We start from the raw sequence: 72,089 nt of genomic DNA on the forward strand, positions 1-72,089 counted from the left end.
GATGGCCACGGGAGAGTCAATTTGAGCTGGTCGCCTCACAGCACAAACGTAGATTTGCCTGGCTTTAACCCATGATCAGCAATGGAGGGCAGCTTTACCCAAGTGGATGGCTTCTGGATCAGCACATTGCACGGGGAAAGGAACCAATGGTAGACGACGCAAATCCTCATTGCCTATGACAGTGGTTCAGTAGAAGGTGGTGTCCCAGCCACTGATTCCCATTCAAAGAGGGGCGTGGGGGGTGGGCAAGGGTTGCCCAGGCAGTATTGGCCACTGAGCCCACCAAGCCTAAGGTATGACAGCACTCCTGATCCCTGACCGTAGAAACACAGTAACATGTGCTGGTAATACTTGTATGTGCTTGGATCTCTGTGAGAGTATCCACACACCGCTCACCTTTATATGGTGCCTCTTACATTGGTTGAGGTTGAGCAAAAATGAGCAGGCATTCCCTGCAGTTATCCTCTGGGTGCAGTGCCCAGAAAGACAGAGAGAAAAACACGAGAATTCTGGGTAAGGTGAAAAGTTGTATTCACTGGTTGAGAGGGGGAGGGACTAAAAAGGTTTTCTCTTGAAACACGTTCTCTCGGATATCAGTCATGAGGTACTAGGACAGGGAATAGGGACGTGGAAATAATGCTTTCCATCTCTGCTGTGACCTGCTTACTATCACCCCATTGTTTCCTGCGTTTATCTTAAAGCAGCAGTTATACAAAAGAGCAAAAGAACAGGCCAATTATATAAATCTTCGATTAATGTATCCCTATTTCTGTACAAGCATGTATCCCTGTTGTTTTTTTCATATCTGATTATAAACATCCATCTACCGTTGGAAAAAGTGCTTATATTTCCCACAATCCTTTGCAAGGGCCCCTTGCATGTCGTAGACACCACATTACACATGCGCCTTTACTGCCATGTACTCTAGCATTTGTCTAATTTTTATGTAATTTTTATTGCACAATTCAATGCCACGCCCTAGTTAGCCATCTCCCTAAATGCAACTTGATTGCTCATTGTAATGTTAATTGGGAAACAATATCCAATTCTTAAATCAATCCTTTGTTAGTTCTGGCAAGCACACATATTTTATACAACGTCTTGAAATGGCTTTCAAAATCCCAACATATTAGATGTCCATTTTTAATTTTCCCAAAATGTAGCCCCTTTCTTTTTTCGGGAACCATAGAGGCGCGTGCAGGTCACGTGCAGAAAGGGAAGGGCACCGCTCCCCTTTCACAGATATAGAAAGTTGGTCCCGAGCTGAGCATCATGCCAATCCTATTTAAAGTTACATTTCACACCCATATGGGCCACCATACTATAGTCAATTACACAAATGAAGGCGTGAAGAAACCGGCACACTGTGCAAGGAGCCCTAGAATGCTACCATGCAATGCACGCAGCCACAGACAGACAATGGGGAACACACTCCAAAGGAAATAATGGCCTTACATCACGAGCAATGACAAGCAGGTCACAGGCAGGCATCCAAAAGAAAGGCTGGAGTCACATTCGGTATGTTTGCTTAAGTATATTTTGCAAAAATGTACTCAGTATTTGTGTTAAATTCCTAAACTATACCGTACTGGTGAAATTTCTATACAGTAAAGTGGCAATTACAGCACAAAATGCACATTATTTGTTGAATCTGTAGAATGTTCTGCACTTAGCATTGCGTATGCCTCAGTGAGAGACATGGGCAATTAACATTGTGTGGCATGTATCAAGCACCAAGGCAGACACCACGCATTAGGCCTCATGATAAATAATGGCCCCCACTATATATGTGGCAAGATGAACCCGGCAGATCATATGCCAGTCTAGCACGTTACCGTGTCTGTCGCCCTCTCTCACTCCCTTGCTGTCCCTCTTGCTCCTTTTCTCTCCCACACCCCTCTCCCTGTGCTCTCTTTCCCTCTCTTTCTGTCTCTCTGTGTGTCTCTTTCTCTGTGGGTGAGAGTCACATTGTCAGGTGCAGGTCTGCTACAGCCATCCCAGCTCTTGCTGACAGCTGTGTGAACAAACACAAAAACGGATATATTGGGAGGATGGGGGAGGGGCAGTGTTTTTTGCACAACAAAAAGGAATTGTTCAATTGTACTAATATTATACACTGTCTATTTTAAAAAATGCATAATGATAACTTCCTGTTTATAATTTGGCATAATTAAAATGCTACACGTGTCATGCTAAGCAAAACACATGGTCAAAGCCTAGATTACCAGTATAGATTATTTTATAATAGACGGTTGTCATTCCAAGACGGACAGTTAAATCTCTATGAGGAAGGGGAAGGGGTCTATAAACCCAATAAGTGTTCCGAACTGCTGTACATAAAAACAAATAGCATTTTGGGGACATGAGAATTACCAGAGATCTATATATTTGACGAATATGTCTGTGTTAAAAGGGGTGTGTAATTTAAATCACTAAACACATAATGCACACTGGGCTTGGTGCTCATTTAATTTTTACAGCACTCACCCTAACATTAAAATGTTTGTAACATTGTACCATATACACAATTGTAGACTGTTTCATGATTTAGGACTCAGGATAGAAAGTCTGCAACATCAGTCACTTTATTGCCGTCCAAAAGGCAGTGGGTGATATTTTGTCTCTTTCCCAATGAGGAATTGTGGCTGGTTCTCATGGATCTGCACATGCTCAGTTCACAATGCATAGAAATAGTAAGAATAGTATACATATACACACATATATATATACATATATATGATGGGATAAAGGCTGGAGACAGTAAACACATCAATGACCTAAAACATGAATACAGGTTCCATGGTGCTGATGACTATGTGCATTCAAGGCTGTGCACAGTAATACACATGTGTAGCCAGGAAACCGTAAAGAACAGTAGTTGCTGAAAACAATAAAGAAAGATATCTGCTAAAGACAGTAATGAGTAGCAGTGGCCAGGACAGCAGGGAGCAGTATAGGCCCTGACTGAAGTGAGCAACAGTTTCCCAGGCAGTAATAGTCACAACTCCCTCAGACAGCAGTCATCTAGATTTTCCTAGACAGTTATGAGTACTATTTGACCAGTGATATTGACCCAGACATTGCTAGGCGGTACTGCCTACACAGTGGAGCATGGTATTGCATTGGATGATAGCGAGCCCTGTTGATCCTGATAGTGGTGAACAATATTGTCCAAAAGTGAAATTAACCGTTTTGGCCTAAGCAGTGGTGGACAGCATTAGGGATCAGTTTGGGCCGAAATGGTAGTGATAAGTAATGCTGCAGACTACAGAGAACAGTAATGACCTAGAAAATAGTGCAAATTGTTCGCCAAGACAGCAGTGACTAGGAGTGTTCTACTAAGTCATAAGTAGCATTGGTCCAGACAGAAGTGAGCAGTATTACTCGAAAGAATAGTGAGCATTGTTATTCCAGACAGTTGTTGACAATGTTACTCCTGACAGTATGCAGCAATATTGCCCCAAACATAATTGTGCAGTGTTGCTCCGAACATTGGAAAGTGTTATTGATCAAGAGTGGAAAATATTTCCTCAGTTAGTAGTGAATAGTATAATGCCAGAGAGCAGTGTGGAGCATTTGTCTGCAATATAGCAAGCAATATTGGCCTCGGACATTAGTAAGCAATATTGACCCCGGCAGTGTGCAACCTTTGTCTCTCCAGATGTTTTGGCCTACAACTTGTATCAGCCCTATCCAGCACAGTCGATGTTGATGTATCTTGGCATTAGTAGCCTGAACATCTGGAGAGTCACAGGTTGCAGGCTCTAGGTTTAGACTGTAGTGAGCACTGTTATCCCAGATTCCAGTGAGCAATCCTGATCCAGACTAGTGGGAATGAATTTATCCCAGACAATGGTGAGCAGGATTGTCTCAGAAAGCACTGGGATGTATTGGCTAAGACAGTGGTGAGAAGTATTGCCCCCAATAATTTATTTGTTTCATTTGTTTGCAGCGCCCAGACCCAGAGGTACATAATTGGTAGCACAGGCAGACAGAGCATAAGCAGGCATAGGTAGAAACAGAATCCTTGTCATATTTGTTAAACAGCCAGGTTCTCAGATGTTTTCTAAACATTAGCTATGACGGTTCTTCTTGGATGCATGGAGGTAGGGCATTCCACGGGGTGGGTGCAGTGTCAAGAAAGCTGGCTACCGCTACTCGCTTTCTATTGCATCTGGGTGTGAGCAAGGTCATGGAGGAAGAGGAACGCAGACACAGAGGACTCATTTTTCTGGAGATGCACTAGTTAAGGAAGGAGGGAGCAACGTTATGGATGCATTTGTGAGTAATCAATAAAATCTTCAACTGAATCAAGACTTTAACGGGTAGCCAGTGGGCAACCTGCCTCGCTTGGGAAATGTGGTCAGTATGCTTCACATCCCATGCAGCACGGAGGGCTTTGTTTTGAATCAGTTGTAGTTTGGAGATGTTTTTAGTGGAGGTGGCAGACAGGAGGGCATTACAATGGTCCAGTTTATGCTGATGATGGCCAAGGCTAAGGTAACGTAAGGCAATTGGCATGGGACAGAAATGTTCTGCTAAGGTTGATAAGTTTGGTAGAGTATGATGAAGATGAGGCAAGGGCATTGACATGTTTTTTCACAGAGAGTTCTGCATCGAGGTAAACGCCCAGGGTTTTCACGTGACTGGACACATGGGTGGGGTTACCATTGCTGGAGAAAGACAAAAAGGCAGGGCCCAGAAGTTTGAGAAGATGGGGGATCCCACAATAAGAATCTCTGTTTTGTCATCATTGAGACAAAGATGGTGCTCAGTCATGCAGGTCTGGATGATGCTGTAAATACAATTGATATTGGTGGAGTCTAGGACGTTATTCCAAGTGAGTTTCAGTAGGATTTGGGTGTCATCAGCAAAGTTGGTGTAGGGAACCTCAACATTTTTGAAGTGGTCAAATAAAGATTTAGTGTACATGTTGTACAGTGTGGGAGAGATGCAAAAGCCCCGCAGAACACCTTAAGGAATGGGGATGATTGATTGATTATTTATTATGCCCTTGTACACAAGTGTTTCAAAGAGCAACCATGCATGGGAGGGTAAGACATAAAGAAGACAAGACAAACGATCCTAATAGGCATGATACCTAAAGATCATGCAGGTGCACAGAGCAGGAAGTGTGTGGGGGGTTGGGAGGCCATAGGGACCAAGTGCGCCCAGTCCTGTTAGAACATGGGTTAAGTGCAGAAAGATATGACTCTCATGGGTCTTAACCTAAGTGTAGTAGTGCTGCGGCAAGTGCAAGGCCCGGGGTCAAGTGCAGGAGACTGACGAGGAAAGCTTGGGACCTGTGAGGCTCTGAAGGTACACCAGGCAGCCAGGCAGCGAAACTGAGCAGAAGTAGAGGAGAGACAGAGCAACAGAGCAGAAAGAGGTGGTTCGCAGGGGAGAGGGAGAGAGAAGGAGAAGGCGAACAGGAAGGTCTTGAGGAGTTTTCGGAGAGATCTGGCAGAAGACGGAGAGAGGCAGGGAGGCTGTTCCAGAGGGAAGCACCTGCAGTGGATAAAGATCTCCCCCAAGTCTCTGCTTGGAGAAGCGGCTCACCCACAGAGAGTTGGAGGAAGATTAGCAGAGAACTCAGGAAGGAGAGTATTTAGGAAGAGTGCATTGCAGATAGAGTGGGCCTAGGCCCCAGAAGTCCTTGTGGACAATGCAAAGGGTCTTGAACTTAATCCTTGCAGCCACAGGCAGCCAGTGAAGGGATTTCAGTGCCACAGAGATGCAGTCCCTCGGCTTGAGGCCAAGGATAAGTCTTGCAGTTCTGCTCTGGATAAGTTGTAGTGGATGGAGGGTAGAAGAGGGAAGGTTGAGAAAGAGGCTGTTGCAGTAGTCCAGCCTAGAGAGGACCAGGGCTCAGGAGATGTTGAACGTCTGGGGAAAGTGAGAAACTGTAGAATACCTCTGAGAAGGTGCACTTGGTAGTGGGACATTTTAGAGATGTCCATGATGTAAGACGAGAAGGAGAGAGTGGAGTCGAATATGACCCCCAGATTTTTTGCCTCGTTGGTAGGTGGAGGCACAGGGCCAAGGGAGGCTGGCCAGAGAGAAAGAGGGAAGGCGAGGCAGAGGGCCTGATGAGGGCAATCTCTGTCTTACTGGCATTGAGGCAGAGGTCGCTTGTAGCACACCACAACTAAATTGCGGACAGTCAGGTATGAGTGAGGAAGAGGAAGAGGCAGAGGGTAGCTTGAAGGAGAGCTGTGTGCCATCCACGTAACACTGATATTTGGAGGTGTAGGTGGCTATCATATGGGCCAAGGGGGCAATGTAGCCATTGAAAAACCAGGGGTTTATGTTAGAACACTGGGGGATAACGCACATAGAGAGTGTGATAGGGGAGAGAAAGGACCCCATTTCCACCTGTGATGAGTGGTGAGAGAGAAAAGAGGTTAGCCACACCAGGGCCTGATCAGTGATGCCCAGGGTATCACGGAGACATGCGATCAGGGTGTTGTGGTTCACCGTATTGAAGCAGAGGAGAGGACAAGTAGAATGAGGTCAGAGGGAGAGTTAGAATGAAGATTTGAGAGTAGATCATCACAGGAGTACAGAAGAGCAGTTTCTGTGCCTCTGGAGTCTCTCAAGCCAGAACGGTGGTCATGGAAGCAACCAACAGATTCAGTGTGGAGCATACGCTGAGAGATAGCCAACTTCTCCAGGAGTTTGCCCTGGAAAGGAGTGATAGAGATCAGGCAATAGTTTGACGGAATAGAAGGGTCAGCAGAAGGTTTTTGAGGGGAGGGTGCACACGGGAGTGCTGTAGAGCAGTGGGGAAAACTCCAGTGGTGACAGAGAGGGTGCAGAGGTTGGCCAAGGCTGGGGCGAGAGAGTCAATGTTGTCCTTGATGGGTTTGGAGGGACATGGGTCCACCTGTTTGAAGGAGGCTTTCATAGACAGGACTTGTCTAGTGACCTCCTCAGGTATGACAGGGTAGAGCGAAGAGACAAGAAGGGGCGGGGTGAGGGTGTCCATGGGCGGTACAAGAGATGTTGGTGCATGAGGTGGTAAGGAAGAGAGAGAGGATAGGATGTCCTGTGTTTTTGAGGTGAAGTGTGCAGGCAAAGGGCCTGTGTGGGTGCAATGGTGGAGGATGCTGCGATAGGATTGGCTAATTCCTTGAAGACTTTGAAGCGTTCGGCTATGTTATTGGATGTCACAGAGATGTGAGCTGTATGAAGGATGGGAGCTGCTTCTTCTGTGTCTGAATCCAGATTGACAAGAACCAAGGAGGCTGTGGTGCTCCAGGTGGGCCTGGAGTTGGGTATAAGCTGTGCGGTCAAGAATTTTAAGAAGGTATGGAACTGCAGTGATAGGGCATGCCCAATCCACCGCAAACCCAAACTAATTAATGAATTCCAATGCGTAACCTTATGTCAGGAAAAGTGACACGCAAACCCTGTGATCCAACCGGCACATGATAGCAGGCGTAATGTTCAATGTGCAATGGATCCAATGCTTATAAACACGCAATGCACACTATACGAACATTGAAAAGCTACGATGAAGGCTGCAATAGCAGGAGCCATAGTCCATGATCACAGAAGGAAGATGCCAAGGCCCTGCATTGTTGCTACACTCACCACTCTGTTTGGCATGCCTGATGACCAGGTTTATGCCAGGTACTGATTCCCACCCTATATCATCCTAGACCTTGTCAGGGACTGGGAGCAAGACATAGCAGCACCCGCCATCGTCTCCCAGGCCCTACCCCCCCCTTGAAAAGGTGCTGACTCCTTCCAGCATACTAAGGTCACAGTTAGTGGGATATCACAGGCCACACAATCCCGCTATCCCCACCAGGTCTTGGCCTGCATTACATCATGTGCATGTCTGCGTAGGCATATACATATGCAGAGAACACTGGAGAGAGTGTGCCAGGATTTCTATGCGGTTGCACACTTTCCATGTGTATTTGGAGTCATAGACTGTACACATGTTACACTACACTCCCCCCAAATGATGAAGCACATATACCGCAATCACAAGCACTAGCATTCCACCAATGTGCAGGTCGTCTGTGATGCAAATGGAGTGATCATGCAAGTCAATGCCAATTTCCCTGGCATCATGCCTGACAGTTAACATTTACCGCCAGTCAACACTCTACCATGTCCTGGCATAGGAAAAATATAGCAACACCTGAATCATTGGTGAGTATGAACTGGCAAGCACATGCATATACGTCACACACTGAACAACATACCAAGACAATAATTGTCAAAAACAACCATGTTAAGATTTTCTGCGGACAGTGCCTACACGCTATCACTGTTCATGATGACGCCATACAGGAATCCTACCACACCAGGTAAAATATAATACTGCACATGTAGCCACAAGGAGCATAGTGGAGCGCCCATTCAGGGTGCTCAAGTCACGTTTCCACTGCCTAGACCACTCTGGGGTCATTGCTATATTTCGTGCTTCATAAGCATTGCTATATGCCCCACCAGTAGGCTGCAAAATCATTGTCGCAGCATGTGTACTGCACATTGTAGCCACACGGCGTGGCATACAAGTTGATATGCAGGAGGGACCTCGTCCTCAGCCAAATGCACCACCTTGCCCTTGGTTGGCCAAAGGGCACAGGGAGAGGCTGCATGCAACCAGCTGGTGCAAACATAATTTACTTGAAAACCTGTCCCAGTGGGGTATACACAGTGAGGTCACAGCCCTGGTGCCATTCAATGATGAATTGGGGTATATCCTCTGTGCCCATAACAATGCCCTGAGAATGTTTGTCTGGGAGAGGCAAACTGTGTGTGTCCACTAGAGATAATATAATATGCACCAAACACCAACACAGTCATAGCAAATTAAAACAACAGAATCCATTTTGGTTTTGGGAAGCACAGTCAGATACCAGCCCCTCTAAATGATTCACATAGTGGAATGAACCCTACATGTGGGGAATGCACAGGGGTGTGCATAGGGCGGTGGGGGGAATCATGTGGGTAGAGGTGACTGGCACGAGACACGCATAATGTATAAGCACATACAGATTCAAGTGAAAAGAACCCCTTTCTTTGCAGAAGTGTCACGTACAATACATTGCATGCACATTGTACACAGGGCATCTGTATTTGAAAGTAGGCCCCCAATTCACGCAGGCTGTGTTTGAAACACAGAACAATCTGACTATCACACTATCACATCACAACCCCCAGGCAAGGGAGGGAATACACAGTTACACACACATACAAATATATCAAGTTACAACTTTATACAATTAGACAAGAATGCGAACAGTCAAATGGGAGTAGGGCTGTGGCCGATTGTTAATGTCATACCCATGGGAGCCAGGCTAGAGGTCCTGAGCTGCGAAAACATTAGATGGGATATGTTACAACAGCGCCCATCATGATAACAGTCATCACATTGACTCACTAGATGCCCATGTATAAATATTACAAATCCATCATGAATCAGATGGATCAGTGGGACATGCAGGAACCCTAGGCCTACCCCTTGGAAGGAGTACCTGACAAACGGGACAACAGAGTACAGCAAGGTCCCTCATTTGTACCGGGGAGAACAATGCCAATGTCAATAGGATTGTGGTGGGGAGGCCTCATGGGTGCGCCTGTGTGTCTAAGATGAGAAAACAGTCTCCTTATTTGCAGGGACCAGGCTGACCCCAGAGTAGTGTACTGAGCTCATGTTGATGGCAATGTGCACAACACCTGGTTAGAATCCAAGCTAGGGTGGAGTATGAATAATTGAAATCCTAACCAATCATTTCAGTTACACAAGCTGTCACCCATGTGTGAATAATCTGGAGGAGAAGATGAGATGGCCAATGTGAGACTGGACATTATGTGAAGGCATTTAAATAGGTGGTATACAATGAGGGTGGTGGATGAACACTGTACATGAAATGCGGTACACATGATGCACTACATGATCACAATGTCCTGCTTGCTAAGATAAATACAGAGAGCTCTGTGGCAGTGGGCCAATAATACCCTGTTGCCACTACCACATTTCGTATACAAAACAAAGCCCTTTTCCCTAGTGGGCTGTCATTTCATTGTCTGTTGTGAGGTTACCCTACTTTGTCCATCACAAAGCCCACAACACAAGCAACAAAGATCATGGCGCAGTGCTACCTTACAGAGCGGGACAGCGGGTTTGTCACAGCGACAGGAGTGTTGTTTCTGCTGTGTCATGCAGCAGTATCAAGCTTGACTTGTCGAAAGACCTTCAGTTCGCAAGGTCTGCTGCTGAGAAAAAGCATAGCTCCAGCTCGGTCAAGGAGCAACACCACACTCAGCAGCTGGTCTGTAACTGTGATTGGCTAACATCAAAAATAAAAAATAAAAAATAAAAAATAAAAAATAAAAAATAAAAAATAAAAAATAAAAAAGTGATTGATGAAAGGTTTTGCATGAATCAAACACTGGCACCTTCCACATTTTTTTTTTTTACTAGTGTGTGCCATTGCAGAAGGGGAATAGTCAAATGCAAATTAGTCTTAGTCCTGCAACCAATGGCAGCATCCCATCCCACACTTCTGGACCACATCCCATCCACACGGAAACCCAAGAAAAAGCATGTTTGGCTGGTGTGTGGTCTGGTAAGTGAGTGCAGCTTGCTTGCCTGTGGCAGAGTGAGAGAAGGTATGTCTCTCACGTACGGAGCCAAAACTAACCATGAAAATGATGGATGGGACGTTTTGAATTAATCATAACTGCTGGCATTGCAACCTTCCATACCATTGTCTAATCTGTCTTCACCATTACAGAAGGGGATCAGCCATATGTAAACCACTCTTGGTCCTGCCACCAATGTCACCAGACCAGTCTGAACAGCTATGCACAGAAGTCGCGTGACAGGCCTGCTCCTGTGCACCACACAACTTGCACTCTCTCATGTAGCAACGTGATACCATGATACTCAACACCAAGTCTGTCACTGTGCAGGCTTAAGACACATGGCCTCCTCCTCCCACCTTGTGACTGCGCAGACCCAGAAGAGTGTGTCAAAAGTTTGACCGCTTTTTTTGTGCATATAATGTTCTCATTTTTCATTTTTTACATATACAGCAAAATTATGTTTCTGGACTATATTCAACATGCGAACCGCAAAACCATACCTATGATATATGATGACATTGTGGATCTTAAATGTTGAATTATTTTTGAGAAAGGTAAAAAAAAGAAACAGATGGCCAGATCTTAAGTCTACAATAAGAATGAAAAACGAGTAGTCGTTGGGGTTGGAACTGCACTCTTGTGAACCGAGACATAACTATCCACAGAACAGGGCTAGCCGATTGACAGAAACTTTGGCTAGTGCAGTCTTTATGTCAATAAAAACACTGCAATATTTCAAACATATATTCAAATGTTGTGTATGTGTATTGGTGCAATTTCTAGCACAGATTCAAAACAACACTGTGCTAGCACAGTATTCTATAATGGTAGGCAAGGTCTGTTGATCTGGAAGTTGTTATGGAACCACTGCAGGTAGGACATGAAGACAAAGGGCCTCATCACACGGTAGGCTGAGGACCAAGGTGCTATTAGCATCTTGGTCCATGCCGGTAAAATACCGGCACCGCCTTGGTGGAAAGGGGAATTACCGCCCTATTCCAAGGTTGGCGGGGCGGTAATTCCCCCTTCCCCCATTGCCCTTCCCCATTCCCATTTTTGCCCCATAGGGCTCTATGGGAATGGGGAAGGCACTAATTACGGTGCCGCAAATTGCGGTACCGTAATTAGCACCCTGGTCCCTTTGCGGGTTGGTTTTTAACGCCTGCTAAACAGCAGGCGTTAAAGTACCTACCCGCAAAGGGACCTCGTAGTAAGGCGGTAAGGGTTTACCGGTACCGGTGCCCTTACCGGTACCGGTAAACCCCTACCGCCTTCCGTGTAATGAGGCCCTATATAGACCAATATCAGAAGGAAGCATGCTGGATGGAAAAACGTTATTTAAAAAAAACATTTATTATTACTATTGATTAAAAACATTTAACCTTTGATAAGAAACACATTAAGACTTTTAAGATTATTATTTTACGTTACAAGCAATCACATACCAACATTTTCATCTCACAATACATCTATAAAATCAACATAGACATTTCCCTCTTCCCATTATTACCTGTTATGGGCAAACAATTAATTAAAACTGAACATTGCTTAATTGTTCATAGTTCATCTCACTCTACAGTAATTGTATGGATCATGTAAGCAGGTATTTGCTGCCAGCTCAAGTGATTTAATAAATCCCACCACAGCCAATACCACCAAAGTTATTCTTCCAGCTAGACAAAGATCCCAGAATTGATCTGTGTCCAATAATGGATTTGAAGGTACAAATCTCTCAAAGTATAACTGACGTTTGCACAACAAAGATTTGCATTCGGTCGAACAGTGTCTCATAGTTTCACAGGAGCCCTCCAAGTTACAAAATCTACACGCAACATATTCTTTTGAAATTAAGCCATACCTTGCTTGGATCTTTCGTGTTAATGTCAGATTCCAGCAAAATCGTAAGACGATGGCCCTTGTTGACCTATCAGGATAAATGCATAGGAAGGGAGCTATGGTACCCAGCTTCTTATGATTAGTGTGAAGATGGTTCAAGGAGGGGTATGCGTTTAAGGCATCAGTAATTTTTATCCAATCAGAATTATATAATGATAGTTTTAGTCGACCAGGACTATGCACCAGATCTTCAATTGTGCAATCTATATCAGCTAAGATAGTCATGCTTCTTTCCCAAATCGAGTTCATCCAGATACAACCCTGAATCTGCAAAGTTTCTTTTAGATCTATAAAAAGAGATCCCATAATGGGACACAGAATCTTACGAAGTAGGGAACGAATTTACCAGTCACCTCTTGGGTTAAGATATATAATGCCCAACTAATATCTTATAAGACTTACTGGTAAGAGAGTTCGGCAGTCTCAATGCTCTTCTCCAGAATATCGTTTCTAATCTGGATAAATGGTCTATTATGTTGGGAGGATAAGTCTCAATACTGTAAAGCAGCTTTGGTACAAGTTTACATTTGTAAAATTTGATAGCAGGTTTTAGGGAAAACTTGCAACATTTCTGGTCGATCTTTACCAGCTGAGAAGAGAGTGCGTGTACTCGAGCTCTAAACCACAATCTTAACTTCCCCATACAGGGCTTAGCATTTATCATGGCACCTCTGTTCCTGGGGGCTTGGATGAACATTTGAATTTGATGGTACAGATTACAGAAATTTAGCACTGGTGCACAACTGGAGCAAATACATGTGTGCAGTGGTTTATCTGATTTTGCAACACAAAATATAACAGTTTCATCCTCAATCCCCAAACGTTCACATACAGATTTTGCATTGCTGTGGGTCTTAAAAGGAAGCAGATTTTATTTTTGCAAACCAAGTCCTATCTTGCACATTGAAAACTTAGAGCAACATTTATTTGTTGTGTTCCTTATTGCAAAAACAGAAGGAAAACATTGGGTTGTGTTCTCTGACTTGGTTCAGAATATTATAAAATAGACACAGATAGCATTTACCTATTTGCTTTACTCTAAAACACGCTGGCAGAAATAAATGGGAAACATTTTACTCCATTGCAAAAATCATTATGTAATATGGGTAGAAGCAGCAAATGTTTAACCAATTTTGTATTAAGCAAACTACAAAAGTAGTGCTAAGTACATTTTCTACCTCTTTATCCTCAATACAAACCATTATGCAATCTAACCTGCGTGTTTTTTTAAGTAATAGTGACGTTTATCATGGGCTGAACACTCTATTGCTTGAAATCATTGTTCACTTCATGAATTGATAGGACACTGCGCCAGCCATTTACATAGGGACATAATGTCTATTGTTGTCCTAGCATTTAGTTTTATTTAATACATGTGATTGTGATCCGGGTTCACCCAACCTCCTTTCCTTTTACTTTGGAGTGGACATGCACAACTTTGCACCAGACTCAAACTTTGGGCTTGCCTGTAATTTCTATAGAGTAGTCTTATTCCAATGTGCGCGTGGGATAGGACAACAAGGGGATCTGTTCCAATATATGATGAGCCCACAAGTTAAATCCCGAGACTAGGATGTGTAGGTAACAACTTTGTTATGCCATGCATGCCGCAGGTTACACGCTGCATTTTCTCTTCGAAATTATGTTTTGCCATTGCTGAAGCCTTGTGCCAGGAGGGTACGTTCCTTTGTTACGAACTGTGGTCGAAGTGGTCTGGAGCGGTTTGGGAGCAGTGCTCCTCTACTTTTTAAAATTACGTTTTACTGTTCCTATACTTTTATTTTAAAGCAAAACGGTTCCAGAGTGTTTTCGTTTTTAAGATAAAGCTGTAGAAAGAAGTTGAAACTTGCACTTTCACTGCACTGAACATTCCCTTAAACATCAGGCGGATGTGTTTGGGGATTTGTATTGTACTTGATAGTGGGCATGGCAATGGAGTTTGTGTGGAGCAGCGGCAGGCCAGTACGGAACATAGATCCACTACTTCTTTTCATGCACTTCGACCACTGGTTAAGAAAGTAAGTCCACCATTTATTTCAGATACATTGCAATTCATAAAACGCATACATATTTAAAACAATGGAGCATCCGATAAACCAGTCACATAAAGCAATAGTTAAATACATCAGGAGGGAAAAATAACAATTCATGCAGGAAATCCATCAAGCTTGATTCTTCAATTCCAGGTTGAGTGTAAAAAGCAGGCTAGTTTAAAAAGCACTAGTTACATCTCTTATAAATAATAAGGATACAAAGGCAGGACACCACTGCCTGTAACAAGATTCAATAAACAATTTTTGTAAATAAAATCTCTGCATATCCTTGTAGATAGCAAAAAAAAACACCATACAAGCCAGGCTCTAAACAGTGCTGCAAACGCAGGTAGCGCATGAGAGAGAATTTCCGGCACAACTACTAAGGACATCTTTACCCTGGATTGCATTGAGCCTTGCTCTTGACAGTAGGAGGCTGATTCATGGAATTATTTCCATAGAAAATCATGGATTTGCGTGCCATTCTGCGTGCGAAACCCTGTTTGTCGATTCATGTAATCGACCGTGCTGCACTTTTCTCGTAACTTGTGTGGAGTTCAGGCAGGTTGGGTATGACTCTGCAAAAGGTAGAGTGCCTTGCACGAGACACCATGCAGAGCGTAGGCGAGGCCTGCGCAGAGGACAGAGTAGGGGTGGAACTCGAAAAATAAGGAAAAACAAGGGAAAAAGTGTGCGTTATGTAGGACGAGCCACAGGCAGTCCATAGTATACCCAAAAATGCGCACAACAAAGCGTATTCATGGATGTGACTGCACAATCTCTTGCCTGCGAAATGCCCATGCAAATCCCTCCATCTCTCTGCCACCCGAAGGTAGGTGTAAGTACATTTGCACATAGGAATTTCAGCGTGGAGGTGGGTATGCGTGTCGGATTTAGGGGTGCGTGTACACACCCGGGTATCCGATCGAACCTAGGTGTGTGCGTATGCAGTGCAGTGTGGAGCAGGAACAGGTTACCGGGGTTCGTATGCAGATTTTCTGAGTTCTCCCCAAGTTATAAACATCGTACGCATGTTGTCGGGGTGCCGGTAACAGTTACAGGGATCCTGCACAATGTCCCTGAAATGCAGGCCCGCTGGCGGGGGAACCCACGCACTGTTTGAAGGGTACATGTATTTGCACCCAGTGGAGCATGCAAAAGTAGCTGTTCTGGCTGTTTTTTCTTTGCGTGTGGGTGTGTCAGGGACGTTCTGGATTAGATTTGCATACTCGGTTACTTTGCGCAGAAAATTCCATGACTACGTGGGGTGCACATTTTTTACTCTGCAGATAGGCTCGCACAGTGTTCTTTTCTGCATGCGGCCCTAGGAATATTAATGCCCTCTTTTCCATGAATCAGCCCCTAGGGATCTATGGTATGGGTTCGTGACAAAGTCAGTGTAGGGGGCCATCCCATCTTGGGCATAGAGTGATAAATAAAAAGGACCATGGACGCCTGAAGTCTGTGGTCCTCGCTGATGCTGGACCAGTGTCCCAGAATCACTGTCTTTACTGCTTGTGTTTTAATATCACAAAGGCAAGAGGGGTTATTGAAATAAGAACCCAAATCCACAGATCTGAGGGTCATTTTAATGTGTGACAGCAAGTGCTGGAAATGGAAAACATTTATTGAGGGAACTGTCACTTCTTAGGAGGGGCAGAGCTTTGGGAAGGAGATGGTGGGGCCAAGGGGCGCATCCTCCAGCAAGGTTGTGCAACACAGAATCACTATAAAGAACTCAATCCTTGCAATTTGCATAAAAGCAAAGAGCATTATAGGAACAACATGATGTCCACAATTTTAAATGTTAAGTATGTCTTACAGTGATTCATTAAGAAAACCTTTTAAGCGAATAATGGGCTCTTCTGTTTTGATTGGTCAGCATAATCATCCTAATAAAGAGATGTCTGTAGAATACAGGATGTATATCCTAGTTTTAACAGCTACAAAACTGTATGTGAAGCCTGGGCATTTCTGTAGTTAGGCACTGCTTGTTGAGGAATCGGTTGAGAAGCAGGGAGACGCCTGCACTATAACAGGCAAACTGTCTTCGGAAGACTTGGCACGAACGCCGAGTCTTCTAGCTGTCTGCTCGATGAAGCACAGAATCTGCAAAGTCGTCTGTGGAACCCCCTGAGTCTGGAGGATGTATGTTTCTACTGCAAGACATTATTTGCCGCAGCACTGGTGACAGCCACTCTATGCCCAATGAAAAAAAATGTGCTTCGGCAGGAGTTTCGTTAAACAGTTAACTTCAGAGCACGACAGCATGCCAAAACAAAACAGGTTTATGCCCGAGAACGTCTGAAATAAAGACCGTGCCTGTCTCCTTTGTTCTTGTTGAGAGCTTTGGCAGAGTTCTTTATTAAGAAACTGAGGGTACCGCAATGGAAAGGTTGCTGTGTTGCGAGACTGTGCATTTCTACCACAGTGAGAGGCATTCTCCCTGCTCTCCTTGCTTTCACTGTCAGCCTGTTTCTCTTTGCCTTCCTGCAGTCGGTGCGCCCTCTCTGAGCTGTGGGACACTGCATTGTGTTTCCTGGGACACTTTGAGGAATCCCTCTACATCTTTCATCTTTCCTGCTCCTTATCTCATTGATTAATCTCTTAAGAACCCCCAGCATTGATTCAGCAGCTTCCGGGGAGAGCGCCGCACCTGTGCAAACCAGCTCTGCCGACTGAGGCTATTGGCAGCCTTCACATTTCCATTGGCACTGCAAACCATTTCTTCCATTTTTGAAGGGTCGCCCATCTACACATGAGCAGAGCTTTCGAATTTGATTGGTGCCTAGAAAGGGGGCGTTGATAATGTAAATGCAATATTGATTTCTTGCAAAGTTGTGCATTCTGCCCCAGTGTTAGGGATTAACCATTGTGCCCATTACCCCGACCGTGTGCTCTTTATGGTCATCCTGTCTTTCTTCGCCTACCTGCAGCCATGACACCGTGGGCCAATGCAGAATGATTTGTGGAAGGACCTAAGCAGCCCCACTCCATCTTTCCTTCCTCCTTGCTCCGTATCTCAGGGACTTCCGGTGAAGATCCTCTTGCTTGGATTCAGCAGTATTCTAAGTTAAAGAGATGCTTCATCACCCGGTGAGTTGGGGATACTTTATGGCCCGTGACTGTGTGTTACATATAATAGGGGATTTATGTCTGTTGGAGACACATGGGGATATTTCTGTGGCAACTGACCTGGGATTCTGGCCTGATGAACGTCTGAATAACGCAGTTATTTTCCAAATGATCGTTGCACTCGCAAAAAATGGAAGACCCAGGAGGCCCCCTGGGCACTGCACCTGCGCAAGTAAGAGGGAGGGCTGAGATGGTCCTCAATCGTCACCCCTTTCCTCTGGAATACTAACACAGGAAACATGGTGACTCTGCTTAGTTTCCTGGAATTTCCCTCTCTCTCAAAGCAAATGTTCATGGTTCCCATATAGTAAGGGTAACAAGAAGAGTGCCCGGGAAGACTACACATACGACACAGACACTATATCTGCAATCAACTGATCACCTTTGCAACCTGAGCACAATGTTTCTATTAGTGGAAGAGAGAGAGAGGGGGACTGAAAATTGGAGTTATCTGCAAATGCGGATGAGGGGGATTATACGGAGTAAACCGGGTAGTGCCTTTGTTTGCCTTATTCTTTCTTTTCATATCTTCTTATAACCTTTCTTACTTCCTGTGACTTTTCTTACATTGCCAGACCTTCTATTTCCTTGTTAGACTGTAGAGTGCCATGTTGGTCTAACCACACTGTGCCAGAGTAAGAACTCAGGGCATGTATTTTTTGTCCACTGACTGGAATGTCTCCTCTGACTGCCCACTGGCATCTCACGGGTATTCTATTAGCAGTGCCACTCACCCTTGGGTGAACATACTTTGTGGCTAGAATCGCACCATGCAATAGCAACTGACAGAGCACACCACACATCGCAGCAATGCTCGTTGCAACCACAACATTTGCATCTTGAAAACCATTGGTAAGGATATCCGACTATTTTAAGCTGCTTTTGAATGCTATGCTGAATGCAGTGCTATGTTCATTCCTACTTGAAAAGTATAAACGTGGCAAATGCTTACCATTCTGCACTTGCTGTACTCATTGACATTTATTATACACAAATGGACCGGATAATTGGAATGCCCCCATGACATCACCTCAGCCAAAGTCTATGATACCAATCAATGACGTTTCATAGAACTAGCTGGAGGGCCATACCCAGATTTACGCACTATGAAGAGTGAGTTAGAAGCGCAAGCACATCAGAGGCACTTAAAGACGCATACAGCCTTATCACTCCCAGTATGGCCTAGGGTGAGATCTATAAAGGTTTTATAACGTGTAGCTCTTCAAATATATGGTGTATATACAAGTATATAGAAGTTATCGGTGCAAAAATCCACCTGGGTAGTTGCAGGGAGTTTGCTGTGCGTACTCGTCATGATGCTGGTAGCCATGGAATGTGCACAATCTGCTGGCTTTACCGTCTCTTATAGCCTTCAGACTGTGGAATGAGTGGCCCATGGCCCTCTCAGCATTCCAAGGTTTTGAACTATCCTCGAACCAATCACTTTAAATAACATCACCCCTGACTGCAACCTTGAAGACAGTCCCTTGCACTAAGGATCCACCCGGTCACCCCAAAAGCTCACATTTGTTGCTAAGCATACCCAGGCTGGGTCGCACAAGACAAACGGGCCTTGTAAAACACCTAGGAGCATATCCCCCTATATAGCCCAGTACTTTACAAGCTGCAAGCATCGTCACTCAGGGGCAGACTGGCCTACAGGGAACTCTGGTGACTTCAAGGTAAGCCTCTGCACCCTGGGCCTCTTTTGTGTTGTAACTTATTTTATCCCCAATTTTTCTCATAGGAAAAGGACTGGGCTTGCTGAAAATGTGTAACATAGGGCAACTTTGAGCATTATTTCCAGGGTGTCTTTTGGTTACCAGGTCACCCATGTCGACATTTACTTTCCACTCCAACCAACCCCACCCCCCACTCATATCGTGCAGGTGCCTGAGCATCAAGAGGCCATGAAAAGGCCAGATGTCTCACTCCATAAGACCCAATAATGTAATACAATTTTAAAATGCACAACATTGACATGATTATAGGGCAGCAATAGCCGCCCTATAGTTAAGGTGAGTCAGAGACACTTAGGAATCCCTCAAAATTCTATTGTTAATAACCTGTATTCGAGTAACGGATTTAGCTGAAATTTCAAAAGTGATTAAACGATTGGGCCCCCCCAAACTGCAAAGTTTCATAAAGATTTGTTAAAATATAAAAAAAAGTTAATAAGCGTAAAAAAATCTTTTTTTTCCCAAAAGTGTGACCTACTTCCCCTTTATTTTCCCATAGACAAAAAAGGTAAATATTTTCCAAAGCCCACAGCCCAAACCGCTGGACGGATTTGGGCCAGGTCCAAAATAACTTGGGCACAAAGCGTTGACTCGCACGCCATGCGTGGTTTGAAGTTAGTCCGTGCTGTGGTTATTTTAAAATATGATGAAGAAGAGGGTGCCCGCTTCCTCAAAAACTATAGTTATATCTCCCATGGTGCATTGCAGGATCATGGTTTTCAGAAATGAAATGACTGCCATCTTTTTTTTCTCTCGATGCGAGAGATATTCCAGGCTACAGCTGAGCGTATGGGAAAATTAAACATGGTAAAAAGCTGGTAAAAAAACATACAAAAGGCATCAGGGTAAACTTGGAGGGATGGCTAGAAAGCACTCAGTGAAATTTGGGACTTGGAGGGGTCAGGGACCGAGTTTGCAACACAAATCCTTCTGTAGCCTCGGCTGGAGCCGAGAATAGCCGACATCTGAAAGCAAACTGCATCACAGGAGGAGCTTGTGCTCTGGGGTGAAAGGGAGAGGGGAGGCGAGGAGGCCTTCTGGAGAGTGGGGCACTTGCTGATGGCCTGGGGGTGCAGGGAAGCATTTTTCTTTTTCGGCTATTTTTTCCGATATTCACGGCTATATCTGAGGTTACAAAGGACTACAGATAACCATGGATATGTGTAGTTCAGTACCCATGGTTACCATTTGTAAATATCTTTTTTTAAAGATAACTATAGTGATGTCGGTGTGAAAAATCACAGGCCATCCAGGTCTCCTATACATTCAGTAACCAGGACAGACTTTGCTTAGTTTCAAAGTGAGGACGGGGCCAAACTTCTCAGGCCATGTTGCCTGATAAATGAGCCAAATTTATAAGACCACTTAGAGGAATGGCTGGCCCTTTTCTTGCTTTGAAGCAAAGCAGGATCATACCACTTTGAAGCTAAGCAGGGTCAGGCCTGGTTACTGCATGGATGGGCGACCGAATGGACCTCTGAATTATTTACTTTTTAAAAACCGTGCTACTGTCAGTCCTGTCATGACCACTGTGAGGGGGCACGAGTTCTGCCACAAGCAGGCTCCCACCAGAACCCTGAGGGCCTTAAAACCACTGCAAAAGGGCTCCCGGAGCCAGTCCTGGTGCCTTTGGCACCAGGCTCATATGTAGGAAGGAAGGGCTGCGCAAACTAGGTCCCATTTATGTACATGGGCCTTTAAATCCAAAATGGAAGCACCCACACAGTCTAGTTCTAAGAACCAAGCCATGCGGTCTAGTGGTTTGGGTGTGGCAGGTCTGGAACTACTTTCCCTGGTACTACTTTACCTGGGCTGTATAAACCGCATCCTGACTGCAGAACATGCTTCGTGTTATTCTGCAACCAGCAGCGTGACGCTCACTGTGTCCAGCTCCTGGTCTTCAGCATCTTCCTGTAATCCTGCAAGAACAAGAACAAGATTATTCTGTCTTACCTGAGAAAACACCACCCAGCACTCAGCATCTCAACTGGGCTGCAATCTGTGGAAACCGAGAGAAGAAGAAATATCACTCACCTGTGAGTACTAGCTTAAGGACTTCTGTTGAAACGCTACCATAGCTGCTGTTCCAACATTGCGACCTGCAATAACGAGAAAGGGAAAAACAATATTAGAACGTGTGCTTCCAAAACATAGAATTCCATCAGTCTTACCTGAATCCCATCGCGCTACGCCACACTTCCATCCTGAGCACCACAGCAACATCTGCAAAGGAAAAGAGACATATTCAGGTCCGCTTTCAATATTAAACAACCGCACAGTGCTGTACTTACCTTAACGGATTCCAGGGGCCTGTTTTTCATCACGCTCTCATCCACTCGCAGCACCACAGCGGCCTGTGAGGAGAAGAAGAAGAAAACACAGGTTAGCTTTAAAAGACAATAAAGGCGCTGCACTTCATGCTTTCTCTTACCTAGAAACATGCCTCTCCATGCGGCACGCCAGCATCAAGACCTTCGCACCTGAAAAGAAGGAGATAAAAACATTAACGAATTCCCACCATAAACAGAACAAAGACTTACAATTAACAAACCTACCTGCCTACCAGCAGATTCTGGGTCACAGCAGGCCTGGACCCAAGGAAGGCATACTGCACCAGTGAAGCATCTCGGGTAGCTCGCTAACAAACATCAAACACCCCTGCACAAGGAACGCAGGACGGATAGCTCACCCTGCAAATAACTAAACTGAGAAAAGAACCCAGTGTGAAGGGAATCGGTCAGAGGGAGGTGGGAGAGTCACCCATTAGAGACAGTTATCACAAATCCTCCCTTCTGTAATTGCAGATTCATTATTCAGCACTGGGCAACTATGCATCCAGGGTTCCAGATCTCAGAGCCTTCCAGACTCCCCCAGGGATATCTGGTGAGCATAACAGAACACAAAGGGCCTCATTATAAGGCTGGTGCTCCCGTAATGAAGGGGGCCGGTACGGGACCAGCCCCCTTCATTCCGGGAGTGCCGATTACGAGCTTCCCATCGCGGGACCTGGATCGCACGCCTGGTAAAACGTAAAACCAGGCGTGCTTTCCGGGTCCCGCGAGGGGAAGAGGGACACAATAACGGGCTAGATGTAATCTGCCCATTATTACCTCCCTCCCCATTCCCATTGAGCCCTATGGGGGCTCAAATGGGAATGGGGATGGGTTCCTGCAAGTAGGAATTATCGGGTCCTTCTATGTCGGAGTAACCCGGTAAGTCCCCATTGCAGGAACACAGTAATGGAGCCCGGAACGGAGGCAGCCATGGAGCTAACAGCTCCATGGCTACCTCCATTCTCTTAATGAGGCCCACATCCTTTAAACCTTATCCACCTGGGCATCATGGAGACATCTGAAACTGATCAGTTAGCCCAGCTTTTGGGACAATTACGCGCCAAGGTACACGTAGCTCGGCAGGAAACCAAGGCCTTAAGATGAGGTTAATAGTCACAAAAGACTGTACTGATGAACTAAGCAAACAGCTACTACAAACACAGACGGGGCAGGCTCCATTGCCCGGATTTGCCCCATCCGACGCTACACCATCATCAGTCAATCCAGTACAGATAACGTTGCTGGGAGCAGTACACCTGGCACCACCAGAACGGTTTAATAGAGACCCCAGAAGGTACGCAACATTCATGAACCAGTGCCGCCTCCATTTTCTTTGTAGGCCTGGGGCTTTCCCTAATGACCAGGCGAGGGTGGCCTTCATGTTATCATATTTGAGTGGAAGTGCCGCAGACTGTTTGGTACCTTTAGTGAGTCGGAATGGCCCATTACTGAAGAACTTCAGGGGTTTTGAACAGGAGATGGAAAAGTTATTTGCTCGATACTTGCATGGACAAGCTCTTGATAACAAACTCCTGTCCCTCCGCCAAGGGAATCAAGATTTGCTGACTTATATTGTCACCTTTAATAGACTGGTTGTAGAAGCGGGTGGCCAGAAGATAAAAAAAAACACGTTGTTTCATTGGGGCCTACAAGGAGACCTGAAGGATGTCCTTGCTCAAGTGGTAGACCCACCTAAAGACTGTGCAGAGTTTATCAACCTGGTAGTTCAGTTGGACCACAGATTACAGGATTGAAGAACAAACCGAAGAAGACTCGAAAATCGGGCCATGTACGTACGTTCAAAAGATAATGTTCAACGTCCATCAGAAAATACCATAGAACTCATGCAGATTGGCGGAGTACGACCCCCTTTAACCAAGGTTGAAAGAGACAAGAGGAGACAGCTACAGTTATGCTTATACTGAAGTAAATTGGGTCACTACCTCAAAGAATGCCCAGTGAAACCTCCAAGGAAGGTGGTAGGCACTACAGAGAAAGAAGATGATGGAAAGGAATCGGAAACTACGAGGCCCGGCAAGCGTAGAGGTCCGGTTGTCGAGCGAGAAGGATGAGTCACAGAGCTCACATTTTGCCCTACCAGTAACCTTGATCAATCACCAACAACCATCACGGATGTATGCCATAGAGGCATATATAGACAGAGGAGCAGTTGGTAATTACATAGATCGAGATCTGGCAACAGAAATGGGACTTCCCTTATGCACAAAACCAACAACTGAAAAGTTAACTACTGTTGATGGTACAGACATTGCTTTGGGACCAGTAACCCAATGCACAACAGAATTAACCCTTCTGTGTCAGGATGGACATCAAGAAGCAATCACGTTTGACCTCATCAAAGCTCCTCAGTTCTGGTTGATCTTAGGGATGCCATGATTAGTAACTCACAATCTCTACATAGACTGGTGTGCAAAGAGACTGACCTTTGCTGACGAATGTGCCCACGCTTGCTACCCAGAATATATACCACAACCAAACCTGAAATCTGTTCAAGGAATAGCATCGGGGATCATGGAATCAATGGACACCTTACCAAAAGAATATCAGGATTATCAAGATATTTTTCAGAAGGAACAGGTTAACACATTATCGCCACATAGGCCCTATGACTGTCAGATCGACCTGATACCTGGCGCACAGGTTCTTTGTGGTCGAATTTATGCACTTACGGAAACCGGAAATCTCCACTTGAAGTCCTATCTGTATCAATGCCTGGCTAATGGGTTTATCAGCCCGTCAAACATCATAGGCAGCCTCTCCCTTATTCTTCGTACCCAAGAAGGAAGGAGATTTGAGGACTTGTATCAATTACAGCGCACTTAATCAAATCACAGTAAAAAACGCTACCCTTTGCCCCTTATCCCGGAACTGTTGGACCAAGTCAAGGATGCCCGAATCTACACCAAACTACACCTCAGAGGAGCATACCACCTTGTACGTGTTAAGAAAGGGGATGAATGGAAAACTGCGTTTCGCACAAAGTATGGCCTGTACAAATATCAGGTAATGCCTTTCGGGCTGTGCAACGCTCCCACAGCGTTCCAATACTTCATGAATGATGCATTATTGGAATTAATCGATGTCTGTGCCCTGGTCTATATTGACGACATCCTGGTGTATTCCCCCTCTGAAAGAGATCATGTGGAACATGTTCGCTCAGTCCTTGCAAAACTTCGCCAGCACAAACGGTACGCTAAACTCGAGAAATGCTCCTTCCATGCCACCGAAGTTGAGTTCCTCGGTTTTGTTCTCTTGCCAAAGGGAGTCAAGATGGATTTACACAAAGTAGATGCCATCCTTAATTGGCAGTCACCTTTTTCACTTAAAGCAACCCAAAGCATGCTCGGCTTTGCTAATTTTTATTGCCAATTTATTCCAGATTTCTCACGGATATTCCACACAATCACATCGTTACTGAGAAAAAACAACAAACAATTCCGATGGACTGAAGAGTCGGAACAGGCCTTTCAAGAACTCAAGAAAAGATTCACCTCTGCACCAATTTTACAACATGCTCACCCTGATCTCCCCAATCTTGTGGAAGCTGATGTATCCAGCATAGCTATGGGAGCAGTTCTCTCTCAAATAGATCCAGAGACAGGCCAATTATACCCTGTGGCCTTTTGGTCATGTAAATTCTCACCACCAGAACTTAACTATGCAATTACAGACAAAGAACTGTTGGCAATAAAATCACCCTTCAAAGCCTGGCGGCAGTATCTATTAGGTGCCAGACATACCTAAAGTCAGCAAAAGCCCAATCGTCTCGATAGTTGTGGTGGGCTCTATTCTTCACAGAATACGATTATGTAATAACATACCGACCGGGAGTTCAGAATGGGAAGGCTGATGCCTTGTCTAGTATGGGTGTTGAAGAGAAAAAGTACAGTACCCTGGACCCTGTTGCCATCATCCCAAGTGATAAACTACTGGGACTCACAACCACATTGACTCTGAGTGAACTTCAAGATAAGTTTCAAACCTTAATGAACCCCGAGATCTTGCAGAAATTGAATTCCCAGAATGAACATCACACGGTTCTGGATGGATTACCCTACTTCAGGGAACAACTATATATACCAAGTAAAGATCTGTAAGAATTGGTCATGTCTGGTTATCATGATTCCCTGATTGAAGGCCATCCCGGAATTGGTAAGACTCTAGCCAAGGTTAAACAGAATTATTGGTGGCCAACCTGGCGTAAGGACATTGCTTGATTCATTCTATCCTGTGGTATATGTGCACAGAATAAATCACAAAAACAGAAACCAGCTGGACTCCTACAACCACTGGATATTCCACCAGCTCCCTGGCATACTCTTTCTCTTGACGTTATTACAGACTTACCTCCCTGTCAAGGTGTTAATACCATTCTGGTGGTTGTAGACTTGTTCTCTAAAATGGCACATTTCATTCCTTTGAAAGGACTTCCTAACGCTACCGGTCTGGCAAAAGCATTTCTTGAACAGATTATAAAACTACATGGTTTCCCCTCAGTCCTAATCTCAGATCGCGGAAGCCAATTTGTATCCAACTTCTGGAGGAAATGTTGTACCATGGCACAAATCGATGTTTAATTATCCACTAGCCATCACCCCCAAATAGATGGACAAACAGAAAGAACAAAGCAGACATTAGAACAGTATCTACGTTGCATGCTGCATCAAGTGGAAGAGAACTGGAAAGACTTGTTATGGATAGCGGAATACGCATACAATAACTCCATACACACCAGCACGGGACAAAGCCCGTTCTACACAATATACGGAAGATATCCACGTACCTCTGAACTAGACTCCCCCACAACCTTGGAAATGCCAGCGGTAAAGACACACAAGCATAACCCAAGCCTTCAAAAAGGCAAATGAACATTTACTGCAAGCCAAAGACAGACAAAAAAAATTCTCGGACTGGCATCGAAAGAAAGCTCCCAATTACCAAGTTGGAGACGATGTCTGGATGGCATCAAAGCATGTGCCCATAAAAGGTACCCGGACCTTTCGTCCAAGATATCTAGGACCATATATCATTGAATCGGTGATAAATCCGGTGTCCGTCAAGTTAGCCTTACCACCAAGCATGCAAATTGATCCGGTGTTCCATGTGTCACTTGTAAAATCTGTACAAACAGGAACCCAAGTCTTAACACCACCAAAACCTGTTCTAGTTGATGGATAGCCTGAATTTGAAGTTAAAAACATCCTGGATTCAAAACGTACCATATCTAAGCTATAACATTTAGTGGACTGGAAACGGTACGGGCCTGAAGACAGAACTTGGTAACCAAGTGAACATATTCACGCACCACGTCTGATTAAGAGGTTTCACCTGGATAACCCCACCAAATCCGGACCGGGCAGGAAGGATACTATGAGAGGGGCCTTGGGGGGAGTGCTGTCATGACCACTGTGTGGGGACACATTGTGCCACAAGCAGGCTCCCACCAGAACCCTGAGGGCCTTAAAACCACTGCAAAAGGGCTCCTGCAGCCAGTCCTGGTGCCTTTGGCACCAGGCTCATATGTAGGAAGGAAGGGCAGTTCAAACTAGGTCCCATTTATGTACATGGGCCTTTAAATCCAACATGGAAGCACCCACACAGTCTAGTTCTAAGAACCGAGCCATGCGGTCTAGTGTTTTGGGTGTGGCAGGCCTGGAACTACTTTCCCTGGAACTACTCTACGTGGGCTTTATAATCCACATCCTGACTGCAGAACATGCTTTGTGTTATTCTGCAACCAGCAGCGTGACACTCACTGTGTCCAGCTCCGGGTCTTCAGTTTCTTCCTGTAATCCTGCAAGAACAAGGACAAGATTATACTGTTTTACCTGAGAAAACACCATCCAGCACTCAGGATCTCAACTGGGCTGCAATCTGTGGAAACCGAGAGAAGAAGAAACATCACTCACCTGTGAGTACTAGCTTAAGGACTTCCGACAAAACGATAACACAGCTGCTGTTTGAACATTGCGACCTGCAATAATGAGAAAGTGTAAAACAATATTAGAATGCGCGCTTCCAAAACATCGAATTCCACCAGTCTTACCTGAATTCCATCGCGCTACGCCACGCTTCCATCTGGAGCACCACAGCAACATCTGCAAAGGAAAAGAGACATATTCAGGTTTGCTTTCAATATTAAACAACCGTATAGCGCTGTACTTACCTTAACGGATTCCGGGGGCCTGTTTTTCATCACGCTCTCATCCACTCGCAGCACCACAGTGGCCTGTGAGCAGAAGAAGAAGAAAACGCAGGTTAGCTTTAAAAGAAAATAAAGGCGCTGCTCTTCGCGCTTTCTCTTACCTAGAAACGTGCCTCTCCAGCATCAAGACCTTCGCACCTGAAAAGAAGGAGATAACGGGCCTCATTACACGGATGGCGGTGGACAAAGGTGCTATCAGCACCTTGGTCCATGCCGGTAAAATACCGGCACCGCCTTGGTGGAAAGGGGAATTACCGCCCTATTCCAAGGTTGGTGGGGCGGTAATACCCCCTTGCCCCATTGCCCTTCCCCATTCCCATTTTTGCCCCATAGGGCATAATGGGAATGGGGAAGGTGCTAATTACGGCACCGCAAATTACGGTACCGTAATTAGCTCCCTGGTCCCTTTTTGCGGGTTGGTTTTTAACGCCTGCACAAAGCAGGCGTTAAATTCCCCAACCCGCAAAGGGACCTCGTAGTAAGGCGGTAAGGGTTTACTGGTACCGGTAAAATACTGGTACCGGTAAACCCTTACCGCCTACCGTGTAATGAGGCCCAAAGACATTAACAAAATCCCACCATAAACAGAAAAAAGACTTACAATTAACAAACCTACCTGCCTACCAGAAGATTTGGGGTCACAGCAGGCCTGGGTCCAAGGAAGGCTTCAAGCGCCCCTGCACAAGATACGCAGGACGGATAGCTCACCCTACAAATAACTAATGTGAGAAAAGAACCCAGTGGGAAGGGAATCGGTCAGCGGGTGGTGGGAGATTCACCCATTAGAGACAGTTATCACAAATCCTCCCTTCTGTAATTGCAGGTTCATTATTCAGCACTGGGCAACTACGCATCCAGGGTTCCGGGTCTCAGAGCCTTCCAGATGCCCCTGGGGATATCAAGTGAGCATAACAGTCCTTGAAGATTTTGCACTCAGAGACATTGTTTTGCCTTTTGCTGAATTTCATTCTGGTATTTGTAGTCTTCCATTTAATAATAAAAACAAGTATTTTACAGAAACAGTCAGTTTCCCATCCCTGCAGTAACATGGACAAACCCTACTTAGCTTCAAAGTGAATAAGGGGTCAGCCCGCTAAGGACATGTTTCCTAATATATGGGGCACCCCTTAGAAGAACACTTAGAGAAACATGGCCTAAGAGGGGCTGGATCCTTCCTCACTTTGATACTAAGCAGGGTCATTACTGCGAGGATGGCAGACAGTCCACGGTCCTGAATGCTGTGTGTTTTCTTAGTTTTAAATATCTCATAACAAAGTGCATCAGTATTTTTATAATACAGAAAAAATGAAATAAAAACAAAACACATTTATGCTGAACACTGCTACCAGAGAACCCTGGCTCTAATAGTTCAAGATGCAGCACTTAAGCATTATGCTACAATGATGTTCTTGACATTTTAAATATCTCATAACACATGGCATCCGCATTATTACCTTTTAAACTGTGCTATCATCAGTCCATGAAAGGTTTGCACTCTGAGACAAATGTATTGCTGTTTGCTAAATTGCATTCTGGTATTTGTAGTGTCACAGTCAAGATGGGGGGAATAATGCCACAATTGTACACTTTTTGCCTAACATAGTTCTATAAGGATTTACATATTTGAGTGACACTATGGTATGTGTACTTTTCAAGTTAGCTTTATAAAGCAGGGTATGGTTGAAAGCCAGACATGGGGGTAAGGAGGGGAAATGATGAGAGGGCAAGTAAGTCATGAGTATTTGTCCACGATGGGGAGATAGAGTTTGCAACCCTGGACACTGGTCCCCTGATTGTAGTTGCTTTTCAGGGCACCAGTAACCACAAACATTTTTTCATATTGGGATTTTGTTTTCCAGGGAATGTTTCACTACAGATTGCTGGGTTTAAAAGGTGATACTTTTTTATATTTTGCCAGCATATTTATTGAAAGATTTCCTCTTTCTGGTTATTTTTCTGGTGTTCATTACTTTTTTTAAATGTCCAATGCTATTTTGTCATCCGCACTTTCCTCTAAAGAGAAGGTCAATTGAACTACATTTGTATATTTCACTTAAAAATATGTGGCCACTTACTGTGTGTATATTCATTGATGCTAGCTTTTGATTTTCGCTATGGGAGCAAAAGTATCTGGGTAAATGTTATTCTTGCAGCCAGTGAATTTTTACCCTTTTCTGTGCTGCATAAATGCGGGTAGTTGGGGTAGTGTGATGTATCACAAAAGTCACCAAGAGACCGGCCATAAAACAAGGGGCTTGTAGCATGCTGCTTAATCAAAGTGTGTGATACTCGGCAAATATTTTAATCACTCCGGGCAGGGCTTTAACTAAAAACACTGGGTGTTCTCAAAGCCAGCAATGTTTTATACATAATTAAAACATGTATATTTTTACCGCAACATCGGGGTGAAATATCACTGGTGACTCAGGTCTCTCATCTATGCAATAACCCAGACAGATCCTGCTAAGCCTCAACCTGAGGAAAGGACCAGGCCCCAAAGTCCATGGTGCCTAATAAAGGAAGCAAAGTTACAAGACAACTTAGAGCAACATGGACTAAGGGGGCAGGCCCCTTCCTCACTTTCAAGCTAAGCAGTACTATGTGTGTATTCATGGGTGCAAGCTTTTGATTTTTGCTATTGCTGGAAAACGTAGCTGGGCATATGTAATTCTTGCAGCCAGTAATTTTTTTCCTGTTTCCGTGCTGCTTAAATGTGGTTAGTTGGGGTCATGCACTATATCACAACAGTCACCAAGAGACCGACCAAAAAACAAGGGGCATGGAGCACGGGACAGGACATTTCGGCATGGCCAGTTAGGTGCCGGCCGTTATGGCGTGACCGTTTTGCTGCAGGATCTCTTTGGGCACGCCCAGTTAAATGCAGCCAATTGAGGCAGAAACCTTTCGGCGCAAGGATGTTTTGGCGTGATAGGCAGCAAATGATGCATTGGCATAAATCTGCAGGCACTTTGCATTAGGTACTTCATGATTTAAGGATGTTCTGGTGCGAGAGTTCACAATTGCCATGAACCTGTAGGCACTCTGCATTTTGTAATATGGATTAAACGTGAAAAAGATTTATTTACTGTAACATTATAAAACAGCATGGGACATGTATTACACCGTTGTTGCGGAATTGAACACGTATTAAACATGAAACACATTTATTTACTGCAACATTATAAACTGCATGCAACTATCCCTCACAAACAACTTCACACCATGTACACGCTCACATCAAACACACGTTGCATACACACCCTCTCAATGACATGCACACCCCCACACCACACATTCCTCCTTACACTGCACATATATTCAAAAGGAGGACTAAACCATTTCTGTCCAACATTATAAAACTGAAAAAATGAAATAAAAGAAAAACACATTTATGCTGTATATTGCTATCAGAGAACCCTGGCCTTAAGCAGTTCAAGATGCAGCACTTAACCATTATGCTACAATGCAGTTCTTGCTAAGGATTTTTACAAGTTTTATATCTAGCCTTTTATCATTGAACATTTAAATTAGAGGCTAAGTTTGAAATGTCTTCCCTCTGAAAAACCATTGTGGCCTAGTGGTTAAATGCTGGGCATCGAACTCTAGAAAACCATGGTACAAAGATGTATTTATTTTTTTATTTAGCTAATTTAATTTAATTAAAAGGAAAGCAATGCAAGTGGGAGGTGGTGAGATTTGTTGCAGTGCAGTCCTGTGATCTTATTTAGCATGAGGGCATTTAGACGTGGCTTCAATGTCAAAGGATGCAGACGTTGTATTGGCTCATTTTGCACACACGTGTTACCCCCGTGCCCAAGTCATTGCTGTGCGTAGCCATGCATGTATCCTTTGTAGATGCGGGTATACAAAATGTTTAAAAATATATATATATGTACATATATCTACATATATATGGGCAGTAGTGTGGTAAATATTTATTTTAAAATGTAATGTAAGTTACTGTAAGATTTATTTTAATAGCTATTTGTGAACAGTGCATATACATGTAAATGCTTTAACAAGTTAAGTACATTTGCAAACTCATTTTTTGTAACAACATGTTTATTTGGGGTGGTATGTGGTTGTCCAGTTCATTTATATTTTACTTTCTAGACATAATACAGTATTTTGATTAGGTGAATTTTCTGTATTATTAATATGAATTATGTATACAATAGCAAAACCCTTGACATTCAAGGAAAAAGCGTTTGTTGCAGGGATGTTAAGGTGGGCAATACCTTGTAACAAAACCCTTGAAATTCATGGAAACAACTTTAGTTTCAGGGAGGTTAAGGTGAGAACTTAATGCAACAAAACCCCTGAAATTTGGCTAAAGCCACCTTAACTTTGCGTCCCCTGTTGTATGGGAACACTGATGCTATTACAAATCGCATCACTGATACCATCACAGGTGACAGCACTAATTACATTACAACAATAACTGGCCTTCAGCCATGGTCAGTGTGCACGGCCAAATATATTTTATCACATTTATGGGTACTAGACATGGCCTTCAGTTATGGACAGTGGTGATAACCTTCACCCATGTGCACTGAATATTTTAAAACACTGACAGGCTACCAACCATAGATTTTTTGGCCTTTAGCAGCGGTGCAGCTTTCAACCAAGTCCACTGTATATTATATACACTGGTCAGGAACTAGCCATGGACATTAGTGCAATACAGGCCAGTGGCCACTATCTCTAGCTGTGCCCACTATATATTCTAACATATAAATGGGCCACTAGCCATGGCCTTTGACCTTGAGCAGTTTGTACATCTTTTGCCCATGTCCACTGTATATTTTACAATAATAAAATGCAATAAGCGATGGCCTTCGGCCGTGCCCACTTTGTATTATACAATACTAACCAGCCACTAGCTATGGCCTTCAGCCGTGCCCAGAGTATATTATATACACTAACCAGCCACTAGCCATGGTCTTCAATACAATACCAGCCAGTGGCCACAGTTTTGAACAATGTGGATGGTATATTCTAACATATTAATGGGCACTAGCTATGGCCTTTAGCTCTGGCCACTGACTACAGTACAATACATTTGCCTTCACACCATTGAATATGCACCTTTCATCACTAGCCTTATTAATAGTTCCTTTGCCATCAACTCGGTCCCAGAAGAGTTAAAAACAGCTTGGGTCCTACCATTATTGAAAAAAAACCCACACTAGACCCTACCATTCCCACTCATTTCTGCCCTATCACCACCATACCGTTCTTATTAAAAATCCTGGTCGGTGCAGCTTATCTACAGATCCAAAACATTTTGGAATGTAACAATCTCTTGGGCCCAAGACAATCAGGATTCAGACCAGGCCACAGAACAGAAACAGCTTTACTAGACTTGAAAACACAAATGGACCTATATATAGACAAAGGCAACCTGTGCATCCTCCTTCTACTAGAGGTCTCGTCTGCTTTTGATTTGGTTAATCATGATATCCTGTGCCAACCTCTTGATACTGCTGCCCATTTCTCACCAGAAGCCATTAATTGGATGAAATCCTTTCTCTCTAACCGGACCATGAGGGTCTTTTCGGATACATCAGCAGCCCCTCCAGTCTCTGCATCCTGTGTGTCGTCGACACTATACAATGCATTATTCGATAAGTTGGACAAAATGGGTATCACAGACACAAATAATGGGGATGAAATTCAAATACTCATCCCAATTTATGGATGTTATGACACATACTCCAAAAATGTAAACAAAATTGACCTTGCAATCCAGGCTTGGATGGCCCTCAATGAATTGTCTCTCAACGATGATAAGACCAAGCTGATACTAATTGGAAACAAAACCCAACTAAACGATCTCCCACAATGTTATAAATTATTCAGTATCAATGTCAATATTATCTTGGTTGCTAACGAAATAAAAACTCTGAGGTCTACATTGACTCTTCCCTCAATTTAAATAGACAGGCCAATTCCATAGTCTCTTCGGCTGCCTACACAGCTAAACTGATTAGAGACAGCAGACCATTCCTTTCCCCACGCAACTTCATCACCCTGGCCAGAGCCTAGATACTCTCCACGATCGACTATAGCAATTCACTATTTGTAGGAACTATCATGAGAAATATCAAAACATTACAAATTGTATAAAAAAAATGCTATTAGAGCAGCTCTGAATATCCCATTCAACAATCACATCTCGTCCACCAGGTGCAACATGCACTGGCTCCCAGCCTCTGACAGAATCAAATTAAAAATTCTTATGCTCACACACAAATGTATCTCCAACAATGTGCCTGCTTACCTAAGCAACCTGATCTGCAAAACTCAATCCAATATACCCACCCAGTCCTTCTACACAAACCTGCTCACGATACCTAGATACAGAAAGCATAAAGCAGGAGGTTTAAGCTTTCCAGTGATTGCACCTAAAATGTGGAACACACTCCCGACAACACTGAGAAATGACACATCTTACTGGTCTTTCCGAGAAAAAAAAAACGAAAACACCTTATTATTTGGGTCTGACTTCCCTGTACAGTCACTGTGTCATGTAGCCCTTAGGCCCAACACTGATGACCCCACTACCACTATGACAAAGACGATGCATACTCTACCAATGTAGCAATAGTTAGTGACTGACTGCATGTTGTTAAGGTGCAACTGATGACTTCACCTTTATGTAAATGTGTTTCTTTCTTGTGTAACCTGAATCCATTGGAACCAACTTCTTAAGTGCCAGCGCCTAGTTGCCTTTGTGCTTTGTGCACGTTACACATAAATAAATAAATAAATACATAGTTAGATTCAATGTAATTAGTGTTGTCACCAGTGATGGCATCAGTGATGTGATTTGTATTGTCATCAGTGTTCTCATACAACATGTAATTAGTGATATCATCAGTGATGAGATTCTTGATGTAATCATTGTGGTCATAGGGTGGTCAACAGGGGGCGCGAAGTTAAGGTGGCTTTAGCTGAATTTCAGGGGTTTTGTTGCATTAATTTCTTACCTTAACGTCACCAAAACATACTTTTTTCCTTGAATACAATGATTAATTCACTAATACAACAACACGTTGTGCCCTCATGCAAAATGTCACTGATTTCGGTTTACAGAGTTAAATAAAGGACAGCATTTCATTTACACCCCATCTCCTGCATTACAGATTTGCTGAGGGCAGACGTCCATTTTGTTGGTTGAAAATCAATGGCGCCCAGACTTGACGCCCATTTCTAACGAGCCTTGGCGAAGGGGCCCAGCTCCAACAGGTTTTCGGGGACGGGAGGCATGATTGAAAGCCCCTGCAACTTGTTTCAATAATGAAGGAAATTGGAAAACCTGCCGTGCTTTGAAGAGCATTCCAATAGGGATTAATTTATTTTCAAATGCGATCGCTCACGTGCCCCAATCGCGAGACATAACAGTATTGTTTCGTACCACTAGAGAACTGCTTTGGAAACGTATTCCATTGTGAGACTTTTAATAAGGCAGCTGCTCCAGGAAACCAATAAGAAACGAGGCTCTCTCTCTGATGCTTTTGTAAACCAGAAGGACAGACTAAGCCAGAGGGACTCTAATTTCATTTATGTAGAGTGGAATTTACTTTTTTAACTGGATTATGCTCTGCACTCCATTAAAAACAAATCAGCGGACTTACCCTTGCAGGAATCTTTGCTTTATTAACAAAACGAAGCCTTAGATGCCACATTTTTCAAAAGTGATACAATATTCTCTTAGTTACTGGGCGCGTTTCTAGCAACCGCTAAACAACGCACGCAGTGCCTGTGTTAAGCTGTCGGAAAATTGTCTGCATTTTGTACCGTTTAAAAGGGAAAATTCAATTGCAGCCTTTTGGTTCTGTATGAACACTTCAGAAAGCACGTGCCTGGCTATCTTGCATGGAGCTGTACGACCACTGACACGGTAAGCAGGAGTTATTACGACACAACGTGACATCAAGTCAAGTTTGAAAATGTCGCTTAGTCAGGTTCTAAAGAGAACATTTTTGTTATAGCCTTATGCACTAAGGAAGGGGTGATTATCATGGAGTAATGACCTGCCACCAAATTAAGTTGGGGAAGGATCATTACCTCATTTTCAGCTACTACTTTATGGTTTTTAAGTCTATTAGCACACAGTTGTAACAGTGTGTTTTTATTTTTTGGTATTTAAATGTGTGTTTATATAAATTGAGCATTTTCATTGCATACCTGGAAGAACATGCCCTAGGTGTCAAACTTCTACTCTACAAGAATGGGGAAACATTGTCTCCAATGGTTTAGCTTTCTTTTTATGTTAAACAGGATGTTGCTGCAAAAAATGGTCCTGCCAAAGAGGAGGTGTCCTGTTGAAAAATATCTTGCCTGGAAATAACATTTTTGTTTACATTTGCTTTTGAAAAAATATATAAATTGTTATTGCAATAATTTCTTGCAAAGATTATTCAAGCCTTCAAAAAGATACTAGTAGAACGTAATTAAAGTTTGTATCACTGGGAGAAATCCATCCATACACAGAGATTTGTTACATCCACCTGTTTTATTTGGCTGTAGATGTAGGTTAACATATTGTTTTATAAAGAAAGAAATAAGTGCTAAGAAAGTATGTGAAAACAAATCTGTAAGCAGAACATACAGTCAAATAAACACACATTTTTGTCATATGCACAATCCAGCACCCATAGATATATGGCCTAACTAATATTGCTTCACAGTAAGTGAAACACGTGAAATAATTAAGAATTTGCTGAGTACTTGCTGCAAAATATATACATTCCACACATTTTTGTCATATGCACAATTGAGTACCAATAGATATATGGCTTGACTAATATTGCTTCACAGTAGTCAAACAAGTGAAATGATTAAGAATTCACTGGGTACTTTCTGCAAAATATATATATTCCATCCAATGTTTTATTAAATACAAAATTCCGTACATAATATGTTTGGACAGCGTGCGTAGAAGATGCATATATTTCATGCTGATACACATTAGAAACCTGGTGTACTCTAAATTAAGTACCGCACATGTCAGAGAAACCAAGGAAAACGGTTTTAAATACTGTCCTTGTGACTGGGTACTGAGTTGCAGGAATCTGGTGTGTGGATGAACTAGGGGTGAAGCTGTGACCGCTAGGTATGGTCTACCAAAGCCTGGCAATGAGAGATGACCAAGATGCTGGTCGACGTCTAGCTATTAGTATAAAAGTGCATTTGGTCCATGTTCAAGGCGACCCCTTTAGCGAGGGGATGCAGAGGGTTACACCCAGGAGATATATATGCGACTATAGGTTTTTCTAAACTGTGAGGGGGCGTGGCTTGGGTCCATGGACTAAAGACGTGTCTTTCCCAAGCTCCTGCCTAGATCCCGTCACCGATCCTTACAAGTACGGCCAATCCAACTTTACAACATATATAATCATATGCCCACCCGGAGCAACTGATCCTGCATCCTAGAATACAACTTTTGGAGAAAACCGGAGCCGGCTTCTCAAGAATGCAACCTCCGAAATTTGGCCCCTCTGAGACCAAAGATGGCGACCATGATCCGGCTCTGAGCCTCGGAAGGAGGAGAGGCCGCAAGGAGAGTGAAGCAGCACCCTGCGACCCAGAGTGGGAGGCCCCTGCGGGGTCCATGTCACGGCCCCGGAATTCCAGCACCGGCGCCTCCTTGCCCTCTTGGGTCCCCATGGAGCATCACCTACCCAGAGCTCTCTGCCAGCACCCAGCGTGTCGGAGGCGGAGGGGCCAGAGGCCCAGTCCGACGTGGGCTCATGGCACGGGCCGGGTGCGCCGAGCGGGGGAGCCCATCGGCGCCCCTGGAAGTCCCCTGCACACTGTCTGGGTCGGGCTCTTCACGCATTCAGAGCACCCCGGCAGCAGCACCGATTGCCTCCCCTCCTTGCGCGCACTGGACCTGCTCACCGGACAGCCCAACGAAGCGCTCCTTCACTTCTAGGACCATAGACAATCCACAGTGAGCCTGGTCCCACAAACTCATCAAGATTACTGCCTCGCTCACCTGACATCTGGCCCGGGCGCTCCCATATCAGTTGTTCGCCCACCGCTCCAGAGCCACCAGAAATTTCACGGGCTCCACGCTGCTGCCCGCGCTCATCAGCACATGCCATACCGGCAAAGGAAATCACTGCATCAGGGAAGTCTGCGCACACGATGCACACTCAGCACACCTTAAGGAGGGCACTCTGTAAACTTCATAAGCAGCAGTAGGTCTTCGCAAACTCCTCTGAATATGAACAGACAATAAGGATCTCTGCATTGTTGTGTGGCACCATCTGGGACCTAGCGGCCTGCAACCCTCACCGCCGGCCCCTGCATGGTACTTCCCTCAGCGGCACATCCGACTCACGGTGCCTTGTTCTTAAGCTGCACGCTCCTGGGACACGCGGACCCCAGCCCATTTGGACCCCTGCCGCCATGCCTCTACAGCAGCCGGCAGGCCACTGCGACCACATAAAGAACTCAGCCCAGATCCACAGAACGGTACGCAGCTCATATTAGTACACTGGGCTGGTGAGCTCAGCCCCTGCTAACGATCCTCTCTGCTACACCAGGTGGCAGGGACACACATAACCCCCTGTGGGCTACTTCCCCTTCCCTTGGGGCACACACTAAAGTGGGAAGTGCAGTAGCGCTGCAATGAGTTTCCTGCACAAGGATTGAAAGCACTACGCCATATTGCGGAAGCTAACCAGCAATCACCTCCTGTTCCCCAACTGCCTCCCACCCCAGCCTCCAAGAGAACCCAGTGTTAACCTACTACCACGCACAAGTGCTCTCTCCATAGCAACCACCTGTGACCCACGATTGGAGACTGGATCCTCAACTGGATCCCAGGTGTCAAGGAGATTGCCCCACCCTGCAGATGAGCCGGTGCACCACAAGTAACCATGCAGAACACCAAGGGCAAAACTAAGAGTACCATCATGGTGTCCTTGACGGCAGGCAAACCCAAAGACCTGGACCAACAGGCTAAGTAACCCAACCCGGGCCCTAAAGCATGTGTAGAGAAAGATAAGGACAACCAAATCTTGGAGGCCATCAGTGGGCTACGCTCCTTCATAGACACCAAAATTGGGGAGGTGAAAACAGACGTGATGTTGTTGCGACAAGACCTATGCAACCTCACAGACCGCATGTCCACCATGGAGGCAGCGCAGAAGGAGTCAGCCGAGTCCCTCAAAGACATACTAGGGAGAGTCCAAGAACTTGAGAAGCGTAACAAATTCTTGGAAGAATGAGCTGAGGATGCCGAGGGGCACTCTAGACGCAATAACGTGCACCTACTTGGAATTCCCGAGGGAATGGAAGGTTCCAACCCCACCAACTTCATAGAAACTCTCCTACAGAAAGAAATAGGTGCTGCCCACCTTTCGCTAGGCTTCGCGGTCGATCGAGCACACCGGACCCTGCCGAGGAAGAAACCACCTGGATCCTACCCACGCCCCATGATAGCTAGAATTCTGAATTTCCAAGACAGGGAAATCATCTTGCGCTTCTCCAGAAAAGGCAGAGAAATCAAAAGAGGCAATACCAAGATCGCCATCTACCCTGACTATACGCCTTTAGTACAAAGGGCAAGGAATTCTTTCGTCCCAATTAAGGCCAGACTGCGCCAGTTAAACATCAGATACATGCTAATGTATCCTTCGAGGCTCAAGATAATATACAAAGGCAGAGCAATCTTTCTGGAATCACCGGCAGTGGTCACTATGTGGCTAGAGCACAATAACCTGGCGGACGGCGAGGAGAAGACACTGCAACTCACCCCCCAAGTCTACATGACAGGATCACCCAACAACAAATGGACGGCACAGAGCAAGCCATTGTTTGCCCAACACAAGGCAGGAGGGAGTCGGTGTCACGCTCACCTGATTCCCACGGAGGCGCAGGTCTGGCTTCGAGTGCTGATGCTTCTTCAATGGTGAAGCGCAGGACTCTGATGATGGACAGGAAGGGCCCCTCTACTCTGGCTTTTCTGGCTCGCAGGAATATTCCCCTGTGCGTGAAAAGGGAGTATTACCTACTGACGGAATAATGCTCAAGCCTCCCACTCCCTTCCAACCCTCCTCGATACCCTTCCACGATTCCCCGTGAAGTCTCAACTTAGGGTCTGGAAGGATGAGTTCTCCATCCTGCTTCTGATGCAGGGGCGCGTTGAAACCCAGTTACTTCACTGGATTGAGGTTTGATGGGAGTTCAAAATAAGCTTGACTATTCAGGTGAGGCGCTGTAAGAGTTCTGTTGCAAGTTCAAAAGTTCAAGCTTAATAATAATGTTCATTGTCTTATTGCAGCAAGCGCTAATGGTTATGTCTTTTTCCCCTTAGGGGCCGGGGTTCAGAATGCCGGAGATATGGCGCCGACCCGAAGTGTAAGTTCTGGATGAGCGTTCAGGTAATGTCTTTGCATTCGCTCATTCAATGTCTTTGTCTTTTTTCCCCATTGGGGCTGGGGTCCGGAATGCCAGGAAGCGGCAGGACCCGAAATGAAATGGGAATGACCCAACAGGTAAGTCTTAGAAGGAAACTGAGCTTTTCCTATTTCCCTTCCTTCTCTCACCTTGTTTTCTTGTCTTTTCTCTCTAGGCTCTGGGAAGTGGGTGCGGATCCGGATGATCGCTGCTGAAGATGGAGGCGCCCAGGAAAGGTGAGTGAAATGCAGCGCTGCAGCGATCAAAGCGAAATGCTTTTAAAATGATGTCTTCCCTTTCAGGATCGTTGGTGTGAAGTCCCCGTGATGCAGCTTTAGCTGTTAAGGTCTTCTTTCTCTGCCAATTCTCTCTTATCTCCCTTTGCAGGCGACCCAGGATGCTGACAGGCGTGGCTGAAGTCCAGATGCAGGAGCTGACACGGTGAGCGTCCAGCTGCGAGGAGCAGAACAACGCGAAGCGTGAGTTGCTGATCGGGCGTGGTTTAAATAGCTTTGGAAGAAGTTCCAGGCATGTATCCTTCCACCGATCAGGTATGTATCCTTCCCCGACCACACCCAGGTGGAAAGTAGTCCCACAGGTAAAGTAGTTCCATTCAGGCCTCAAGAGGGCCTGGATGTAGCAGCATGGTCTGCATCAGGTAAGTGCACATTAAAACACTTGAACACATGTCTAGCTTTATGAGCCTGGCGCCTAAGGCGCCAGGACAGGGGTCCAACATGAGCCTGGCGCATAAGGCGCCAGGACTGTGTCCAAAGGGCCCCAGCTTGGGCTTGCTGGCACTTCCCTTGGTTGAATGATGCCTGCCTCTGGGGTTGCTGGGTCGGACCTGGCTCCTTGGAGGTAGGCATCATGACAGTACCCCCCTCAAGGCCCCTCCCAAGGTTGTTCCCTCGGGGGGTTTTGGCTTGTTCGGAAATCTCCGGTGGAACCTTTGTATTAATCGAGGTGCGTGAACATGGTTACTAGGCTCCCACGATCTCTCCTGAGGTCCATATCCCTTCCAGTCAACAAGATAGAAGAGTTTTGACTTTAACACCTTGGAGTCTAAAATGTCTTTAACTTCGAATTCTAATTCCCCTTCAATTTGAACTGGGTCTGGAGGCTTGGACAGTCGGGTCCCTGGTTGTACTGGCTTCAAAAGTGATGCATGAAAAACTGGATGAATATGCATGTTAGACGGTAAATCCAGTTTAAAGGCCACGGGATTGATTATAGCCTTGATGGGATAAGGTCCTATGAATCTGGGATTGAAGGTTCGCGGGCCCTTGAGGGGTAAATGTTTCCTTGCTAGCCATACCTGGTCTCCTACTTGGTAAGAAGGAGTTTTACTTCGGTGCAAATCAGCATTTTTTCGAGCTTTGCAAATAGTCTGTGCTGGCGCAATTTCTCAAGAACTGCCCTAACATGTTTTCTGTGATCGGATTCTGAAGAAGAGTACACCAGGATGTCGTCAATATAAACAATGACACAGACATCGATAAGTTCCCGAAGAACATCATTCATAAAGTACTGAAAGGCGGCAGGTGCATTGCACAAACCGAAGGGCATCACCTGATATTCGAAGAGCCCAAATTTGGTGCGGAATGCAGTCTTCCATTCGTCGCCTTCTTTTATACGCACCAGGTGATAAGCTCCTCGGAGATCTAACTTGGTGTACACACAAGCGTCTTTCACCTGGTCGATAAGCTCAGGGATCAGGGGCAGAGGATAACGATTCTTAGTCGTTATTTGATTTAGGGCGCGATAGTCTATACATGTTCTAAGGTCGCCCTCTTTTTTCGGCACGAAGAACAGAGCTGAGGAGACAGGAGACTTGGACGGGCGAATAAAACCATTAGCTAGGTACTGATCTAAATACTGATGCAAATGCAGGTTCTCAGGTTCCGTAAGAGCATAAATCCTACTACAAGGTAGTTGAGCATTGGGTACCAGATCGATTTGGCAATCATAAGACCGATGGGGAGGTAACGTGTTAGCCTGTTCCTTCTGAAAAACGTCTTGGAATTCTTGGTATTCTGACGGTAGCTGTACAGGGGTGGAAGTTGCTGAGGCTAGACCCATAACTGGATTTTTTGGATAACAAGTTGGTTCACAATCAGGAAAACTTATCTTCTTTGCTCGCCAGTCGATTCTCGGATTATGTGTTTCTAACCAAGGAATTCCAAGAATTACTTGAAATTGTGGGGCCTTGATCACATCAAACACGATTGCTTCCCGATGTCCATCCTGACCCACCAGTGTCATTTCAACAGTGGAATGCGTTACAGGCCCTGAGGCTATTTTGGTTCCATCTACTGTAGTAATGACATCTTGGGTTACTTTCGGGTGGAGAGGGAGCTTAATCCTGGAAGCCAATTCACGATCTATGTAGTTTCCAATAGCTCCACTGTCGATGTACGCTTTTACAGCATGCAACTGCTGAGGATGTTTTGGGTCCACGAGCACCATTGGCATGACAAAATGCGAGGTCAAAGAGTTTGTTTTCAAGCTCGGCAAGCGGACCCCTACGCTTGTCGGTCTAGGTCGTTTCCCAAATCAGGTGTCAATAAATCGTTATCAGTGGCTCCAACCACCTTCTTAGGTGGTTTAACCGGACAATTTCGAAGAAAGTGACCGGAAGTCCCGCAATACAGACAAAGTTGCATTTGCCGCCTTCTCTCTCGTTCCTTCTGCGTTAATGGTCCTTTAACACCGCCGATTTGCATAGGTTCGGATATGTCGGTACTCTTGGAGTTAGCGTGGGTTTTGATCGGTACTCGGGTTTCGTACTTGAACCGATCCGCTTTTCTATTTTGAAGTCTGTGATCAAGTTGAACCACCAAGTCTATGTAGTCTGCGCAGACCTGGGGTGGATCTACTATCTGAGCTAGAACATCCTTAATCTCTCCGCGCAGGCCTCGATTAAACAATGTGATCCTTTTGTTTTCTGGCCATCCAGTTTCCACAACCAGTCTATTAAAGGTGGCAATGTAAGACAGGAGATCCTGATTACCTTGTCGTAAGGATAGCAGTTCGTTATCAAGGGCCTGTCCTTGAGAGTGTCGAGCAAACAATCTTTCCATGCTGGCCTGGAAGCCCTGAAAATCCTGGAGAATGGGATCATCCTGATTTACCAATGGAATAGACCAATCGGCAGCACTGCCAATGAGGTAAAATAGTACAAAGGCTACCTTGGTCTGGTCGTTAGGGAAGGCCCCAGGTCTGCATAGAAAGTGTAAACGACATTGGTTCATAAAGACGGCATATTTCTTGGGATCCCACGCAAAACGTTCAGGCGGGGCCAAAGGCATGTGTCCAGGTAAATTGATTTGAACTGGGTTATTCAAACCCATTGATGTGGAAGTACCTCCAGAATTAGGTAAACGAGTCTGCCCTGCCTGGGCCAGCAATAACCTTTTGGCCAGGTCATCAGTTCTTTTCTTGGATAGGATCAGTTCTCTTTTGAGAGCGTTGGTCTCCTGGCAGGCTCAGTGCACTTCTGCCCGTAATTCCCCCAAAAGCTGGGCCAGCTGATCTGTCTCGGAAGTCTCCATAGCGCCCGGGTGGGAAATTGTGGGTAGGCTTCGCTTCTGTCACGCTCACCTGATTCCCACGGAGGAGCAGGTCTGGCTTCGAGTGCTGATGCTTCTTCAATGGTGAAGCGCAGGACTCTGATGATGGACAGGAAGGGCCCCTCTACTCTGGCTTTTCTGGCTCGCAGGAATAATCCCCTGTGCATGAAAAGGGAGTATTACCTACTGACGGAATAATGCTCAAGCCTCCCACTCCCTTCCAACCCTCCTCGATACCCTTCCACGATTCCCCGTGAAGTCTCACCTTAGGGTCTGGAAGGATGAGTTCTCCATCCTGCTTCTGATCCAGGGGCGCGTTGAAACCTAGTTACTTCACTGGATTGAGGTTTGATGGGAGTTCAAAATAAGCTTGACTATTCAGGTGAGGCGCTGTAACAGTTCTGTTGCAAGTTCAAAAGTTCAAGCTTAATAATAATGTTCATTGTCTTATTGCAGCAAGCGCTAATGCTTATGTCTTTTTCCCCTTAGGGGCCGGGGTTCGGAATGCCAGAGATATGGCGCCGACCCGAAGTGTAAGTTCTGGATGAGCGTTCAGGTAATGTCTTTGCATTCGCTCATTCAATGTCTTTGTCTTTTTTCCCCATTGGGGCCAGGGTCCGGAATGCCAGGAAGCGGCAGGACCCGAAATGAAATGGGAATGACCCAACAGGTAAGTCTTGGAAGGAAACTGAGCTTTTCCTATTTCCCTTCCTTCTCTCACCTTGTTTTCTTGTCTTTTCTCTCTAGGCTCTGGGAAGTGGGTGCGGATCCGGATGATCGCTGCTGAAGATGGAGGCGCCCAGGAAAGGTGAGTGAAATGCAGCGCTGCAGCGATCGAAGCGAAATGCTTTTAAAATGATGTCTTCCCTTTCAGGATCGTCGGTGTGATGTCCCTGTGATGCAGCTTTAGCAGGTAAGGTCTTCTTTCTCTCCAATTCTCTCTTATCTCCCTTTGCAGGCGACCCAGGATGCTGACCGGCGTGGCTGAAGTCCAGATGCAGGAGCTGACACAGTGAGCGTCCAGCTGCGAGGAGCAGAACAACGCGAAGCGTGAGTTGCTGATCGGGCGTGGTTTAAATAGCTTTGAAAGAAGTTCCAGGCATGTATCCTTCCACCGATCAGGTATGTATCCTTCCCCGACCACACCCAGGTGGAAAGTAGTCCCACAGGTAAAGTAGTTCCATTCAGGCCTCAAGAGGGCCTGGATGTAGCAGCATGGTCTGCATCAGGTAAGTGCACATTAAAACACTTGAACACATGTCTAGCTTTATGAGCCTGGTGCCTAAGGCGCCAGGACAGGGGTCCAACACGAGCCTGGCGCCTAAGGAGCCAGGACTGTGTCCAAAGGGCCCCAGCTTGGGCCCGCTGGCACTTCCCTGGGGGGAATGATGCCTGCCTCTGGGGTTGCTGGGTCGGACCTGACTCCTTGGAGGTAGGCATCATGACAGTCGGCCCACCAACCCGACCTAAAACACCCCCCAGCGAACTGACTCACGACAGCACGTTGCTGACGCATTACACCCGCTCAAGATGACCTGGAAGGGCCCTGGCGGAGCAGGGGCACCTGAGCAAAGCAGAAAACTGCACGACCGCTGGGTGCAGTTGGTCCACTTGGACAATTTGCATACACAATTATCTCATGGACCGAGGGGCACACCACAATGGGCCAGGGGGTCAACTCTGCAAACATGGCAGCCGACATCAAGATATTGACATGGAACGTCAGGGGAATGGGGACCTACATGCGCAGAAACAGAATAAAATCCTTCTTGAGAAGAAAATATGTTTCCATCGCAATGCTCCAAGAAACACACCTCACTGCGGTGGTTGAATCTCATATCCCAGACTGGTGGGGTGGACAGGGCTTTGGAAAAATGTACTGCAAATACGCCAGAAGAGTCCACACATGGATAAGTGGCAATGTGCCTTTCAAACTCTGGTCAAAGGAGGCAGACCCTGAGGGCAGGTACCTCATACTCATGGAAGTATTGAACAGAAGGAAGTGTGCTTGGTCAACACATACCTCCCCAATTGTTTAACTTCAGCGTACCTCACCAAACTTCAATCGAAGCTAGCCCCCTACAGAGACTTCTTCTTCATATGGGGAGGCAACTTCAACTGCGTTTGTGATCCCACTCTCGACAGATCCGCTCCTCCGACGCTACCAACCAACCAACTTTCCTCCACCCATGGGAAAACCATACAGGGACTGGACCTATCGGAGGTGTGGAGAGACCTGCATCCTGAAGGTAGGGAATTCTCGTACTTCTCGTCCCTGCATGAGGTATATACTCGTATAGACTACCTGCTGATAGATAGAGCACACCTCCCTCAAATAGAATCTGCCTCCTATCTAGACAGAACCATATTCGACCACTCCCCGCTCCTTATGATTTGGAAACCGAAGGGCCCTACGCCTCCCATACCGATGTGGCAGATTCCAACGAATGCCTTAATGGACGGGGCATTTACAGAGAAGCTCCACAACAAAATAGTGGAATACATGGACAATAACATAGGAAGTGTGAACAGATGGAGTACCATCTGGGAAGCCTTGAAGGTTGTAGTAAGATGGGAAGTCATAGCCAGAGCCAGCGGGATCCAGAAGACGCTCAAGGAAGAACTAGAGGGCAGTGAGGAGAAGATCAGATGACTGGAAGCCATGCCCAATAAATCCATAGAACTTGAAAGAGAAATGGCCACAATAAGGAAAAACTACCAAGAAGCCTGGGACAGATTAGTTAAATTTGACTATATCGCAAAGACCACCAAGACCCACTCGGAAGGGGACAAACCAGGCAGGCTACTCTCGTGGCTGTGCTAAAACGAGGACTGGAAAACCCCAGACAGGTACTACACACACTACGCAAACGGGGATTAACGTGGCATTTGAAGGCTTCTACTCATACCTATACAGCCACGATACCATTGTTCTCCAAGATGACATTTACGATACGCTGGACGAAATTGGCCTCCCACACCAGAGGAAACCCAATGGGAAACACTGAATCAGGAGCTCACAACCGAAGACATAAAGGAGGCGATTAAATCCCTGTACGCCTGTAAAACCCCTGGGAGCGACAGGTTACCCCCGGAGTTCTACAAAACTTTTGCAGCTGAGCTAACCCCAATTCTACACAAAGTTTACAAAGAAGCCTTTGAAATAAGAATGTTACCAGGCAGTATGAATGATACCCTAGTGATCCCCATACCCAAACCCGGGAAACCAACCACCGAGTGTGGCTCGTATAGACCTATAGCCACCCTTAATTATGACATAAAAATCCTCACCACCATTCTCGCCAACAGATTATCCAAGGTTATTGGGACCCTAGTACATGAGGATCAAAATGGGTTTGTCCCTGCCCATAGCACAACAGCAAATCTACGCAGGCTACAACATATCATAGCACACACAACAGTCTTGCAGGAACCCTACGCAGTAATCTCCCTAGACGCCATTAAAGCATTTGACTCCATATACTGAGATTGGCTCCTAACCACCCTGAAACAATTCGGCTTGGGCGGCTACTTCATCCAATGGGTCGATATTTTATACAATACACCAAGGGCGAGTGTAAAAACCAGAAGTACGTTGTCCGCACCATGGGATATACAGAGAGGCACAGGCAGGGATGTCCCCTCTCTCCAATTTTATACATACTGGGCTGGAACCGCTGGCAATATATTTTAGGAAGCAATTTTTCGACACAGGCACGTGATCTCGATATATGCTGATGACGTCTTATTTAACTTAAGAGACCCACAACTTTATATGCCCACAATCCTGGAGGTACTGAGAAATTTCACTAGAGTATCAGGGATAGCATTTAACCCAGAGAAGTCTTTCATATTCCCACTGGCAGGACTGGTAGGGATCCAAACATCGGCATTCCCAGAAGTTGTGATAAGTTGGGAACAGCATACATTTAGATACATGGGCATCAATATTTGGCACACCCCGAACAGATACATGGGGGCAATACCCTGGTGGCAATACAGAGGCTCAAAAAATCAACGAGGTTCTGGACCAGGCTTCCACTATCAATGATGGGCCGAGTGGCCATCACTAAAATGATAGTACTACCACGTTTCCTGTACTTTTTCCAAAACATCCACTATTACATACCAGCCACTTTCTTTTGGCAGCTGGGCACACTACTGAAGGACTTGGTGTGGGGGAGCTCCATACACAAGCTCGCCCTATGCACATTAACGCTTCCATATAAGGCAGGCGAGTTCAGCTCCCGGATCTAGAGAGATACTTCCTGGCTGCCCAACTCACCTTTGTGGCCAAATGGCTTGCGGATGACTCCACCTCGGAGACCGACCTCTTGAGCCACCTAATTGCACCGCTGCGACTGAAGGAAATTCTCTGGGTCTGTTGGAAATACACAGTGAAAGTTCCCATGCTCATCCAGCTGGGCCGTAAAGTATGGGACAGAGTACTGAAACTGCAGAAGATGGAGAACCCATACTCCTCGGAGACACCACTGATCGCTGACACCAGCTCTAACAGAGATGAACTGGTGCTAATAAGACTATGGGGAAGGCATGGCGTCTACACCTCGGTAGACACACATGAAGAAAATTCCTTTCGAGAACTCGACTCCCTAGTAATTGAGGACGACTCCCCAAAGGCCAGCACCTTCGTTACCGGAAAATCAGAGAGGTGGCTAAACAGAAATGGAGAGAATGGCCAGAGGAACCAGAACCGGACCCGAGCCTCACCCTAATTCACAACCTGGGTCACAGCTGGAAACCAACCTCCAGGATATACGCCAGCTCACTGTCAGGCCTAATCCCAAGAGTGAAGCACTAAAGAGCTTATGGGAAACAGATGTGGGAACAAGCATTACTGAAAAGGAATGGGAAAGAACCCTACAGTTTCCCAGAGAAGTGTCAAGAAATGCGAGATTCAGACTAATTCAGCTTCTTCACAGAACTTAAATGCCCCCCAGCAGAATCACGAAATTTAGCAAACCCCTGGCTCTGCTATCCCCCCAATGCAATTTAGAAGATGCAGGAATGGCGCATATGTTCTGGAGCTGCACAAAGATACAGAATTTCTGGACCAAAGTTGAACAAACATGCAGGAATGCGGGTCTCACCCGATACGAGTGGCCACCTAAGGAATGTTTGCTAGGATCCTACCCCCAGATAAGCAAGAATAGAAACATCGTCAAACTCATGGGTAAGGCCTGCATAGTAGCCAAAAGGGCAATTTCCATGACATGGAAATCCCCAACGGGCACTCGCTACACCAAGTGGCTTAAGGAACTAGAACACTGGTCCAAAGCGGAAACTAGGCTATGGGGAGAAGGAATAACCAAAACCGGAGAAGGCCCAGTCATGACATATGAAGCTTGGAAATCACTGCTACGGGACATGTTCTACCCATCAGATGACAAACCCCCATGAACAATACCACGCTGCCTGGAAAAACTAGACATATAAATGGAACTAAATCCCAGGATTATTGGATCTGCCCCACCCAGCAAAAGCAGGTCCTCCAAGAGACAGATTATACACCTACTCCGCTCGGCTGCCAGAGCAGCTCTAGAGGCAGACCCAGACTCTTACAACCTCAGTTGTTTGTTTAAAGTTACGTTGTTCGTTAGGCATTCTTCCCTTCCCTCTCTCCCTGTCCCCTCTTCTACTTTTACCCCCTCCCATTCCATAATTGCAATAAGCATTTACAATTTGACCATGCTTGCTGTAAATTTGAAATGCCAATACATTTTTTTTTAAATAAATAGGTTTTTCTAAACTGCAAGCAGAGCTGGGATATAGGTCAGGGAGTGAAAGGTAGATCTGGCCTTGATCAACAGCTGTACTGGCCTGGAAGTTAAACTACTCTGAGATATGCACACTCAGTCCTGCCTGACTTCACTGTTGAGTCCTTAGTTCTGCATCAGTGATAACCATAGGTGCATTCTTCTGCATGACAGAAATATCAACTACTAAAGTGACAGGACCCACCAGAATAAGCAAGTGGCTTACATTGGGCCAGCATACTACAGTCGTAGTCTCTGTATCAATATTAGAACTGAAGGTCCACTCGCAATACTGGGAGTGACAGTAGCGACATTGCATAGCAAGGACATATATTTATTCATAATCTTTAAGTTTAACGTGTATGAATCACAGTTTGTACAGCATATGCAGTATGTTTTTGATAACTGTTCTACATGTAGATGTGAGGACATTGAGTGTCATTATGAGTGCGCTGACCTGGAAAATATAGCAGAAAAAATAATGGTAATTCCGGCATTTTTTCTGGACTGGCACACTTCAAGTTTGCCGGTGGGGGCCAAGGATCTCCTGGCAGGCCTGACCTTGATCGTGAATTAGAGATAAGATGTTGTCATAGTAAGCAATCATTCAGGGCTCTTGAAATCTGAGGAATGAGGGAAACGGTTTCAAGAGTTTGGTAAAGTGGGACCATGCTGAGTAAAGGCTGAAGAGAAGAGAGGTGTACTGCCTATATTATCCCTGACAGATCATTTTGGTGTAAATTTGTTTTGGATGCCATAATGGAATTATTTAGTTTTTAGATGTATTTAATTGTGCTTTGGCTTGTTATCCAAAGCTTTCACAATACATATACAAAGAGCATAAAACAAGAACATTCAATACATAATCAGTACATACATATAGCAAGATATTATCACACATGTTCTAACATATTCCTAAATTCTTCAAGTAACTTTTATAAAAATCTAATTGTTAACGATGATGTAAAAAAAAAACGTTCTCTAAATACTGTCAAGATTAGTTAGTAGGGAGAAATACATGAAGTAAAAAATGAATAAACATGAGCATGAGGGGAATATGAGTGCCTGACAGGATTCTATGCCAAATTTCCAACATGGACAAGAAATGATTGTAATTATGAATTAAGCACCCTTAAGATGTATTTTTGTGATCCAATCATAAAATGTGAATATCCTCCATTTTAAAATGCCAAAAAACGGAAGAGAGCATTGAATATGTTCATGCTGCTCACTGATCTGAACATCCTCTCTGCTCTTTTTGAACATACATGTATTGAGTGGGAAATGTTAATGAGTGGAAGGGAAATCGAATGGCCACCTTTTTTGAGGCGATCTGCTGAACTGAACCTCTGTCCTTATGATGTTTTGATCCAGAATGCAGAGAAACCAAAAGGACCTCTGCCCTGAAACTTCACAATGCTTTGAGTCCCCAGGCATCTTAAGTCAGCAATTGTCGCGCCAGAAGGAATTGAGCAGGTATCCAACCCAGATGTTAAGTGGAGCAATTTAAATAAAAGATAGTTTACCTGTGGCTGTTCTTTATCTTCCTTGCCCCCTATTTTGGCCCCTCTATTCGCTGCCTCCTCCAAAATGTCCTTAGTGCGAGAACAATGAGTCTTTGGTGGGGCAATTGTTAAATGAGGAGTTATGACATCCTGTCCTAGAGTACTCTGTCTGAAGGAGCAATGCAAGGAATTGTCAGATGTGTGAATTTGACTTTACTGGCCTTTGGGAAAACAGTCTTCTGAAAAACCGTCCTAACGTCTTGTGGACCTAAGCTAGTGATGGTCTGCGTGAAATTAGTTAACTCTTTAAATAATTGTGACTTGAAGAGCTGGCCTAGGTTTTTGGACCCAACACTGTAGAGGCCATATTGTATTAATTGAAAGAGTGGAACTAGCACTACCTAAGATGCAGATGGATCTTTGACCTCGCCCTCTGAATTCTGAAATACCAACAAGTTTATTTGAAATCCTGCCTTCCATTGAATTCTCAAATATGTGGAGCAGTTTATCTTGACAAGCTTTGGGGGATTGTTACTATATATTCCCTTTTTTTAAAAAAACCTTTACCTTTCTAGTGGGTTTCAGAATGAGCAATGTTTTAAAAATTGTCCCACCACGGAAGAGGAGCCATTATGAAAAAAACTGCGTGTTTAACTGAATCGGGGTTAAAAAAAGAATGTCCACTAATTTATATATGATGGAATTATGATCGGAAGCCACATGGAAATGGCTCTTTCGTTTCTTGCATTTCTTGTTCTGAGCTGGCATGAGATATAGCCATGTAGAGAAAAGTGGCACAGAGGGAGAGAAGCAATATGACAAAATTCTCTCTTGTCTGATTGGTAAACTGCATCCAAATCCAAGCCGCCTGACTGGCTCTTGAGGAAATGTGGACTCCTTACTCCACTTCTTGGTAATGAACTAGAACTTGGTAATGAAAGAGAAGAAAGCCTTTGAGACACATAAATAAATGACACACCCATTGAATGATAGTGCCTTCTTTTTGATCGTTCGCTCCCTATGCTCCAAAGCAGTCGTGTGGTCTGCTTCATCTGCCGAGTAATGTCTTTTTCTTTATAAGGAGTTTATGACTTTGTTTTTTAAAGGCTGGAGAAAGCACATTGTTCCTAGGCTGTTCTTGGGTCTCCAGGATGGCCTGCGCAGGCATCATCTCAGGCCTCTCAGTTTGATCTACAGGGAGGCTCTCATGATACCGAGAATCAGAATGAGAAAAGCTATGCACTTGCATGGCTGTGTGATATTTATAAAGCAGAAACGCAGTTGGGAAGCAACGGCGTCTTGTACCCAGGGGACACAAATAGGGGTGTATCAGAGGGAGTTGGCCTCACACAACTAGTTTATACCCATAATTTTATAGTGGTAACCAGCATCCATTATTTTTTCAAAATGCATTTTGAACTCTTCATAATCAAATGTGTTTCCTCACAGTAAAATGAATATAAAGTTTAAGTTGTTCAAGAAATATTTTAAAAAATAACTCTGTAACTGAGAACTGGAATGCAGTCGGAGAGAGGAGGTGAAAAGTGTGCAGCGAGCAGCCCAGGGGAGGAATTGGCATGCAGCCAAGGAGGGAGTTTTCTGGTGAGCATCCAGGTTATTAGGCAGCGATTGGAGAAATGCATCTGCGAGAGAGGCACTAACAGGGCCTTGGAAGCAGTATCCCCAGTGTGGAGATGACAGCAGGTGAAAAGTCGTGCATACAAGCTGCGGTGACTGCACACCTACACACAGCGGTGACCGGTGGTCGGCGGCAGCCCTCAGAATCGCTCTAAACAAAACCTCCACAAGAAAAAATAAATTCAAAATGTAAAATTGCACAGGTAACAGTATGAACACGCAATCCAACTATAAGAAAAGACATGTGTAGCACACAGACCACGTTACACTACATATTTGTGTTGGCAAGCAGTAAGCATGAGAGAAAGAGCTGTACTACGTCACAGTTTATAAGTGCTCAATGACCTCATGTTAGGACATAAACTTGGCATATTAATTATTTGACTGCACTTTATTTTCATGTAGAGAGTCATTGTCCTTTGCTGAAAGTGTTTTCAGTAACAAAGGTATCACATAATGCTCCATATTGTAACGCTGGTCAGAGAATGGATACCTTAGTTTGGAATTCTTTCTGTTGGCAGACGAGAATGTGTGTACATTGAATGAGGACTACATTGGCATGGACACAACCATGACAAAACTGCGATTATGACACATGAATGAAAGTAAGGAAAGCCTTTTTGGAATCTCCAATTAAAAGTTTACTATTTTAAAGGAATATTTAGTATCCCTGTGCTACCTTGGGCTTGTTGTGGCATGTTGTTGGAATAGGTCAGAATTGGAAGGCGTTGCGCGTAGGGAGTGGAGATGGTTGAAGTAAACAGTGATGGAGGAAGCACCAGATTGAGGGGACTTTGAGTCTGAAGACATGCATGATGGTGCCATCTCAGCAGCTGAAGACAAGCATGTAAAGGTCTCCGGGGCTGACCGCGTGTATGGTGAAGGCTCTTGAGTAAATGGCAGACATGACAGAGGCTCATTGAAGACACTTGTGCAAAAGGTGACAGCAGAGCTGGGGAGAAGAGCCAATGTCTGTAGGAATACATACTGAGGTCTCAGAAGTCGACAGACACATTGGTAGCATAGGAACCGAAGGCACCTCTAGGGCAGTAGACTTCTTGGCACCAGTAACCAATGACGGAGCTGTACACTTGCAGTCTCGTTCCTTAGTTGTTGACCCAATCTCTTTCTTTGTGGAAGTCTAAATCAACCAGAGGAATCACCATAGTAAAGTCTCTGTTAATCAAGATTTCATCAATTGTCCACTCATCTGTCTCAGCCTCTGAAAGTAGCAGATTAACATCCAACAGTTCAAGAATCGCCTGCAGGGATTCTGGATTTGTAGATTGTGGATGGAGTTTATCAGAGCATGGAATCTGTACTTTCTCTGATTGTTCATTGTGACCCAAATTGGTAGGTGGAAGAGTGAACACCGAGTTAGCATCATGTTCCACATCAGCTAATTTACTTCAGTCTCAGCAGGTGGCGCAATAGCAGAGCCTAAGTTTATTGTAGTGCCTGAATATATGTAGGCCACACCTGTGGATTATGTTTGGAAATCAGAAGCTTGCGTGTGTGCTGGCTCAGGGTTGTGACAAGCTGCTACACAGGACATCTTAGGTAAAGGAGGGCATAGTGAATCTTCAGTTAACTGAAACCCTTGACAAACAGGAGGACACATGTCACAAACTGTGCCCTGATAAGTGCTGCACTAGAAAAAATACTTTCAGTCCAAGTAGATCATACATACAGACAAATATCATGGTGTACTAAAGTCTCTGCACTGAGGGACTGAACAGTGTTCACATCATCAGCAATGGATATGGTCTGATGTGTATTCAGCAAAGACTGTAAGGTTTTATTCTCCTCTTGTAAAGAAAAACATTCTTGTCTTAACTCCTAGAGCTTAGCTGTAAGCATATCTTCCATTAACTGTACATCAATATCTGTAGGCACAGTGGGAGGCATGGTAACATCAGAGCTGTGTCCTGCACTTGCAATCTGGATCTGCACCGATTGCACATTGTTGTTTACTGCCTGTAGGTTCTATGATTTCTTCTTTCTTTTATCAACTTTGTGTTTCTCTGAAGCAAACTATTAACATCAGACTACTTGACATTAGGGACTAGAGTCTGTTATTGTACAGAGGAGTATGCTACAGACCGAGGATAGAAAACAGAAGTAATGCAAGGAACCCCTCCATTCATTATGTTTCTATCATTAAACCATTACATCTGTTAAGAAGCATAACTAGAAACATGGGGTTCAATAACAGAGATACTCTTGTGTAGTAAGCCAAACATTGTGTTGTTTTCGGTTGCTAAGGCCTGTGCAGACATGGAATCAGAATCGGAATAATAGACAGAAATAGGATCTGGCAATGTAGGATGTGCCATCCAGTAGGAAAAATACTCTCCACGTACATAGTTAATTTGTGTAATAACTGGTAATTTGATTGTCACAGGTCAATGTAGGGGAGACTTTCTGTACAAACCTGGTAGAGGCTTTGCTGCCTTTGTTTCTTAATGTTGCCATATTCAAACAAGCATATTGAAGTGAAAAGTGAATGTTAGGTATTTGAATGCTAAAAATACTTAGACAGAGTTTGGGAATAGTGGGCCGGTAATTCTGACATGAGAGGACACAGGCAGAGAATATGGCAAGGGAAATATGCACACGATCACACAGTGAATTCCTTTGAGTCAATTAACATACACTCAGGTAACAAGACACATGTACACTAAAACCCAGGATGTGCAGGTAGAGTGTGATTAGAATACCAAAGAATGAAAGGGGATGTGGAGTAAGCATTTAGAACCTACTTATGATGACAAAGAAAGTTGGCAAGCTCCTCACCCACAGTTGCTGTTAAAGGTACTGCCAGTTATAAGTCCCCATACAGGACAATCAATGACAGGATCTGTGAGCTAACGCCCTTGATGGTATTGTATAAGGTAACTTAAGGACACTACTCATTAGGATGAGAAATACCACCTGAAATGTCAGCGAAGCCCACAAACCCTGTTGATCAAAAAGGGACCTAGAAAGGCTATAACAACAAAGGGAGAATAACTTTATACATAAGACTCCTGACAAGGGACAAGCAGGAAGAGTAATTAGAACATAATGAGGAGAACATAGGCATTCACGCAGGAGCTGGATACAACAGTACACTACATCTAATAATCAATGCAGAAGAAAGGGAGAAGTGCAAGGGAAAACCAGGAACAGACTCCAGGAGAAAGTAAAGGAACAGGTGCAGGGAAACGAAATTGCAAGTGTAAAATCCCCACCTAGAGAAGGAAAATAGGACCAAATGGAAAATCTATAAATGAGGGGAGTCTAAGGACGAAGATTGCACCGCAGAAAAAGGCAAAGTCAAAGGAATAAAGAACACAGACAAACTGGGTTGCACAGAAAAAGGAAAGCACTGGGAAGTGCTCACTGCCAAACAGAAGACAGAAAGGAAATCCAGGAAGCAGAAAATACGAATAAGCACACTAAATTCAAAATCCAGGGAAAATGTAACAAGAAATAAGATACAAAGTACTAGACACTAAGCTAAGAACCAGGGACAAGGAACCAGTCCCAAACAGGAGCACTGCATCAATGACCAGCGCTGGATGGAAGCAAACGGAGGTTTTTAAGGCTGGCTAATGAGCACACGTCTAAGGTGTGCTGCCTGCTAGCACCTGCCAGCCACATGTGCTGTTTATCCTCCACCCAACCTTGTATTGCAAAGGTGGAGATGAAGCAGCGGGCCAGGCATTCTGGGAAGTATAGTCTATTAATTAAAGCAGCATACTGGCTGCCAAAACCCTGAAATGGATCTCGAAGAAAATGGCATGGCATGGTGTTTTAGATGTTGTAGGGTTGGCCACTATGCTAATTCAAGGAATTCCCTTGCAATAGGTCAAATGTGTGCTGCATGCAAAATGAAGGGGCACTTTGCTGTAGGTTGTAGAAACAAGAAGGTGTCCCTATTACAAGATGAGACTGATTCTGAAGAAGAAAGGGTGGTGGTTGTTTGTGAAGTTGGCAACCAAGACCTGAAGTGTCCTAGGTGTGAGATAATGATTGACAATTGAAGATTGAGTGTAATAGTTGATAGTTGTTACCCTTACAAGATAATAACTCATAAAACATGGGAGAATCTCAGATCCCAAGGACCCACGGCCAAGACACGCCAACTGGCCATTAAGAACCCTGGAGGGTTTGAAGGGTCAAGGATTAATATTATTGGCTGGTTTGATATCATAGTCAAATTTAAGAGCCGATGAGCAGAGGTAAAGATATACATAGCAAAAAGGGTGTCAATGTGCTAGGATGGAGAGATCAGACGGCATTGAAGATCAGACTGGATCCTTGTAAGGTGGAACCTGTTTTGATGGTGGGAGGTGCAAGGAAAAAGAAGACTATGGAGAAGCAGAGGAGAAGGTAAATTATGTTTTCATGAGAAACTGCATCTACTCAAGAACTCTGCCCACAGGATCATATTGAGGCCAGAGGCAGTCCCATGATGCACAATAGGGCAAGGCCCATTCTGTTTGATTTAGTAGACAAAGTTGAACAAGAACTTGACAGGCTGGAAGGAGAAGGTATTATCGAGAAGGTTGAATCTTCACAATGTGTGAGCCCCATTGAAGTGGCGAATGGAAAAACATATGATTTGTGAGGACCTTAGAGTACTTAATAAGAACATTCAAGTGGACACGTTTCCCCTGCCAATAATTTCTGAAATGCTGAATTGCATTGAGGGAGCAGATATGTTCACCACGTTGGATTTATCACATGTTTATCATCAGACCAATCTGACAGAAGATTGTAGAGATTTGACTGCCTTTATCATGCTGTTTGGCTTGGCATCTGTGGCTGTGGTATTCCAGAGGGTGATGACTGATGTATTGAATGGATTGAAGGGAACTTTAGTCTACCAGGATGATATCATTGTGTTTGGTAGAGGAGAGTCAGAACATGATGAGAGGTTGAGTGAGGTGTTGCACATATTGGGTGACACAGGTTTAAAGGTAGAGAAAAGTGAGTGCAAGTTCAAGAAGTGAGAAGATGAATTTTTGCGTGACAAGGGTTATAATCTAAAAGTGAATGCCATGAAAGCCATTAAAAGTGTGCCACATCACATGAACAAGGACACACTGAGGTTGTTCAAGAGATTATGTGAGTACTACAGCTAATTCGTAAAAGATTTTGCCAGTTTGACAGAGCCTATGCGAAAGCTACTCAAGAAAGAAAGCAAGCAAGCTTGAATGTAGCAAAGAGTTTGAGGAGGCCGCAAAGCTTGTTTGAAACATTGAATTTGGGAGGTTTTGTGGGGTGTAAGGAAGAACTCACTGTAGATGCTAGCAGGATCGGTTTGGGTGCTGTCCTATCTCAGTAGGTTGATGGTTATGAAAGGGTGATTTGCCATGCGTCTAGGGCAGTAACAGAAGTGAAGGGCAGATATTCTGTAGTAGAAAGGGAGCTTTTGGCATGCATTTGGGGAGTGAATTACTTCCAGAAGTGAATATGGGGTAGCAGGTTTACCATCTGCACCAACCACAAGCCATTGGTGGAAATGTTTACTGTGAGGGGCATGTGCAAAGTGAAGCCTAGGCTTCCGAGTTTGAGCATAAGGTTGCAAGATTATGATTTTAATGTCAAGTATGTGCCTGGAATAAAGAACAGAGTGGCCAATTTCCTCTCAAGACTTCTTTTGATGTCTGGTGGGGAGGTTCAAGGTGAACATCTTGATATGGTTGCAGTGGTGTTGGAAACTATTTCTAAAGAGAAACGGGTTGATGAACTTCAGGCAGACAAGGTTTTGTGCAGAGTTATGGATTATACAGTGAAGGGATGGCCCAGTAAGGGTGTGTTGGGAAAAAGCCAGTCTTCCATTTTGGGAGGTTAATGAAGAGTGTTCTGTTGAAGGTGACCTGTTGTTGAGAGGGGACAGGTTGATACCACCTGAAAGTTTAAGGGAATGACTGATTTAGAGAGCACACCAGCAGCATCCTGGTTCGACAGGTACTAAGCAGATTTTCAGATCTAAGTACTGGTGGCCGGGAATGGACGTCAGGGTCAAGAGGTTTGTACGGTGTCTTTGGCCTTGCCAAAACTCAGGTAAGAGTTGTAAAGTGCATAAATCAGAACCAGTGATCATGCGCAGGCTGGAAGAAGTATGGGAGCAAGTAGGTATTGGCATTGTTGATCCCAACAGGAACCTTGGGAGGGAGAAAATATTTTTCATTGTTATAGTAGACTACTGCTCGGAATGGCTTAAGGCTAAAAGTGGGCACGAGTCACATCATAATATTTTTGGAGCATGTGTTCAGGAGGGAAGGATATCTCAAGCAGAGGATTGGCGACAATGGGGTACAATTCAGTAGTGAGATGATGAGCTATGCTAAGTCTGTTTGCATTGAGTGGAGATTCTCAGACAATTCTCACCCACAGGCCAACAGTATGGTGTAGAGGTATAATAGGGTATTGATTGAGACAGTGGAGCAAGTGGTCAGGAATAATTTGTCTGTCGAAGTGACCATTGAAGTGAAGTGGTGGAGCATTAGAACATCTGTTCGATGTAACACAGGGAAATCTCCATTTATGATTATGAGAGGTAGAGAGCTTAACAAAGTACTGAATCCAGTGGGGATGAATAGGTTGAAGGCCGTTGAAGGGAGAGCATATTGAGCTACATGAGCGTGGTGGTCATGGACTGGAGAAAAGGCATTTTGAGCCAAGTGAAGTGTTGAGCATTAAGAAAGATAAGTTGGTGAACAAAGGGGAGTACACATTTTCGAGGCCTGTGTGAGTATAGGAGGGTTTTCATAATGCAGTTAGAATTCAGGACCGATCCATGTGGAGCCTGAACTGTGTAAGTAAGTGAAGATGGGAAGCTCTTGAAGTGAGCAGGAATGTGCTGGTATGTGAGTGTAGTGGCAGAGAGTGGGTTTTTGATGTGAGTGGTCTTGTGGACCCCAGTGGTGCCACATGTGAGAGTCCTGTGAACGTGACTGGTTTGAATAATGAGGGGAGGACCAGGTCCTGTCAACCTGAGGAAGTTGTCAGTGGTTGTCATGAAACAGTTGGATTGAGAGGGACAGTGAGAAAACCTCCTGTCTGGTCCACAGACTATGACATGAGTTGAATAGTGCATTTGGCTCTCCTGTGAAATGTTTGTTACTTATTTGGTTTGTGTTTTAGTTGTTCAGTTGCATTTTGCATTGTGTTTCTTCCTGATACAGCGGTTTATTATTTTAGATTTTATGTTTGTTGGATTCTGGTGGGAGGGCTGTGTAGTATCCCTGTGCTACCTTGTGCATGTTCTGGAATGGTATGTGAGAATGTTGGATTATGTTAGAATTGGATGGAGGTGTGCGTAGGGAGTAGAGGCGGTTGAAGTGAACAGTGATGGAGGGAGCACAGGGTTGTGGTGCTGCATACTAATAAAGCATTTGACTTACTTGCAATTGACTCCTACTCCTGATTGAGGATATTGTATTGTATTGTATTGTATTGTATTGTATTGTATGAGTATTTGTAGAGCACAAACAAAGACCAAGAGGCATCAAGGTGCTGGGTAGACGGTGAGAGGGGGGGCAGCTTCAGACCGGGGGGGGACTAAAACAGCTGGATTTTCAAATTCTTTCAAAAGAGAAGGTATTCTGGAATCTGACAGAGCTCAGGTGGCAAGCCATTCCAGAGAATGGGGGCAAGCACCGTAAAGGATCTTCCTCCAGCTCTGGCACGATGGAATCTGGGAATGCTCAGCAAAGATTGATTAGCTGATTGAAGAAACCTACTGGGTTTATAGGGCACAAGCCTAGAGCACAGGAACTCGGCCCCGATATTGTGAGTGGCGCAATGGACAAGACGCAGAATTTATATTTTGACTCGGCTACTGCCAGGGAGCCAGTGAAGGTGGCAAAGAAGGTTCCAGGTGTGAGTATGTCTAAGGGATCCCAAAGCGAGGTGAGCAGCAGCATTTTGGAGAATCTGTAGCCGTTGTAATATAGCCTCATGTTGGCCTAAATAGATCCCGTTGCAATAGTCTAGGGAACCCATAATGGATGCAGTCACAATCTTTGTCCTAGATTCAAACGGTAAAACAGTAGGACTTTTTTTTTAATACTTTCAGTTTGGTGAAGCCAAATTGGCAGACAGCAGAGATTTGAGCCTCTCTGGAGCTGGCGAACATTACTTTGATCCCTAGGCCCTTGATTACTGGAGTAGGTTCAGGGCATGGCCAAGTGAGGTAGGCCAGTACTCACAGGTCCAAGGACGTCCTGCACTGTTGGACCCAACGGGTAAGACTCTGTTTTGTCCCCGTTCAGTTTAAGCCAATTATTGCCCACCCAGTCCCCAACCGCAGATAATCAGGTCTTTCAAATGTTTTGGGGGTCAGATGATGAAACGTTGAGTTGAAAAAGAATCTGCATGTCATCAGCATATGAGAAAAGTTGTACCCCATGTCTATTGATCAAGTTGGCTAGGGCACGCATATATAAGTTAAATATGAGGGGAGATAAGGCAGACACTTGGGGAACCCCACAGCTCAAAGCTGTAGGAGAAGAAGTGAAAGTGGAAGGGAAACCATTTGAAGCCGGTTGGACAAAAAGGAGGAAACCCACCTCACAGGAGTGCCTGTGATTCCAGCCCCTTGGAGACAGTGGAGCAGTTTTTAATGTCAACCGTATCAAAGGCCACGGAGAGGTCAAGGAAAATCAGAACACCCACCTCTCCGCGTTCCTGAAGCAGGGCAATGTCATCCATAAGAGCCACCATTACAAACTCTGTTCCCATTCCAGGGCTGAAGGCTGCCTGAAAAGGGTAGAGAAGGTGGTTGGCTTCCAAAAAGGCAGAAAACTGAGTGGTCACAATTGGCTCCAACTGTTTCATGAGGACTGGAAGCACAGATATAGGGCGGTAGTTCTCAACTATAGCAGCATCAAGATGTGCTTATTTCAATAAAGGACAGATGCCAGCGTGTTTGACGGTTTTAGGGATTTCCCCAGTAGAAAAGGAATGTTGAAGCGCTGCCGTAAACTGAGAAATCAATTTATGAGAGATGGTTTGAAGGATGCAAAGAGGGATGGGCTCAGTGGGGCAGGTGGATTTAAGTTTAAATAGTGCAGTTGAGACCATAGTGTCGGTTACTGTGTTAAATTGAAAGGTGTTGGGGCTTGTCTCTTCCAGATTAGCATGGCCAACAGGGATGTCTGCAGAGACAGACCTTTCTGTATGTATCAGATCCCAAATTTTTCAGATTTTATACCCAAGGATATACATCAGTATGCAAGATTTGAACTCCAAAATCTCAGTTGTTCAAGTCGATACTAGATAATGGGGTAAATAACTTTCCACTTATTGTCTGCTGGTGATTGCCCCATGAGTTTGAAGTTGATCGAAGGTTCTGTAGCATTCAATTACTAAGTTGACGTGCTGTTTGATTTTTGTATCGCAAGATGATGTCTGAGATAATTCTATCTCGTCCAGTTGGGTGACATCCAGAAGAGTTGTCTTCTTCGTCTTGATACATTAGCAGAATGTGCCTGTATTTCCTATTGCTGTGCACATGCAAGCCACCTTTTATGTTGAGATTCAATATGATTGCAATGAATCTCATGTAGACCATATTTGAGTCCAATGATTTGGTTTCACTCATACGTTCTGCTTTGGCATATCCTCACGGAACTAAGGAAGGGGACGAGAAAGGTGGCAAAGAGGTAATGCCATGCGTGCTATTTTCTCCGACTGATGTAGAGGGGAAGACAGTGTTGAGGCAGGGCATACATGAGGGGTCGAGACAGGCAGCGTTATGCAAGAGAAATTGTACCAACCCTCCAAAGAAGGCCAAACCATACATTACCTTCAAGTTGGCTTGCCAGACCTCTTACCTATCTCTATGCTGCTCCCTTGAATCCTGAGCTATTAGTTAACCCAGGGGTCATACTGTAGGGTAGTTATGTGTAAGGTAGCGTGGTGATGGGTGACACACACAAGGGATACACCCCAATTCTTCTACCTAAATATAAGTGGGGTTAAGAGCATGATATATAACATAAAACATGGAACATAGGTATTAAAATTGATGGCAAGCAATATATAGGCAGCACAAGTCAAGTGCAGATGTATTTTATTTTAGTATTTCATTGTCAGCATTACATGATTATGCCTTGGACTGAGTACACTAGCATTTCCTTTGGTTCTATCGAGCAAAACACCTAAACATAAACACTGTACTCTCACCTCCAGAATTAATTTAACCCCTTAAGTGCCAAGGACGACTATGCTTGTCCTTTTTGCATAGACTTGCATAATAGCCTGCCAGTCAAAGATCTTAACAGAATTGCCTGTTCCATTATGCACAGCAAAGACTGTAATATCCAAAACACCTCTACAGCTAGCCTAAAACAAAAAATACAACCAAACAACCTCAAGTGCTCACTATAGATGTATATAAATACAATCATAAATTGACAGCATACCTCAAAGCCACTTCCATCCCTCTGAATGAAATTTGGAGCTGGATTCAATGTGTCCAACTGATGCCCGCATTGGGCTGGTGAGTGGCAGTCTCTGGAGCAGCTGTCACTGATCTGTGGCACACTGGGGAGAGGGAACAGTTGCCCGACCCTGTACCTAAGATGAGGACGGGAAAGATAGAGCCTAGCAAGGAAAGCTTCCAGTCCTTATAATGGGTTTGATGTGTTAATATCCCCGTAAAAATATTGCCATACAAAAATATCACCATATTTTTGCAGCAATATTAAGCCATGGAACCTTTGGGGGCCCCCCGCCCAGCAACCTCCATAATTGTTTTAAAGGAGCAGGGGACACCCCCGCAAGCCCCGGTCCCAATTACCCCATAAATTATCCCCACTAATAATATCGCCTATGGCCTTACCCGACGACCATATATATGGCGATATTATTGGTGGGGATAATATTACCTAATACCTTATACTGTTGACTTTGTCCCCAACTTCAGGTAAAAGGGTGGCCTGAACTGTAGCAGGCATGGCTAGGCAACTCACTTCCTGGGCTGAAAGTGGAGTTGCTGTCAGAAGAGGTGCAGCCGTGCAAGTCTAAGGGGTTCTTCCATTGGTAGTCTTCAGTGGAGCTCAGTGTGAGCAGCGGCTCGCCATTCTCCAGGGCTGCGGCTTTATGGCCGTGTGCGAGGTGTGACACCCCACCAATGTCCACGCAATTGTCAGATTTAGAGGGTTCAGTCAGTACCGAAGGAGCGGGATCGGATCAGAGCAGTCATGAGCAGGTGTCTTGACTGCCTTCATTCCAGTGAGCTTTGTTGTACAGCTCTATTGTCAGATATGGGCCGCAGAGCAGAAGTCAGTTAATTGTAAATGGGTTAGAGGGGCAAGTATCTTTTCAGTCCTCCATCACGTGCAAAATTCCAATTCTTCGGGAAAAGTGACAATACAAGTTTGTTATCTGTGATAGGCCAAATGCATTTTAATGACAAGTTCCCTCAGCAGCTCACAGTTGATGATTGGTCAATTTGTAAAATATGATATTATTATACTACATTTAAAATGTACAAAGCTGGCTTGCTTGTTCCAAATAATGAAAAACAAATTGACCTTAAAAGATAATTGCCACAACATCACATGTGAATATGGCGTTCATGCACCGCAAGGGGGCGAGGGGCGACATGGTCGGTAATGGCCAGCCAGACTGAGCATGGAGGGAGGGTGGGGGAGATATTTCTTTGATTTGGAATGGTGGGAGTGGGTAGGGCGGTACCAGGGAGAGGCTCCATGTTGCCTCCCCACATAAAAAAAAAAGAAATGGCACAACCCGCGGAAGGGCTCCAGCTGGCTGGCAAAGCGGGCAGAGAATGTATATTCTCGCCTGCTGTTCCAGGCACCTGATTGGTTTATGCCCCTTCCTCAGTTGTGAATAGGACATTCCGCCTTCCTTCCTTTTCTTGCATTCTGTCACTTACAGATCTTCATTTGTAATTTAAAAGCTAAATGATGAGTAGCAAAATGCAGATAAACACACAGCACAGGTTGAACCTAGACAGGATACATCGCTTAGAGCCAGCAGGAAGGACAGATATGCATCTGCACTAGATATCTGAGCCATCTGTGAAGATTGTTGCACATATCGCCTTGTCAATCAAAATGATCAATATATCAAACTGCTGCACACATCATCAGTCTAACTGTGTTCTGCTCCTTGTCATGCAGATGCTACAGACAACTGCATTTATCGAATGTCACATTTGAGTAGGTCATGCAGTCCAGATGTGGTGTTTTTTTTGGCATTTCGATTATTATAATTCTGATAATTCTAAATTTACACAGAAAAGGCATACTTACAGGCACAACCATGCAAGGAAACAAACAAGTTGTGGACATGGTGTGGGAAAATATGTATTTCTGCTCCAAAACCATCATACAGATTATTTAGTAAGTAGAGGTGGGAAAGGAACTATAAGTCTGAGAATACAAACTGCTCTTGGTTGAACAGCCAGTTCTGCATGGAGGTGTCAGACAGGTCACTGGGCCACTTAGCAGGACTTAAAGCTTTGTTTCAATACCCAGTGGCATGTCAAGACTCATTTTACTGGGGTGGCCTAAGTGAGGCACTGACTTATGCGGGGGTGGCATGAAGTAGGAGCAGACAGACACACACAATGATCATAGTTTAGGATAATGGGGTGGCAGAGGTGTAGCACAAAATTTGGGGTGCCCCCTGTGAGCCCTGCTGAGGCCCACCCCCCCAGGCTCAGCATCAAATCACGGGTCGCTCCACACTCAGGACCTGCATAGATTACTACGCTTGCACAATACACATGATGACCATGTTGCTGCAGGGGCACACTGCACTAGGAGAAAGATATAAATATGTGTTTTAATACATTACACAGCCAATTTACTGAGAAGAATTGGCTAAAAGGCCAGACCATTTGCAACTGTATTGTAGCGTAACACCAATCTAAAAATCCAATACATGCAAGTAACCAACAGTGCACAAGAACATTAAAACTTTAATTAATGAAATGCTTTGGTATTAAAAATGCCATACCACAATGAAATCATGTTCAACTAGCTGCACGATGCAGAGCAGTCTAGACACATAATAAACATATTACAATAAAACATGCCATGTCACAGTAAGACATACTTAGACTGGCTGCGCCAAAATGCCAGTCAAAAAATAACAATTATCATGGTTATTTTATCACATATGCCCAGAAAAATATACAATGCCATAGTAAGACACAGCACTGGCAGCTGGTGAATTATTTAAGTGCAGGGGAGTAAATATTTCCCCCAGATATGTCTTTGTGACTGAGTGTAGCGATGGAGCACAAATCAATTAAGGCGGTGTGGTATTGTTCTCCCCCTGCAATCTTTTTTTAAATAATAGGTTAAAAATTTGGATTTTACAGCACCTTTTTTGAAAAATTGGGTAAAAAGGCCAATAGTTAACAATTGGTTTTATAGGGGAACTCATGAAAAAAATAACAATAGATGCAAGTTGCCAATGTGCACAGGAGCATTTCTCAAACATATTTTCATTATGCCATGGCCCACAATATGTGCAAGCATACAAACATGTTCACTTTGGCTGTGTCCATACATTTCCATTCTGGCTGCACCAAAAAATGGCGATATTCCCATATAAGGACATACTCATGTTTGCTTTGTGCATAATGCCAGTAATGAAACTATAAGAAAATATGTTCACATTGGTTCTGCTAATATATACCACTAGCCCCACACCATTATCAAAATTCATGCAGCAGTATGAAAATATATCCAAACTGGATGCACTAAAAGGCCAGTCTAGCTACATAATAACCCTTATCATGCTTGCTTTATCAAAGATGCCCAATATAAAATGGCATACTACATAAAGAAATGGCTAGACTGGCTACATTAAAAAGCCAGTATAGCTTCATAACTCTTATCATGTTTGCTTTATTGAAGATGCCAATACAAAATATCATGACACAGTAAGAAATGGTTAGACTAGCTGGATCAAAATGCCAGTACAGTCATGTTATACCACTTATCACGCTTGCTTTATCAAAGATGCACAATAAAAAATGTCATGCAACAGTAAGTAATGGCTAGACCAGTTTCATTTAAATGCCGGTCTAGCTACATAATAACACTTATCATGCTTTCTTTATCAAAAATGGCCAATACAAAATATCATTGCTGCCCCTGGGCCCCACAGCCCCTCATACATGCACAGAATCAATGTGATTATATGTGTATATAAGGCCCTAGTGGGCCTATGGGGGAGGCATGCTATGTTTTACTAGACATCTATCAAAGATTTCCATAAAATAAATACCGAACCCTGTCCCCTGGGCCCCAAAGCCCCTTACACACGCACATAATCAATGCAATTATGTGTGTATACGGGGGACTGGGGAGTCCAGGAGTCAATCATGGTATTTTTTCCAAGACATCTATGATAGATGTCCAGTAAAAAAGAATACCATCCCTGTCCCCTGGCTCCTTGGCTCCTCCGTAATGGGCGAGTGGGCTGGTGGGCAGTGGAGTAACGTTGCTGAAAATGTTGGGGCCAAATGAATGGGGACAAAATGGTGTGCCATGAAAGTTGGGGGGGGACAAACACCCCCGTCCCCTCCTAAAATTACGCCCATGCTGGTGGGTCAACACACCCTCGCCCATTGTGGATGAGTCAATACTAGGAAACGGCTAGACTGGCTGCGCCCTAATGAAAGCCTTTCTAGGTATTTACACTTAGCAGGACAGCTTTATCAGAGATGCCCGGTAAAAAAAGTCAAGCCACAGTAAGAAATGACTAGACTGACTGTGCCTGTCTAGCCACTAATAACACATATCATGCCTGCTTAGCCTGGACATGGATGACAATTACAATTTAGTGCACAACCACACCGCACATCTCCACACATCCACTCTCCCTCCAATCCCCTACCCTACAATTAGCTCCTCGGCCTAGAATTACCTCCACATACCTCTTCCTCATCCCAGTACTTATCCATGAGGCACCTTGCCTCATAGATACGTACTGGGACAAGGAAGAGTGGGGCTGGAGTAATGAAGATTACAGGATTTACCTCCACATCCCTCTACCTCGTCCCAGTACTTGTGTATGCCTCAGTAGGGTCATGAGTAATGAAGATTACCAATACGTAATTCAGGAATTAAACACAAGCACACACACATTCACACACCATTCACCATACACTCAGACACACGCACACCCAACCACCAATACATTTACATGTGCAACCTTTCACCAAACATTCACACACGGGCACTCCCAGGCAGCCACCCATATATCTTGTACTCACTGATTCATACACATAACATTATGTACATTTACACACACACACTTACATGCATGCACACACATTTAAACAAAATACATGTTATTACCTATTGAATCCATTGGCGCAGGGAATGAGGCTTTCAGCTGCCTGCAGAAGGCACACTCGTCATGCCAGAGGAGCGGGAGGATTCCATGCCATGGGGTGAGGGGAAACCCTATAATTTCAAAAATAGTTTATATTTTAAATCACCCTGCCTTCATAAAGACATTATTTCCATTAAGGGAAACTATTTCTTTTGGAATTTATAAGGCTCTCCCTCTCCCCCACCCATGACATGGAGCCCTATGAAAGTCACTCTGGCTTCATAAAGAAATTATTTCCATTACGGTCATGAGGATTTCAAAAAGAAAATATTTATTTTCGAAGTTCGAGGGCCCCCTCCACCTTTCCCTCCTCCAACAGCTTTGGTGGCAGAGCACCCCTGCAATGCAGGGCTGTGGGGGCTCCCGCTACACCCCTGTGGGGTGGGACCTGGGGCGGCCCATCAGTTTCCAGGGGTAGCACGTGCTAGGCCATTTCCTGGACATGCCACTGGCAATACAACCCCCTTTCTGGTTCTGTTTTTTCTCGAAAGCAGTTAAAATGAAAGAATTAAGTTAGATGTCAAACTTGGACATTTGTGGAGAGGATGTGCCCCTGGCAGGAAAGACCAGTAGACAGGGATCTGTCCTCCTTTGTTTTCCAATGAGCAAAGGGGACAGGGTACATTACATGGTAGATTGCGGTAAGTAAGCCTTTCACAGCAGTATAGTGGCAGAATATATGGCCCCTAGGTTCTACTCTCCATGCATGTTACTGGTAGGTGCTATGATAATTGTTTATTGACATCAGAAGCATTGACTACCATGTCCTACCAAGGCAGACTGTGTCTGTGTCTCCCCCCCCCCCCTCTCTCTCTCTCTCTCTCTCTATCTCTCTCTCTCTCTCTCTCTCTCTCTCACACACACATACACATACCCACGCATGCATATCTGAAGCAGGGCCTCATACCACAGACCTATGTTGCCATCATAGTCTTGCATGTTGTGTTTTATGCTGTTGAATGCATCTGTACCTGTCACACCAATCATTCCCTAAATGATATGTAGACATATGGGGTTTTCCAAGTTTGGTAACTTCTCAAATCGTTATTCATGGTAAACCAATGTAGGTAGCTAATTTTTATTCATGTACACTTGTTTCCCTTCCTAGAATTATTAATAATAATAATAATAATAATAATAATAATAACAATAATAATAATAATAATAATAATAATAATAATAATAGTGTGGAGACCACAGATACATGTTTAATTCAGCATCTTTGCTGAATTGCCTTTAAATGAAATATGCAGATACACATGCTCAGTTGTACCCACTCACTTCCAGGTGGAGTCATACTTTTGTATTGACACGTTGGCTTACCATGTGGTCTGGTGCATTGTAAGTCAGTTTATTTGAATACATAGTAATAGTATCATTTTTGAAAGACAGCATTGCACATTGATGTGAAACTAAAGCTGGCATTGGAGGCAAAATAGGTGGGTCTTTGCAAGTATGGCAATATTTTACAAGATTACGGCCATACTCATTTACCATTACTGCTACTCATATCACTCATACTTTCTCCTGATTATGAGTGGTGGTAATGTAGTGTTAGTCCTCATACAAGGAATCACACAGAACACCATTGGTGACTTGGAGGAATTGCCGTGCGGGGTACTTGTATCTGCAGTAATTCCCCAGTTTTTTGTATAGGTAATGTGGAGGACATACCTCCAGCCAACTGCTGGAAATATTTCCTCCACTTTGCCTCCAAATTCTTAGCATTACAGTGTGGTAAACGTGACAGTTATTCTGTTACCACGACTTGTTTAGTGTACCACCATACCCGCAATGACCCCCAATTGTCTATTTTCTGAATTACAAATTATAGAACCAGAAACGCTTGTCTAAAATCTCAGCTTCTCCACTTGACCAAAGTATATGATTCAGGCCAAATCACGTCACCTTATTCTGCTTCATTTCCTTATTGCACAATGTTATTACCTGAAGTTTTCATTTTCGATATGCCCCACATAGAGTCCCCCTCATACATGGCTTAACATGCTACAGTGTTGCAATACATAGAATAATATTGCCCATTTATATAGTGCACTACACAAGGTAAAGAGGAACTCATATACACCTCACTTTTGAGCCGTGGCTCTCTCTTCATATATTAAGTGAAAACACGGATACTGCAATGTTAGTATTGTGGGATTGAAGTTGGCAATGTTATAAGTGTGCAGTGGTGCACATCGGAATGCCATTCTATATACTGCCAGTCAAGGTTTTCTAGTAGCCATATGTAGGACTGCTATCAGATTCTAAAACAGTGAAATCAGGAAGTTATAGTTTAATTATGCAATGCCATTACGGCTGTAGCATGCATATCGGATATTTAGAAGGGTACTAGTGAAAGGAGTAGCTATTTCAGCGATTGACATGCATGCAATTATGCAATGTTTGAGAATGACTTTAACAATGGCAGTGCAGTGCCTGATCGCCACTGTCAGGCCATGTGTAATGTTCGTCCCATGAACACTTTGAAGCGCAGTATAAAGTGTAGCTTGGTATGCGGGATGCGTTTTTCTGTATGTTTGGTGAGTATAATGATGCCCAGGTATTAAAGGCACGTGCTCTGGCCAAGATTGGTGCCTGGGAATACAAAAGTATGATTCGATAGGTGTATTACGGAGATATGAGACACAAGTAGAGTGAGTGTCCATAATTAGTTCAGTGTGGAATAATGAGACATATACAGTGTGAGTGGCCATAGTTAGTGTTGGGTTGAGCTGGGAAAGAGACACATATTGTGTGATTGTCCATGTTATTTGTTAGGTTAGCCCTCATATGAGACACAAATTGTGCGAGTATCCATAATTTATGCTGAGTAAGCAGGTGTAGGAGACACATATTGTGTGAGTGTTGTCACGGTTTTATTACACGGCCAATCCAGCCAGGGACTCCTTCCCCGACAATGGATGTGGTGTACAATAAAACACTTTTTATTTTTTAATATACTACGGATTCTTTTTTGAGTAGGCCTCCAACCTGTCTCGTAGGCCTTCAACCCGTCTCGTACTCAACCTCCACAAACACCCCATGTCACAATGGAGCAGGAACCAGGCCGGTGTGTATCAATAAGATATGTCTTCATTTATTATTTAATGAAAAAGGAAAATCAAACAGTTTCACAGCCACCAATGTTGTGGCAACACTACTGCAATGATCGGTACAGAACAATTTGGTTAAGATGTTCTATTACAATTAACACAGTTCTTTAATGGCAAAACATAAAAAAGAAAAATGTTTACCAATTGATAACACTAACGGTGTAGCACTCACCCCTGCAACACTCACCCAGCTAAACCTGATTCCTTTGAATGGAAGGCAGTGACAAGGAGTAGGAATAGAGAGAGCAAATCGGATTTGGGATAAAGCCCACCACCACAAGATGGGAAGCTAGCAAAGAAAGTGAAAACCCGTTTTTGGAGCAAAATGGCAGAATGGGATTTTGATTATTATTCACAACTGCTAGGGGACAGAATGAAAGGACATTCATATTGCTAACACTTTAGGAGATTGGGAAAGTTTAGAGAATACTAATTAGCACACCAAGGCAAAAATAGAAATGAAGTGGGAAAATCGGTTTTGGGACAACGCAAACTCAAAAGGGAAAAATACAGTGGCAAATGGAAATTGGTTTACACAGGGTTTACAATGACAAGCAGTTCAGGGAAGGGGTTCAGTTTACAATAGGAACATCGGTTTTCAATGAAAAGGGCAGACGCACTTAAGAAGGAAACTTCTAAGTAAAAGGGATTGCTCACAATGGGTAAAACGGTTTGGGTTTGATAGGACAGATGCAAATAGGAATTTG

This window comes from Ambystoma mexicanum, chromosome 6p (assembly GCF_040938575.1).
Source record: "Ambystoma mexicanum isolate Mex_15411 chromosome 6p, UKY_AmexF1_1, whole genome shotgun sequence".
Classification (NCBI taxonomy): domain Eukaryota; kingdom Metazoa; phylum Chordata; class Amphibia; order Caudata; family Ambystomatidae; genus Ambystoma; species Ambystoma mexicanum.